Genomic DNA, 72,089 nt, shown 5'->3' with positions numbered 1-72,089 from the left:
TCATCATTGCTCTTCTTTTTTAAAAAAACATTTTTAGTTGTAGATGGGACACAATAACTTTACATTTCATTTATTTATTTTTACATGGTGCTGAGAATTGAACTCAGGGCCTCACATGTGCTAGGCAAGCACTCTATCACTGAGCCACAACCCAAGCTTATCATTGTTCTACTCAGATTATTTTGGCTATTCAGGGTCTTTTGTAGTTTTGTAAATTTCAAAATTGATTTTTCTACTTCTATGAAGTATGCCATTGGAATTTTTATCAAGAGTCCATCGAATCTATAGATCACTTTGGATAATATGAACTTTTTTTTTTTGCTGTTTGATTATTCTTATTTTTTTCTACCCCCCACCCCTCCCACCCCTCTTTTCCCTATATACAGTCCCTCCTTCCTCCATCCTTGCCTCCCTCCACCCCCCCATTATGTATCATCATCCGCTTATCAGCAAGATCATTCGTCCTTTGGTTTTTTGAGAATGGCTTATCTCACTTAGCATGATATTCTCCAATTTCATCCATTTGCCTGCAAATGCCATAATTTTATTATTCTTTATGACTGACTAATATTCCATTGTGTGTGTGTGTGTGTGTGTATATTATATATATATATATATATATATATATATATATCATAGTTTCTTTATCCATTCATCAATAGAAGGGCATCTAGGTTGATTACACAATCTGGCTATTGTGAATTGAGCAGCTATGAACATTGATGTGGCTGTATTTCTGTAGTATGATAAGAGTCCTTGGGGTATGGGCCTAGGAGTGAAATAGCTGAGTCAATGGTGGTTCCATTCCACGTTTTCTAAGGAATCTCCACACTGCTTTCCGAGTGGCTGCACTAATTTGCAACCCCACCAGCAATGTATGAGTGTACCTTTTCCCCACGTCCTCGCCAACACCTATTGTTGCTTGTATTCTTGATAATTGACATTCTAATTGGGGCGAGACGGAATCTTGGGGTAGTTTTGATTTGCATTTCTCTTATTACTAGAGATGTTGAACATTTTTTTCATGTATCTGTTGATTGCTTGTACATCTTCTTCTGTGAAGTATCTGTTTATTCCTTAGCCCATGTGTTGATTGGGTTATTTGTATTCTTGGTGTAGAGTTTTTTGAGTTCTTTATGTATTCTGGAAATTAGTGCTCTATCTGAAGTATGAGTGGCAAAGATATTCTCCCACTCTCTTCACATTGCTGATAGTTTCCTTTGCTGAGAGAAAGCTTTTTAGTTTGAATCTATCCCAGTTGTTGATTCTTGCTTTTATTTCTTGTGCTATGGGAGTCCTGTTAAGGAAGTCTGATCCTAAGCTGACATGTTGAAGATTTGGACCTACTTTTTCTTCTATAAGATGAAGGGTCTCTGGTTTGATTCCAAGGTCCTTGATCCATTTTGAGTTGAGTTTTGTGCAGGGTGGGAGATAGGGGTTTAGTTTCATTCTGTTGCATATAGTTTTCCAGTTTTTCCCAGCACCATTTGTTGAAGAGGCTGTCTTTTCTCCATTGCATGTTTTTGGCACCTTTGTCTAGTATGATAATATGAAACATTTCTGATAACATTAATTCTTCCAATCCACATGGGATATCTTTCCATTGTCTTTTTCAATTTATTTCACAAATGATTCATAGTTTTCAGTTTATAGACCTTCCCTCCCTTGGTTAAATATGCCCCTATGTGTGTTTTATTCTATAGTAAATGGGCCTATTTCAATTTATTTTTGTAGGTTGATTTTGTATCCTGAAACTTTACTGAATTTATTCTCTAACAGTTCTAGCAGGTGTTTTGGTTTAACCTTCAGGATTTACTTGGTATAAAATCTGTTTACCCACAGACAGAGACAACTAGTATCCTTCCTTATTGATTTAGATACATTTATTTCTTCTCCTGGTCTAATGGTTCTGACTGAGACTTCAATTACTATGTTGAATAGAAGCAGAGTGAGCATTTCTTTTTGTTTCTGACCTTAGAGGAACTCTTTCAGTTTTTTTTAACCCTTGGGTCTGACTTTAGCTGCCATGTCCTTCTGCTATGATGTTCTGCCTCACCCAGGCCCACAGCAATGGAGCCAGCCAACCAGGGACTGAAAACTTCTGAAACCATGAGTCAACCATGTTGTTCTTGTTTGGTCAAAGAGATGAAGAGCTGACTAACTCACGTTTATCAGAGACATTGTGCTAGAGTTTTCTTGGGAGAGTCTTTGGTATTAGCCTGCTGTGCTCATACAATGGTTTGGAATTGTTCTCCTTTTTCCACCTTCTTTTCTTTCTTTTTATTTGTTTGTGTGTGTTTTTGGAGAGTTTAAGAAGAATTGACATTAATTCCTGTTTCAATGTAGAAGTTACCTTTCCTTTTGAGGGAGTTTTTTTTTTTTTTTTTAAATTATTGCTTCAATTTTCTTATTTGTTATCAGCCTATTAAGGCTTTTTATTTCTTTTGGAATTGATTATTTATTTGAGATTTTCTTATTTTTTAACCTAGGCATCTATCACTATACCCTCCCTCCTGATATTACTATAAAAGTATCTTGTGTTAGTAGGTTTTCATTTTAATTTTTCTGTGGTTTAATTTTTTTTGATTGACACATAATATTTATACATATTTATGATGATTGGATTTATGTATTGGTCATCTTAGGGTAATTAATATATCCATCACTCGATCAGGATAATCTTTTTAATAAATAGTATTGGGAAAACAATAATTCATGCAAAAGAATGAAATTGGGCCTTTTTCTTATGCCATACAGAAAAATCAACTAAATGGATTAAATCAATTAAAATGGATTAAATCTTAAGCAGAAGTCCTGGGAGTCTAACACTCTAAGAAGAAAACAGGAGAAAAACATTGGTCTTAGCAATGACTTTTTGGATAGGACACTGAAAGCGCAGGAAACAATAACACAGGGACTAGATCAACTAAAAAACTTCAGCACAACAAAGAAAGTAATCAACAAAATGAAAAGAACAACTTATGGAATGAGTGAAAATATTTGAAAGGCATATGTCTTGTAAGTGGCTAATATCCAAAATATATAAAGAACCCATAAAACTCAATAGAAAAACATAAATAAATCAATTTAAAAATTGGTAAAGGACCCTAACAGACATTTTCCCAAAGAAGACATAATAATGGCCAAGAGACATGAAAAGCTGCTGTAATTATTAGGGAAATGCAAATCAACACCACAACAAGCTATCGCTTCACACTTGTTAGGATGGTTCTGATAGCAAAGTCAAAAAGAGTTGTCAAGAATGTGGAGAAGAGGAAGTCTTGACACACCAGGGAATGTGAATTGGTGCATCCACATGGAAAACAGTATGGGGACACTTTAAAAATTAAAACTAGAATTACCATGTGATACAACAATTCCACCGCTTGGTATATGTCAAAAGAAAATCATCTCAAGGAGATTTCCTACATTCATTGCAGCATAATTCATAGTAACAAAGATATAGAAAATACCCAAGCATCCATTGAGGGCAAAATAAATATTAGGCCTTTAAAAGAAGATAATCCTGTCATTTGTGATAGCACAGATGAGCCTGGAGGACATTACACTAAGGGAAGTAAGCAAGGCTTATTTAAATAATGACATGATCTCACTTTTGTGTAGACTATAAAAAAATTGAATTCATAGGGATATAGAATAGAAGGCTGGGGTGAGGGGACAATGAGAAGGTATTAGTAAGGGCACAAAGCCTTGGTTACAATATGAATGGGTTCTAGAGAACTAGTGTACAGCATGGCGACTGAGGTTAATCATAATGTATTGTATACTTGAAATCCACTAAGAGAGTAGATCTTAAGTGTTTTCACACACACACAAAAGTTACTTCGTGAGATGAAGGATATGTTAATTAGCTTGATTGTAGTAATCATTTTGTAATGTATACATATATCAAACTGTCACATTGTACTATTTAAATATATACAGTTGTTATTTGCCAAACATACCTCAATAAACTTGGAAAAAATTAGAACAAAATAAACCTGAATGACCACATGATGGTGCCAAAACCTTGGGAGTTGATATGACTTTTCAGTGGAGCTTGCAAATTTCCTCTTCTATCAAAACGCTGCTACCTTACCTTAGCAATTTTATTTAAAAAATAAACAAAACCATTAAGCATAAATGACTTTTTTGGTGTGTTTTCAAAGTAATGTTTTATTTCTAACTATGTCATTAAGTCAAAAGTTGCACCTGATTATGTCCTCATTTTTTATACTTGCAAAATTGAAGTTTTTTACACCTAATGCAGCACTTTCTCAGAGTGGTACAGAAGAGGGATATGATCCTATATTTGCTTACCAAGAATAAGACAAGTAGAATCTCTATAAGCTAATATTTTCACTCCTTTGAGAGGACAGAAATTTTTCTGTAGTACATTTAAAAGACATACCATGCTTCATAAGATAAGATTTTAAAGCTGAAGAACATCAATACCCGATATAACTCTTGACATGATTAGCTAGAGGTTGTTCTATATTTTACTTATATTAGATACTTAGTTAGTACTTGCTGACACAGTGACAGAAAGAATTAATTCATGAAAACCCAAACCAGTTATTGGTCAAAGTCTCTCATTTTGTTTTCCAATAGAGCTGTCAGGTGTTGGGTAATACAATGCATGAAATGCTAAAATTAGTAATGTTAGAGATGTAATTTTTTATCAAGACTTGGAGACCCAAGTAGGGATCATTTATTCAGGTAATAACATTCTCTGAGAGTTCACTATGGACTCAGGGGTGTGATCTTAGGATTGGAAAATAACTCTTAACACCATAAACTACCACATTCTGGAATTGAAAATGCCACCAGCACCGTGGCGGAGGATCACTAAGTTAGCAAAATTACTAAGTGCTGTTAGGGCTTAGAATCAGGTCTCGGCAAAAATCCTCCATCATGTGCTGGTTCTCTAAGGTTCCAGAATACACTGAAATCTGGAATCATATGTGCTGTTAAATTTTTATCAGATGCTACAGAGTGCCAACATACAACAGGTGTCACTGACATCTAGAAAGACAAGTTCTACCAGCTCTAGGCCAGAAATTACAAACTATATTTCTGCAGGCCTAATATCTGCTTTTTGTAGCTTAATATTTATTGGGACACAGTCACATCCATTCACTTACACTTTGTTTTTATGCTATACTAGCAAAATTGAGTAATTCAAAGAGAGCTTTTGCATGCGTAGCCTAAAATCTTTACTATAAAGAAAAGTTTGCTGACTTCTGCTCTAGACCCCCAATGCAACCAATCTATGTACCACAGTACCATTAATTCCTGGAACCAGATTTGCCTCAAATAATTTAAAGAAAAACTATTACCAAGTGCAACCAATACCTGCTTCTTTGAGTAGAGGTACAAAAAACTATCTTGGGAGGAAGAGTTAAGCACTAACAAAAACTGCCAAAGAAATTTATAGTCTCTATCTCCAGATTTCATTCAGAATAAGATTTAGAATATAGACAAAGACTATAGGCTTTTCACACTAAAATTCATATGTTAATCCTCAATTAAGTTCTTAGGTTGTTAACAGCAGCAATTTAGACCTTTTAAAAGAGAGATTGTTTTGCACAAGAAGAAATAAAGAGAAAGAAATATATTTTTTTCATGTATGAATTCTGGTTAGATATTAATTCTCAGGTTTAGGAGTAATGATTTCATTAACTTTGAAATATCAGTGTGGATAAAAGATTATGAATATAAATGAACTCAGAGTTAGAACTTGTCGACATCTATTTTGAATAGCGATATAAATACTGTTAGAAGGGAAAAGGGATGTTGAGCAAGCTTGGTGACTCTGCTGGTGTGACAGCTCAAAGGTATAATATTATGTCATATAATGTTCACCTGTCCCTTGCTTAATTTACAAAATAAAAGGGAAACAGTTTCAGTTCTGGATTTGTGTTGTAGTTTAGAGCAGAACCTCAGTTCCAAGGGGACAGATTGTCTGACACCTAAAACTTAGAAGTCAGTCTAGAAACAAAATGTCCCTGAGACTAAGCAAGAAAAAAACAACAACAAACCCAAGTACACATTCAAAGTCCTGGAAGATCCTTTTTTTTTTTTTTTGGGTGCTGGGGATCAAACCCAGGGCCTTGTGCTTACAAAGCGAGCACTCTACTGACTGAGCTATTTCCCCAGTCCCCTGAAAGATCCTTGAGTGCGGTAAAAGATAAAGAGCAAAGCGCACAAATTAGCTGCAGAGATGCTCTCCAAATGTGGCAAGACTTAAGTAATTTAAAGTCTGATTCTTCATAAATTTAATCTCATCATCCTCATCATAATCTTTACCCTCATCATTACCATCATCACCAGTATTTAGAGGTTGCTTATTATGGGTTACCACTACATAGTTCATCTCCTTTAATCTAACATAAGGAATATAGTATCCTCTTTATTTGACAGATGAGCAAATTGAAGAAGTGACTTTCCCAAGGTGACATTTGAATCACTGATGGAGTTCGGATGCTCCTTAGACCACTTTTTATCCCTGTGCTAATGAAACCTCTGCTTTGGTATACCCGTTTGTTGCTGGTGGCTTTGATATGACCTTTTTTGAAAGAAATTTCTAAAGCATATTAATAATCAAGAGTGTTACTGTCCTTTTATCTGGTAATCTCACTTCTGGGAATATCATAGGAAATATTCCTATCAAAGTAAACAGAATAAGGCATTTATTACAGCATCATGGTAAATAATAGAACAGCACTTCCTAAGTGTTCAACAATGAGAAAATAAAAATAATAATACAGCGTATAGCATCTTAAATTTCACTTGAGTTCTATTTGCTAAAATATTATTGATCCATTATGTGAAAAACCAAATATACAACTATAAGCATATTATAGCATATATAAGCAATTCTATAAAATTGTGCACTTATAAAAAGGTAGAGAAGAATATAAAGAAAAATGTCAATAGTTTATTTCTTGAGGCAGTGATTTTAGGGGAGTTTTTCTTCTGTTATTGTAACTATAATATGTATAAACAATAACCATTTGAAGTGCAACATATTAGCTGACCTAAGTACATCACAGGGTCAAGATGAGTAAATGGTATAAATCTTTTAAAATGTAAGATAATTTAAGATTGCTACCATAAAAAGTCAGGCTAGTCCTGGTAGAAGAAGAGCTCCTGTATTGAGACTGAACAAAACCCTGGAAGACCAGGACAAGCACATTTGACTTCTCTCATCCATTCTTATGCTCTGGGTCAGAGACTGGCAAACTGGGCCCCATGGGCCAAATCCTGCCCCACCACCTGCTTCCATAAGGACTGTAAGCTAGAAGTCATTTTTAGATTTCTAAGTTGTCTAAATAAAAACAAAACAAAACAAAACAAAGAATACAATTTTATGACATGAAAATTGCATGGCATTCAACTTTCAGTGTGCATTCATAAAGTTTTATTGGAACTCAGTAACGCCCATTTACTCACAAACTTGTCTACCGCTGCTTGTGTGCTAGAGCGGAAGAGCTGAGTTGTGATAGAAGCCACGTGACCAGTAAAGCTTAAAATAGGTACTATGTGGCCTTTTACTAAAATAGTTTGCTGACCCCTGATCTAGGCTGACTTCAGTTCTCCAATTGTATGCTGATCTCATGAGAATTTTATTCCAGAGATTTTTCCTTGCTTGTTCTTAAATGATTAGAAGTGCTGCCTTTTCCTAACATTTAGATTTTAAAAATGTTTTTGAAACATTAGGAATGGGAGCCACTGTGTGGCTACAACACTGACCAGAGTTGCATTGCAATATTTGATAACTTGCAAATACCTGTGATAGCTGCTCAGTGGGAGGTATAGGACCTATTTGGGTATCAGGATATTTAATTTTTGATCAGTTCAAATTTGACTTAACTTGTCCTCCCAATCCCTCTTCTATAATATTGAAGAGGACTAGACAATTTCTGAGTCCCATTCTAATTTCTACAGATGATGTCATTTTATTAGTAGTCGTTCTTTGTAACCTTTGGGAGCATTTTTTTCTTCTTTGATTATTTCCCTGTCTCTGGGACAAAGAACCAATCAAATTTAAGGCCAGGAACCAAAATTTAAATGTCTAGACAGGTAAAATAAATGAAGGAAACTCACCTGCTATGGTTCAGATATGGTTTGAGTGTGTCCCAAGGGTTCCTGTGTTGAAAGCTTTGTCGCCAGTGTGGCAATGTTGACCGATGTTGGAACCATTCAGAGGTGGAAGGTGGTTAAATCAGTGGAGGTACTCTTTGGTTATAAAAAGATCAAGGCTGACCCTGAATCTCTGGCTTTCTCTCCTCATCATGTATTATCTTCTGTACATACTCCTCCAATTTTGGGGGACCATCTACCATGAGGTCTTCATCAGAGGGTAAAGAGATGAGGACACATGATCTTGAACTTCCAGTTTCTAAAACTGTGAGCTAAACAAAGCTTTGGCATTACCAAGCTTTCTGTCATAACAAACAAACTGAGATAATCAAATTATAAAAAAAGGTTGATTTTGAGTCAGTTTGGAGGCTTCAGTTTGTGGATGGTTGACCTCATTACATTTGGGCCTGTGGTGAGGCAGCACATCATGGTAGGGAGCATATGACGGAGCAAAGCTGCTCATAGGTATGGCCAGGATGTGAAAGAGAGAAATTAGAAGGGGTTTGGATCCCACTATTACCTCCAGTGACTTGATGACTTCAGTAGGCTCCACCCTGGAAAGTTTTTACCACCTCCCAATAGAACCAAGCTAGGGGTAAGTCTTTACCACGTGGGCTTTTAGACCACAGTCTAGATCAAAACTTTAGCACTTCTATCTTTATAAAGTTTCTATTGTTATAGAAATAGAAAATAAGGTAACATCCGAGGTAGTGAAGAGGCCAAGTAGTAAGCATGGAGGCATGCTGGGGAGTATTTTCCCCATCTTGAAAAGTGCAGGTATAGCTTAGCTCCAGCTTAGTACTGTATATTGCTAAATTGATAACAGAAAATATGGTTTTTGATATGAAGTGTTCTGATATTTAAATCCAGGCTACTAATTCAAAACTTAGGAAGTACAATATAGCACCCCCTTTCCTCCGCAATTTTTTTTAGTATTTTAAAATTATTTTATTTTTACAGACTGCATTTTGATTCATTGTATGCAAATGGGGTACAACTTTTCATTTCTATGGTTGTGCACGATATAGATTCATACCATTCGTGTAATCATACATGTACATAGGGTAATGATGTTTGTCTCATCCCACCATCTTTCCTACCCCTGCCCCCCTCCACCCTCTCATTTCCCTCTACCTAATCTAAAGTTCCTCTGTTCTCTCATCCCACCCCCTATATATCATCATCCACTTATCGGGGAAAACATTCTTTGGTCTTTTTGGGATTGGCTTATTTCACTTAGCATGATATTCTCCAATTCCATCCATTTATCTGCAAATGTCATAATATTATTATTCTTTATGGCTGAGTAATACTTAAATGCAGAATAGGCCTTTGGGTGGTTGTCCCTTTAAGAAACTCTTGTGTCTTGGTAGGAAAATCTTCTGTAGGGAAAGATGGCGGAGTAGAGAAAGGAAGCCTGGCCCAGCAGCTCCTCGGGGCACCAGACTGAAGGAGCGGGAAGACCTGCCCCTCAGCAAGGTGAGTAACAAAGGAACCTCACTAAACTTAACACTAAACTGCAAAAAAAAAAAAAAAAAAAAAAAAAAAAAAAAAAAAAAAATAATAATAATAATAAAATAAAAATGCATAGAGCTACAGAAAGTCGGTAACTTGAACATTCAAAGTAATACCTCCGTGGGGTGGTGATAGCGCCTAGGCGCGGTCTGGACAGCGCCCCCTGCAGTCAGCAGAGGGCGCAGCATGGAAAGTACTCCGAGAGGAGAACGTGCTGGCAGTTGAGGAAAAGGTTCCCAGGCGCAGAAAGCTGTCCCGGTTCATGTCGCTGTGAACCGAGATGATGGTGGTGTGGTGGAGGAGGGAGGTGATTGGGAACTCACAGAGGAAGTTACCTGCAGCCAATGGAAAAATTCCCAAAGGTTGCCTGAACCAGAGAAGCAGGCACAAGGAATATTTTACTGGGCCATTGAGCCTCTGGATCCAAGGGAGAAAACTCCATGATAGCTGGCACCCCATAAGTGCTATTGTGAAGACGCTCACTGTGGCCAGGCAAACGCATCTGCTCACCAGGGTGACTCCAGTCATTCACATCCTTAGTGGTGAAGGAGAAACCTGTGGAGGCTTAGTCCCCTACGCCCTAAAAGCGAATTTGCCCTGAGCCCCAGGGACCAGAAGTCTAGCAGAGTTGGCAGCTTCAATACCAATGGGAGGTGTGGCCTAAATCTCAAATACCTACCACAGAGTTCTGAAACCCTCCCAAGTCCGAACCACAACTGGAAATTCCAGTATAGAACTCTGTATTACCCCCACTGTAGGATTACAGCATTCATGAGCACTGCACAGTCTAGTCCACCCAATGCTGGAAGACTGAAGCTGAGAGCTACTACATCTGGTTGGTAGCTAGGTGAGGACAGTGGCCAAAAATACAGAGCCAAAATAGAAAAATCCATCCCTGCCAATGGTTTTGACCACTGTAGCAGAAAACGAGCCCTCTATCTCTCATTAAGGTTTTTTTCTCTTTTATTCTTATTTTCTTTTCCCCCTCCATATTCCCATATTCTTTTTAAATTTTAATGACTTTTCAATTTTTTTAAACATCATTTTATTGAATTGTTATTATTCACTTTTTTCATTATGCATGATTTTCTATGATGTGAATGTGTATGTGGTTGTATATGCTCTCATTGTGTGGATTGGTTTGCATATATATGTATATATATATATCTTACATATTAATAGCTCTCTTCTGCATGCTTCATGTGTTCATTATTTAGCCTAGATTAGACTTAGGTGGGGTACAATTATACGAAGGTTTGAGTTGTTTTTATCGTATATTTGTGGATTCATTCATACGTAGGTTCTGGTCCTCCTACATCCCCTTCTTCACTTACTTCCCCAAGGAATAAACCAAAATTTTCTGTTCCTTCCTCCTCTCTTTTTTTCATTAAATTTAGTTCAGTTAACTTATTATTTCTTATTCTTTACAGCTCACAGCTGCTCCCTATCTCCTGCCTCTTCACTGATCACTTTTTCAAACACTACACACTTTCTCTTGTCCTCCTATCCTATTTTCTCTTACTTGAGAAACTGTAATCCCACTAAATAATGGAAATTAAATAGATTATATAATTACTACCCCATTCAAGTTGTGATTATTAATTTAGTGTACAACATAGTAGACACTTGCTGTCTAACTCCTGAGCTTCTTCATTTTCTTATGGTTGGTACTGATTTAAATGCTGATTGCACAATTCCTTTTAGGTGGTAATTAGTGTTATAGGAGTCAAAGTGGACACTGAACATTTACCTAAAGGCTGTACATCTGTTACTGACATTAGTGCCATTCCTTGCCCCCACCCCAGGCCCAAGACAGGCTGTAAAGAGATTGGAACACTTCAAGATCAAAGAGTAAAGATCCTGATGCTGAGCAATACTCATATCTCAACCAAGCAGTAGGGAGTCTCACCCCCCCCCCCCCACACACACACACATTCTAGCCCTCACCTGAGGCTTAAATTATTCCTAACTCAAAAAATTGAGGAGACAAAAACCCCAAACCAACAAGAAGGACCCCAGTAGGAACAATCAGAGAGGTACCTCAGGTTTCACCCCTTCACATCTACTCATATATCAAAAACAGAGAGAAGTCCTAGAATAGATAGGATGATTACACACAAAAGAACACATGTAAAAAAGAGGAAGTGGAATCCATCTCAACTGATGTGTAAGTCCAAGACCTCTGGAAATATGAGAAAATAGGCAAATAAATCTCCCCCAAATTCATAATCCCTCAACAAAGAATCCCACTGATATTGAAGTGAATAAACTCTCCAGAGAAAAATTATAAAAAAACTGATTATTAAAATGTTCAGTGAACTAAAAGAATACCTGAGTGAATTAAGAGAGCAAATATAGGAGATAAAGAACACTCCAAAAAAGAAATAGAAAAGAAATGAACTCCTAGAACTCCTAGAAATGTAAGACATAATCAATTAAAAATTTACTTCAAAGCACCACTAACAGACTAGATTGCATAGAAAAAATTCAGCCCCTGATGATAGAACTTCAGGCCTTGAAGACAGGGTATATAAACTTGAGTACACAGAATGCAATAAAGGGAAAAATGATGGAGCATTAACAGAATATACAAGAACTCTGGGGAGAACATCAGAAGAACAAACATAAGAATCATTAGAATAGAAGAGAACATGCAGGTATAAACTAAAGTCATTAAGAACATTTTCAATGAGATAGTTATAGAAAACTTTTCCCATATCAGAAATGAGATAGACATTCACATGAAGGAGTCATATGGGCTTCAAATAGACCTAATAAAATGAGAAGTTCTCCAAGACACATCAAAAAACAAAAATGCCTAATCTAAAAAATAAAGAAAAAAATATTAAAAATTGCAAGAGAAAATCATCAGGTCACAATTAGAGGCAAATCAATGAGCCTCATTTATGATTTTTCAACTCAGACCCTAAAAGCAAAGAGATCCTGGAATGAGATATTTCAATATCTAAAAGAAAACAACTGCCATCCAAGGCTGCTATACCAAGCAAAGCTCATTTTCAAATTTGAGGGAGAAATAAAAACTTTCCACAAGAATCAACTAAAAAATTTATGACCATCAAGCCAGTACTACAAAGAGTACTCAAAGATAAACTGCACATCAAGGAACTAAAAAACAAGACCCGAAAGTCCAAAATAGAGGAAGATCAATGAAGTGTAATCAACTAAATGAGAATCAAGACAGCATTACATATAGCAAAAATTAAAATGTCAGGAAACCATGAACATTTGTATACTGACACTGAATGTTAATGGTCTCTCCCATCAAAAGACAGAGACTGGTAGAATAAGTCAAAAAACAAGATCCAACTTGTATGTTGTTTACAAGAGACTTGTAGGCAAAGAAACCCATAGGTTGAAAATAAAAGGATGGAAAAAAGTTCCATGCAAACTCCCCAAACAAGCAGGAGTAGCTATTTCATATCTAACAAAGCAAATTTTAAGTGAAGATCAATTGAAAGAGACAAAGAAGGCCACTACATACTGGTAAAGGGAAAAATCTGACAAGAAGATATAATAATTGTAAATATTTATGCCCCAAATGTCAGCTCATTTAATTACAAAACAAAGTACTGCATAACATTAAATCTCAGATGAACCCCAACACAATAATACTGGGTGATTTCAACACATGCTTAGCACCAATAGACACATCATCAAAATATAAAATCAATAAAGATATTTTCTTTTTTAAAAACATTTTTTAGTTGTAGATGTACACAATACCTTTATTTATTTATTTATTTGTATGTGGCACTGGGGGTTAAACCCATTGCCTCACAAGTGCACTCCACTACTGAGCTACAACCCCAACCCCAATAAAGATATTTTTTAATCTAAATAATATTATAAATCAAATGGATCTAACAGACATTTACAGACTACTTCACTCCAAAACAGGTCATGGAACCTTTCCAAAACAGACCATATTCTAAGTCACAAAGTGAATCTTAGAAAATACAAACAAAACAAAACAAAACAATATAATTCCATGCATACTATCAGATTATAATGGGATAAAACTAGAAATTAAAAATAAAACTAGAGCAATAAAAAATGATAGAAACCACAAAAACAATGGACATTGAACAATTCTCTCTCTTTTTTGGGTGGGATACTGGGGATTGAACTCAGGGACACTCCACCACTGAGCCACATCCCCAGCCCTAGTTTGTATTTTATTTAGAGACAGGGTCTCACTGAGTTGTTTAGTACCCCGCTTTTGCTGAAGCTGACTTTGAATTTGTGATCCTCCTGCCTCAGCCTCCCCAGGTGCTGGGATTATAGGTGTACGTCACCGAGCCCAGCGAACAAAACTCTCTTAAATGGAGATGGGATCAAAGGAGAAATAAGAGTAGACATCAAGAAATTCTTAGAAAAGAAGGAGAACAGAGATACAATATATTGAAATCTCTGGGACAGTATGAAATATTGTTAAGGAAAGTTTATGGCCCTGAGCGCCTATATTAAAGAAATAGAGCCAAAATAAATAAACTTATACTTCACTTCAAGGCTTCAGAAAAAAACCCCCCAAAACAAAAAACCAATTCTCAAATCAGAATAAGACAGGAAATAGTTAAGATCAGAACCAAATTTAATGAAATTGAGAATAAAAAACAATATACAGGAGCATCAACAAAGAGTTGGGTTCTTTTTTTTTTAACAAGTATTTTTTTTTTATTTGTCTTTTAATTTTTTGCAGACTGCATTTTGATTCATTGTACACAAATGGGGTACATCATTTCGTTTCTGTGGTTGTGCATGATGTAGATTCATACCATTCATGTAATCATACATGTATATAGGGTAGTGATGTCTGTCTCATTCCACTATTTTTTGGGATTGTCTTATTTCACTTAGCATGATATTCTCCAATTCCATCCATTTATTTGCAAATGCCATAATATTATTATTCTTTATGGTTGAATGATATTCCATTGTGTATATATACCACAGTTTCTTTATCCATTCATCTGTTGAAGGGCATCTAGGTTGGTTCCACAATCTAGTTATTGTGAATTGAGCTGCTGTAAACATTGATGTGGCTGTTACTGTAGTATGCTGATTTTAAGTCCTTTGGGTATAAACCGAGGAGTGGGATAACTGGGTCAAAATGTGAGTCCATTCCAAGTTTTCTGAGAATTCTTCACACTGCTTTCCAGAGTGGCTGCACCAATTTGCAACTCCACCAGCAATGTAAAAGAGTGCCTTTTTTCCCTACATCCACGCCAATATCTATTATTGTGTTCTTGATAGTAGCCATCCTAATTGGAGTAAGATGAAGAGTTGGTTTTTTGAAAAGATAAGATTGCCAAGCCCTTAGCCAAACTAACTACAAGAAAGAGAGCTGCCCAAATCAAAAATATTGGAGATGAAAAAGGAGTTATCATTACAGACTCTTCTGAAATCCAGAGACTCTTCAGAACATATTTTGAAAATTTCTACTCCAATGAATTGTAAAATCCAGAAGACATTGACAAATTTCGAGACATATATGAGTTATCCAAATTGAACCAGGAAGATAGAGAAAACCTAAACACACCAATATCAAGAAATGAAATTGAAAGAGCAATTAAAAGCCTTTCAACACAGCAAAGCCCAGGACCAGATGGTTTCTCAGCTGAGATCTACCAGACCTTTACAGAAAGATGAACACCATATTTTCCAAATTATTCTATGAAATTAAAAGGGAGGGAACACTCCCAAATACATTCTATGAAGTAAGTGTAACCCTGCCTGTTACCAAAATCAGACAAAGATGCATCAAGGAAAGAAAACTACAGACCAATATCCCTGATGAACATAGGTGCAAAAATTCTTAATAAAATATTATTGAATTGCATAAATACATTAAGAAAACATTATATCAATATCAAGTGGGTTTCATTCCAGGGGTGCAAGGGTGGTTCAACATAAGCCAATCAATACATGTAATTCACCGCTTAAACAGAATTAGGAACAAGAATCACAAGATCATCTCAATAAATGCAGACAAGGCCTTTGATGAAATCTAGCACCTATTCATTTAAAAAATGCTGGAGAAGCTAGGAATGGAAGGAACTTACCTCAATGTCATAAAGACTAGTTATGACAGTCCTGAAGCCAACATACTGAATGGATAAAATGTAAAAGCATTTCCTTTAAAGTCAGGAAAAAGACATGGATGTCCACTGTCAACACTCCTATTCAATATAGTCCTTGAAACACTAGCCAGAATGACTAGGCAAGAGAAGGAAATCAAAGGGATGCAAATAGGAAAAGAAGTCAAACTACCTCTGTCTGCTGATGACATGATCCTATATCTGAAAGACTCAAAAATCTTTACCAGAAGACTTGTAAAGCTTTTAAGTGAATTCAGAAAAGTATCATGGTATGACATCAATGCTCATAAATCAATAGCTTTCCTATACTGCAACAGTTATTCAGTTGAGGTAGAAATCAGAAAGAAACATACCATTCACAAAAGCCTCAAAACAAAAAACAACAAACAAAACACCTCACAGAAACTTGGGAATTAATTTAATAAAGCAGGCAAGAGAACTCTATAATGAAAATTATAGAACACTGAAGAAAGAAATTGAAGAAGATCTTAGAAGATTGAAAGACCTCCCATATTCTTGGATAGGCAAAATCAATATTGCAAATGTCCATATTACCAAAAGCAATATACAGATTCAACACAAAATATTAATGACATTCTTTCCAGAATTAGAAAAAATAATCCTTAAATTCATTTGGAAGAATAAAAGACCAGAATAGCTAAAGCAATTCTCTATTAGTCAGGGTTCTCTAAAGGAACAGAATCAATAGGAAGTATGATTATAAATAGGAAATTTATTAGATTGGCTTACATGGCCAGAAGCTGGATAGTCCACAAAGGCTGTCTGCAACTGGAGTGCTGGAAGAACCAGCAGCTGTGCAGCAAAGAGGTGGAAACCCCAGAACAGGGAGCCCCAGAACAGGAAGGATCAACAATGCTACCCTAATCCGAGACCAAGGCTTCTGGAAACTACCTGGAGAATCACTGGCAGAGTTCGCTTTGGAAGAGTGAAGAAGCCAATATCCTTAGATGATCAGAAGTAGCAATCAAGAACCTGTTCAAGAAGAACCAAACTTGCATCTACATCTGCATCCTTGTTCTTCCAACTTTTATTCCAACCAAGTCAGCATCCTATTCGGTGGTGCTCTCCACACTTAGAGAGGGGCTCCACTTCAATTCACTATCCCACATTCCAATCATTCCTAGACATGCCCTCATTGACACACCCAGAAGTCTCTTAATCATTGGCATCTCTTAATCCAATCAAGTTGACAATTCAAATTAACCATTACAAATACTAAGCAAGAAAAGCAAAGCAGGAGGCATTACAATACCCGATCTGAAATTATAATACAGAACTATACAAAAACCGGCATGGTACTGACATCAAAATAGACATGAAGACCAATGGAACAAACAGAAAACAGAGAGACAAACTCACATACATATAGTCATTTGATACTTGATAATGGTGCCAAAAATATATGTTGGAGAAAAGACAGCTTTTTTTAGAAAACGGTGGTGGGAAAACTGGATATTCATAGGTAGAAGAATGAAATTGTATTTCTATCTCTCACCCTGCACAAAAGTCAAATCAAAATGGATCGAAGACTTAAGTATTTGGCCAGAAACCATACAATTGAAAGAAAACATAGGGTCAACACTCTATATTATTGGCACTGGCACCCACTTCCTTAAGAAGAACTCTGAAGTGCAAAAAATAAAACCAAGAATCAATAAGTTGTTTGCTATCACAGTAAGAAAAGCCTCTGCATAGCTAAGGAAATGAAATTCTTTTTTAAAGGAGAGAGTCTACAGAATGGGAGAAAATCTTTGCTGATTTCTCCTCTGATAGGGGATTAATATCCAGAATATATATATAAAACTATAAAACCTTAACACAAACCCTCAAATAACCCTATCAATAAATGGGGAAAGAACTAAACAGAAACTTCACAAAAGAAGAAACAAAAATGTCCAATAAATATATGAAAAAATGTACATTTCTAGCTGTCAGAGAAAAGCAAATCAAAACTGCACTAAGATAACATTTCATTTCAGTTAGATTGACAATGGCCAAGAATATGAACAGTAATAAATGCTAGTGAGGATGTGGGGAGAAAGGTACACTTGTACATTGTTGGTGAGACTGCAGAATAGTACACCTACTCTGGGAAGCAGTATGGAGATCCCTTAAAAAACTAGAGATGGAAAAGAACAATGAAATTATAGCATTTGCAGGCAAATGGATGCAGTTGGAGAATATCATGCTAAGTGAGATAAACCAATCTCAAAAAAACAAAGTATGAATGATCTCACTGATAAGTGGATGATGACACATATAAGGGGTGGGAAGGGGGCAAGAATGGAGGAAGGAGGGACTCTATAGAGGGATAAGAGGGGTGGGAGGGGTGCAGGGGGAGAAAAAAAATAGAATCAATCAAAAACTATTACCCTAGATAAATGTATGATTACACAAATGGTATGCCTCTACTTCATGTACAAACAGAGAAACAAGATATATCCCATTTGTTTACAATAAAAATGAATTAAAAAAAAAAAAAACTAGAGATGGAACCACCATATGACCCAGCTATCCCCCCTTCTTGGTATTTTCCCAAAAGAACTAAAATCAGTATACTATAGCAATATTGTCACCCTAATTGTTTATAGCAGCACAACTCACAATAGCTTAATTATGGAATCAGCCCATTAATAGATGAATGGAATAAGAAATTGTGGTATACATACACAAATTCAGCTGTAAAGAAGAATGAAATTATGGCATTGGATGGAAATGGAGATTATCATGCTAAGTGAAATAAGCCAGATTTAGAAACTCAGAGGTTGAATGTTTCCTCTCTTGTGAAAGCTAGAGGAAAATAAAGGAAAGGAGGTGAGAAGAATAGGATATCATAAAGATACAGGAAGATCAGCAAGGAGATGGAGAGGCAGAGTGAAGGAATGGGAAAGGGGAGACAATGTAGAATGAATTCTTAAAAAGTCATGTTATGTGCATATATAAATATACTACAGGGAATTTCACCTTTATGTATAAGTAAAAGGAATCAATCAAATATATATCAATATATGAGTGAAAGGAAGTCTAGCAGAGTAGAGGAAGGAGAACAGTGTGTTGGGGGGAAGACAGGAGGGAAAAAGGGCAGTGGAAAAGGGAATTATAAGCTGAAATTGAATCCCATTCCCTGCATGTTTGAATTTGTCAGGATGAACCCAACTAATTGTATAACTAAAAACCTCTTATAAGATGAAGATGGACAGCAAAGTTTAATGATACCTTTTCCCTCAGAAAATCTCTTCAGAGCACAACACCAAGCTGAGGTGTGAAAACATGTGTGTTCAAATGAATTTGAGTCTTGCATTCCCTTAGAACTAGCAGAATTTTAAGGCCTTTTAGTACTATGGCTCTGATTTTTGAAAATATTATTTCCAAGACTTTCTGACAAGTAATCTACCCTTCCCACTCCCTGTATTTACTTTGAAGTTGGTCCCGTCATTGTTTAGCTTCATGGCCTTGGCTAGAACAAGTTATTTGCTCAATTAAAATGGGAGGGAAGAGTCTGGGTTTGCCATATAAATAACTGAACACACTATCATTTCTTCTATTTTCTGGGTCATGGGGATATGTGATGGATTTTTTTTTTTTATTCAACTGATATTTACTGAGTGCCTACTAAGTGCAGGAATTGCTGGGGACACAGCAGTGAACTAAATAGAATCTTGCTCTCATGGGACTTATATTCCAGAGGGAAAGGTAACATATAATGTTAGATAATGGATAAGTTCTGCAAGAAAAATTGAAGTGAAGTAAGGGGAGAGAGAGTGATGGGAGTATTACTTCAGCTGCTATGGCCATGAATGACCACTCAACAGAAGTGACACTTGAGCAGAGATCCAAATGAAGTGAGGTAGTGATTGGACTATTTCTAGGCAGAGAACAGTAGATACAGAGGCCCACAAGTTGATAGCTTAGTGAATCTGAAGAACATCAAGGTGGCCAGTGTAGACGGAGAGCAGTCAGCCAGGGGAAGAGTAATAGGAAATGAGACCTAATAGGTAGGCATAGGTAGCTAACTCCTGTATTGTGTCTTTCTTTTTTTTTTTTTTTTAATTTCAATGTGGGGGTTAGAGCCCAGGACCTCATACTTTCTAGCAAGTACTCTACCACTGAACTATATTCCTAGATCCCTCACTCCTACCGCCCAGTCATGTAGGTTTATGGGCATGTCAAAAACTTTTAAGAATGTTGACAAGCTGTTTGAGGGATGACATCATCTGGTCACTGTCAAGCTCACCCTGGTTGCTGTGGGGTAAGGGTTTACAGTACGGATGCCTGTTAGTAGGTTGTTGCAATGCTCCAGCAGATGGATGCTGGACGAAGCTTTGAATCATTTTTACAGTGGGTAGAGGTAACTTTGATCCATTGTTAAAGATAACTCAAAGGCTGCCTTCTCTGAGAGGTATTTCTTGAATACTTCCTTCCTGCTAGTGTGGGTTTCTCCCTTCTGTAATTTCCCAAGAAGTCTGTGCTTACCTCTGATAGACAGATTGTATTTTAATGAAGTGTTTTATTGTATGTCTGCATAATCTGTGTATCTGTCTGTGCAGTTTTTTTTTTTTCCTTCTGAGATCCAGGGACCATGCCTTATTTTTCTCTAGTGTCTGGCACTATGCTTTCACATAATTGGTATTTAATAAATGCTTGTTTAATAGATATATAAATCAATAAAATAATGGGGAACATAGCCCAGAAGAAAGAAAGTGATAGGAGATATGTTAAAATAAGCATGAAGACCATCAGTGATTTGTAATTTTTGGTGGAAAGATCCTTTGAGCCTCCAAGAGTCTGGGTTTACTTGGTGATCAGACTTATCTTGGTGATCTTTACCTCAATCAAACAGATTGACTGAAAAGTTCCCTCCATATAGATAGTATCTCAAGACACATTCTGTGTCTAGAACTCAATGACATTGCAAATTAAAGAATAGGCAACTTCTGAAATTTCATGAAAACACTTGAAAATTTTCTCTACCTTTTAGAGCAGATAGTAATTTGAGGCTTATTGATGGTGGAGGGATAATTATAGACATGCCATTTATCTCTTAGCTCCTCTGAAACTGAAGTGTTGAAATAATATGCTGTATGTTTTTACAGCTTTGCATGCCATGTATCATATTTTCCTCACTTTTGAATAGGAGATTTAAAAGAAAAGAAATGTCAAAAATCATATTGCTGGAAAAATTATTTTCATTTTTATGTGGCAATGCCCTGAAAAAAAGCATGGGCATGCTTTTGAAATGAAAGAGGAGAAATAGGCTGAGCAAATTTGAGCCAAGGGTTGGGCAGTCAGAGAACAGACTGCTGGCTAACTTTATGGATTTGACTAGGGAATGTGGGGTAAAAGAATAACAAACACTATCATTCATTCATTCAATCAACCAATTATTAAACAATTACAGAGATATGGTGTTTGCATCAGGCACAGTAAGCACCAAGTGGGGGAAATTCTATCTTCCATTGTAAATAATGGAAACCCCAAGGAGAAGTTAAATTTTTCATATAGTGAGAAGGTCAGAGTTAGGCAATCCAGGGCAGTAATGGTTGCTCCATGAACTCTCTTTCCAGCTCTGTTCTGGCCTCCCTTAAAGTGTTGCTTTCATTTTCATGGTTGTAAGAGGGCTGCTTCACCTCCAGTACTGCATCTGCATTCAGCCATTTTTCATGTATCTTCTATCAACCATAGTACCTAGCTCATTGGAGGCACTCACGCATTTACTGAAGACACAAATAAATGGTGATTCCATAATACTAAAGTTGCACAAAAGTAAAACCTCAGTGTTTCAGATTATTTAATGACCAGTCATCATCAGATGTTCCAAGCAATTTATTTTTACCTTCTTGTGGGTTGTGTTCTCTGGAAGTTGGCACTGAGATGTAGTTTGGAGTGCAACATATTTATTAAGTATCAGTACCTGGAAAAGGGAAAATGTCATAAGTAGCATTAACCAGAGGAAAAAGCTGGCATGTGATGGAAGCCCAACAAATCTATAGGCAGCTCTGGAACAACCATTGCCTATTACGATTGCCTTAACCTGGGGCTGGGGATGGGATGGGACTGGGGCTCAGTGGTAGAGCACTTGCCTCACATGCACGAGGCACTGGGTTCATTCCTCAGTACCACATAAAATAAATGAAATAAAATCGCCTTAACCTTCCTTAACTGGGTTTTGAGAGCCATAACCCAATCAGTAAATCAATCCCACAATTGGGATTAACCGAGTAATAACTGAAGGCAGGTAGGGTGTGGCTGGAGGGGGTGGGTCATTGAGGTGTGCCTTTGGGTTATATAGTTTGTGGACTGAGTTTAGTCTCTCTCTCTGCTTTCTGGTGTGATATCTTGAGCTGCTCTCCTCTGCCACACTCTTCTGCCATGATGTTCTTCCTCACCTTGAGCCCTGAGAAATGGAGGCTGCTGCCTATGGACTGAGATCTCTGAAACCCTGAGCACTAAAATAAATTTTTCCTTCTAAAATTGTTCTTGTCAGGTCTTTTTGTCACAGCGGTGAAAACGTTCACTAAAACAATACTCCTACCTCCCATTTCCCATCTAACCTTGATAGCTACTCTGCTCAGCCACCTGGTGCGGGCTGCTCTGGGAACTCTGAGGTGGCTCTCTGCAGATAAGACTATGAAGGAATGACGGCAGAGACTACCAGGCGATTGCACTCTCCACAGCTGGGCAAGTCCTTCGTTGAAGCCTGATCTGGGTGTTAAAATCTCCGTATCTGCTATAGCATGACATTTCATTGTACTTTCCATACGGCAAAAACAAAATGACAAGACCCAAGAAATAAAAGGAGTGAAGGAAGAGGGAGAGAGGTATAAGGATAGAAAGCTCAGTTCAAGGAAAGAAGGTATCTTAGACGGCTTGGGTTGCTACAGCAAAACACTGTAGACTGGGTGGCTTACACAACAAACGTTTATTTCTCACAGTCCTGGACCTTTCAGAAGTCCATGCTCAAGGTGCCAGTAGATTTGGTTTTTGGTCAGAGCCTCCTTCCTGGTTTATAGACAGCAGCCTTCTTTCTGTATCCTTACAAGTGAAGATTCTTTCTTTTATGAGGAACAGAACATGCTCACAGTTGTTCCTCATGCTGTTCCACTTTTCTGTTTTCTTTAGTCCCAGTTGGTAGCATTCCTACTGGTGTAATTCCATCTCTACTCCTGGCTTCTGTTGAGATGACTGATTAGGTGTGTGGTTCACACCCACATTAATCTCCTTACCAAGTGGCTGATCAGTCACCTCCTTGCTCTTCTCTTCTGAACACCTTTAAGCTTTTTTTTTTTTTTTTTGCCATATAGAGAGGCTGAGAATTTTTCAAATCTGATTCCTTTTTGTTTATTAACTCTGTCGTGAAGTCTCTTTTTGCATTTTATTGTAAGCAGTCAGGAGGAACCCAAACAGTCCTTCAACACTTTGGAAATATCCTCAGCTAAATATTCTGTTTCATCACTTGTAAGTCCTACCTTTCAAAAACCACGAGAACATGAACACAATTCAGTTAAGTTCTTGGCTATTTTCTAATGAGGATTGTTCATTATCAACAAAAAGCTCCTCATTTTCATCTGAGATCTCATCAGAATGACTTTCACCATTCATATTTCTATTAACCTTCTGTTCATGATTATTTATGTATTCTCTAAGAGGTTGGAGAATTTCTCTCCAGTTTGCTTTTCTATTTCCTTAACAGGTACTGGCTTTATTGCCTTTGGCAATACCTTACCAGTAACCTTGGCTTTTCCTAGAATTCACCTCAAAACACTTCCAGTGTCTACCCATTTCTGTGATCCACAATTTTAGGTATTTGCTATAGCAGCACTTCACTTCTCTGTACCAATTTGTATCATAGTCAACTTGGGATGTTGTAACAAAATTCCATAGACTGGATGACTAAAACAACAGACACGTGTTTCACAATTCTGGAAGCTGAGAAGTCCAAGATCAAGGTGCTGGCAGCTTCAGTACTTAGCACCTATTTCCTTTCTCACAGTTGCCATCTGTCTCCTGACTTGGCTGCTTACAGCTATATTCCCACATAGTAGATACAGGAAGCACTGGCACTTCTTTTCTTAAAAGGACACTAATCTTATTGTGGGGTTCCATTCTTAAAACCCCATCTAAACCTAATTTCCTCCCAAAGACCCCTCTTCTTTATACCATCACATTGGAGAGTAGGGCTTCAACCCAAGAATCATGAAGGAATACAAACATTCAGTCTATAACAGAAAATAAGGCCTATTGATGCTGACACTTCGCTTTGACTTTGCCTGTAGAAATGCAGCTTCCATAACTCTATACTTGGCAGAGTAGCCAATTATCAGCAAATACCATTAAAAACTGATTTGACAGGAGGAGCATGGTTTATAAGTGGGATTTCTAATGCCAGTTGTTCATTATTTCAACTCTGAGTATGGAATCTGAGCACAGAGATCCCATACAGGGACCCACTATGTGATTATTAAAGGAAACAGCCCATCTTAGGGAGTGGTTTACTTTCTATTATTACTTAATAGGATGAAATGAAGTGGATACTTCCCTGAATTTAAAAACATCATTTTTTTCCAAGTTCGATTATTTTATCCATCTCTGTGCACATAGTCAATAAATAGTGCTTGCTTTTATGACTCTTTTGCTTTGCCTTTTGCTTCCATATGTCCTCTTAAAATGTTCCTGGTACACAATCTCCTCACATGTGTGATGTTTCTATCCTTGTTCTTACTCTCAGATGACTGTCACTAATCAAGGACCAAACTGAATTTGGGTCGGGGAGTATTTGCTCTTCATTAATGAATCATTTTGCAATAATGACTTTTGATAAGGTCCCAGGGTCCCAGGGAATGACTAAGTTGCAATGTATTTTGGCCACTTTGGCACAAGGTCGGAGAAATATTCAGGAAGGAGAGAGGAGCCAGAAGAGAGGGGTCAGTACTTGCTTAAACCTATGTTTATAGGAGATAAAGACGCACATCTTTAGTAATGGTAAGCATAGGGTCTATTTAGTTTATTTCTTTTGAATATTGCAAGTAATACATTTCCTCTCAGCAGTCACCTTCTTAGCAGACCACTTGATAAGCATTCCCAGAGATACCCAGACACGATCATGAAGGCTCCACTAGGAAGGGATCATAGGTCTTACTGTCATTCCCGAATCAAAATTATTATCAACAAAAATAACTCCTTTCAATGAATGCCCAGGCATTTCTGACAGTAATTCTGTGTTTTCAATGAGATGACTGTTTTAATTTGTGTTTTTATCCTTTTTATTGTTATGTTTTAGGCTGTTGTTATTGCTTGTGTTATTGCTTTTGAAGATTCTCAACACTGTCTTAAAATTATTTCATTAGGAACTCATCATCGGAAGCTAATTGTTCTTATTAGAAATGTGTTTTGCTTTTGGAAAGAATACTTCAAACGCTCTGCAAATACAAGAAGACATTGGAGTTTCCCACCAGCCTTCTAAAATGTGCCGCCACCTTTGTAGTCTCCTCTGACAGGATTAAAACCTTCACAGACGAGATCATTAGAAATGGTGCCCTCCTCCTTTGGTGACTTTGCATTTTAATTTAAAAATATGTTTCTGCTTATAAAAGGAATGCAATTTAGCTTTTCAATTGAAAAACAGACAAGGTACATATACGAATAAAAAATCTGTAGCCTACTACCCAAAAAGAACTACAGTTACTATTTTGGTCTGTTTCTAGTGTGTGTGTATACATATATCTTTGTATATATATGTATTTATACATTTATTTATAGTTTGCATATGAAAAATCGTATAGATAAGTATAGACAATTCATGAAGTGCCATTTTCACTTGATAATTCAGAACATTCATATTTTGTTATATATTTTGGGGGTTGCAAGTTTTAATATATGGTTGACTCAACTTCTGTTGGTCTTAGTTTTAATAAACGTCATGTAAAATTATTGTCCATAATTTTTGAGGTCTAACTTTGTCTTAGAATACACTGGTAGGAAGTGTTGGATCAAAGAGTAGATATGTGTTTGAGCTTTTTATACATATTGACTAATTATGTTATTAGAAATTGTGTAACATTTTACTTCCTTATTTACAATATTTAAAAAGCACATTTCAAGACACCCTCCACAACTCTGGGTATTATTAAAAAAAGAGAAAGAGAAAACTTGTAGTTAGGTAGACAAGTTGTGGGGTAACTAGTATGGGATGGGAACTTTTTTCACAATTTTGTTTGGCAAATGCACTTCTTTTCTAGGTCTTTGCCTTTCTTCTGTTGACACATTTAATCTTATTACACGAATGCTTTAGCTACTAAGAATAGTGATTTTAAGTCCTTTGGGTATAAACCGAGGAATGGGATAACTGGGTCAAAGGGTGGGTCCATCCCAAGTTTTCTGTGGATTCTCCACACTGCTTTCCAGAGTGGCTGCACCAATTTGCAGCCCCACCAGCAATGTAAAAGTGTGCCTTTTTCCCCACATCCACACCAACATCTATTATTTTTTGTGTTCTTGATAATAGCCATTCTAATTGGAGTAAGATGAAATTTAGAGTTGTTTTAATTTGCATTTCTCTAATTACTAGAGATGTTGAACACTTTTTCATGCTAAGTGAAATAAGCCAATGTCAAAAAACCAAAGGCTGAATGTTTTCCCTGATAAGTGGCTGATAATATATAATAGGGGAGGCGGGTAGGGAGTGAGAGAAGAATGGAGGAACTTTAGATTACGCAGAGGAAAATGGGAGGGAGGGGGTATGAAAATGGTGGAATGAGATAGACATCATTACCCTATGTACATGTATGATTACATGAATGGTATGAATCTACATCATGCACAACCATAGAAACAAAATGATGTACCCCATTTGTGTACAGTGAATCAAAATGCAGTTCATAAAAAATTAAAAAAAAATTTAAAAAAACTGGGGAAAAAAGAATAGTGATTGTCATATATATTACAAACATGACCCAATTTCACTATTTTTGTTATTATTTGCCTATAGGTGGTTATTATTTTTCTCTAATGTGATGTATCAATTTTTTATTTGTCATTCTTCTTTGTCTTTGGGTTTGCATGTTTCCATTTTACCTGAGACTACAATTTTCCTCTTGGAAATTTTAGGTACAGGTCAGGAAACAGGGCAACACTTTCAATTTTAAGTTTTGTTTTCGGTGCTTGGGATCCAACCCAGGGCCTGGTGCTTCCTAGCAGGTGCTCTGCCACAGAACTACACCCCCAGTCCTAGGGCAACATTTTTGGTATGTGAAGGTGCATAGTTAGAAAAACTTCATGTTTATCTTCCTGTGTTTCATACTCTGCTCCAAATGGGTTAGTTTCATCCTCAGACTTTGATGTGGTATTAAACAGCTCAGTTCTCCATGGTTTTTTCATGGAGCCATTTTAATGTTTTCTGGTGTTTTCACTAAGAATTTCATGGGAGTCTCAAAAATGTAGGGTAATCAGGTGGTGGAGAACATATACTTTGGAGTCAAGTAGACATACTAGAACTGGAATCTTATTTCTTCCACTTACTAATGGGTGATCTTGGATAATTTATGTAATCTCTAGCCACTGTTTTTTTATGTGAAAAATGGGAGTGATAATACTTGCTTCATGAGGTAGTTATGACCTACTAGGACATATTATTCCTCCCTCTCTTTGTCTTTCTTTTCTCTCCTCCCTTCTCTCTGATGCTTTAGTAAATGAGTGCCTAATACTTGTGACTCAGAAGTTATCCAATAAATAAACATCCCTCATTTATCTTTTAGATCATAGGAGTATCTCAGGGTTTTTTTAAAAATCTATTGGAAATTCTCTTTAGTGAATTCAAGAGCATTTTTTTTTTTTTGATTACTTTGACACGAATGGATTACCTTTTCCTAACACTCACTGAAACCCATTTGTTGGTATTTTATCCCTATCATCTTGACTTATCTATCCTCCAAAGATCTTTATTAATCTGAAGTATGGGTTTCTTTGAGCATTTGACTCTCCATATAATTTATAAAAAATTATATATGGAACCCATTGTGTAGCTCCTAGAGATGCTGCTTAGACATTGTCTTTTTTTTTTTTTTTTCCAGTATTGGAGAATGAACCTAGGGATGCTCTACCACATTGTCAGCCCTTTATTATGTTTTATTTGGAGACACAGTCTCACTAAGTTGCCAAGACTAGCCTTGAACTTGTGATCTTCCTGCCTTAGCCTCTCAAGTTGCTAGGATTAGACATTGTCTTTTATCTGGGGCACATGTTATTTTTCTTTAAATAAATGGGGACTTATCAGAGCCACTTTCTGGGCACCTTCTCAGCTTACAAATGACTTGATTATTGCTTTCTTGGCCCACAGTAATGAAACCCCAGCAGCTATGTTTGGACTTTATGATCCCTGCACTCTGGGCCATTGCTGATTAGACCAGAGTGGGTCAATCAGACAGTGTCTTCTGAAATTGAAAAACTAGAGCTAAGGAATTCCAGTGTCCTTACAAACGGAGATAAAATAAAATCAGTGTTGAGAAGTAGCCAACATGCAGTTTTGGAGCCTGAGAAACAAGATGGAAATGTTGGGGGGAGTGGGAGAAGGAAAGGGAGAGGGAGAGAGAGAGAGAAGGCAAAACATACTAGGAGAAACTGCTGAGGGGTCCTGAAGACTTTTGAGGCATTGATCCTGTCCCTTCTAGAGACCAGTTTGCATTTTTTCATTTAGAGTTCATGAGTTATCCCTCCATCATTATGACATATTCTCATTTTTCTTAACCTAGCTTTAATTAGCTTCCCTCACATGCTGCTTCATGAAGAGAGCTTCTCTTTTTCGGTTCAAATACATAAAATGTGGCTAGCCTGTGTCTTTCTTCTATTAGCTCTCCACATTTTGTTTCCAGTAAATATTTCCAGATGGAATTTCTCTTCTTTCCATTTACCACAAACCAATCTCTCCAGTTGCAATGATTCTCTAAAAACAAAGTGAACAATTTGCATACAAAAAAAGAACATGTCCAATTTGGGTTTGACTTCCACAAATTTTAATTTTTTTGAGGGGTCACTGAGGATTGAACTCAGGGGCACTCCATCACTGAGCCACATCCCCAGCTCTATTTGGTATTTTATTTAAAGACAGGATCTCACGTTTACTGAGGCTGGCTTTGAATTCATGATCCTCTTGACTTAACCTCCTGAGCCGCTGTGATGACAGGCATGTGCCACCACACTTGGCACAAATATTAATCTTAATAACATACACCTTCATAAAGTTGAACAGAACTATTTCTATACCTATATTACAAGAGCGCATAGAAAAGAAGGTAGAAGTCTCAAGGCCTGATTACATTTGGTTCTTCTTGTGCAGATCCTTGTTCATGTTTCCTAAGCTCACTTTGCATACCTATGATTTTCATAATCATAGAATTTGTATTTAGATGCATGACCTGATGCCTGCCAAGTCTAGGTTCTATTCTTTGAGAATTGCCAGATCTATCTATCTATCTGTCTATCTATCTATCTATCTATCTATCTATCTATCTATCTATCTATCTATCTATTTTTTTTTAAGAGTCAACAAATGCTCCCTTTAATCTTATTTTCTTCCAGGCTCCATGCAGACAGAAGTAGCATTGAGGACAACAGTATGCTGTCTGGATCTTCAACCTGCAGGCATATTTTCTAGGTGTTTATAATCTATCAGGAATTCAGAACATTAACTTTTGAATTCCTTGAAAGTATATCACACAAGGGAATTCTGCACTGTTGCTTTTTTTAATTTTTAATTTTTTAAAATTTTATGTTTTTATTTTTTTTTGACAGATTGCATTTTGATTCATTGTACACAAGTGGGGTACATCATTTCATTTCTCTGGTTGTGCACTATGTAGATTCATACCATTTGTGTAATCATATATGTACATAGGGTAATGATGTCTGTCTCATTCCACCATTTTTCATACCCCACCCCTCAGGTCCATCTTGAAGCATGCTATGATGCATATGGTTTCAGATACACAGTATCCCCCCAAAGCTCTTGTGTGAAACAATGCAAGAGAGTTCAGAGGTGAAATGACTGGGTTAGGAAAGCCTTAACCTCATCAGTGTGCTAATCAACTCGAATGGATTAACTGGGTGGTAAATGCGGGCAGGTAGGATGTAGCTGGAGGAGGTGGGTCACTCGGGGTGTGCCTTTGGTGCCTATCTTTTGTCCTTGTTGAGTGGAGTTCTCTCTTTTTCTCTGCTTCCTGATTTTTATGTCCTGAGCTGCTTTCCTCCACCCTGCCCTTCTGCCCTGATGTTCTTCCTCTCTTTGGGCCCAAAGCAATGGATTCAGCTGTCTATGGACTGACAGCTTTGAAACTGTGAGCCCCAAATAAACTTTTTCTTCACTAATTGTTCTTGTCAGGTCTTTTGGTCACAGTGCTGAAATATATGACTAAAACACGATTTTCCCCTCCTAGTCACAAGTGTGTTTGGATTTTTTTTCCTGAGGATTTAAAATAGGGATATTGGAGTTGGGTGTTAAACATGAAAGATTCTATCAAGAGGGGGCTTTGCAGCTGGGGTACACATGATCCACGAACACCTTGAAACCAGGAATACCTGTGTGTAGAGAACTAATATTTAAAAAAGAGTTCACAGAAAGAAACTGAGATGAACTAGATTGTATAATAAAGAATTTTCATTACTCATGAATTCCTTGGATCACACCTGAGTTTATGATAACAAGATGACTCAAGGTTGACCCTCTAATAACCATAGGTCTGGCCACTAGAAAAATGGACTACATGATTAGAAGATTGGAACTTTCAGCCACTGGGGAGAGGGGGGCTAGAGATAAAACTTAATCACATGACTGATGATTTAATCAATGATGCTTACATAAGGAAACCCCATCTAATATTTTGGACACCAAAATTCAGTGGAGGTGCTGAACAATTGAGAACCCTTCCAGACCTTATCCTGTGTATCTTCATTTGCTTGACCCTGACCTGTATCCTTTTTAATAAAACCATGATCACAGATATAGGATTTTCCTGAGTTTCTTGGGTTGGACATACAGGTGACTTAGGAACCTGATGTCTGGATGAAATCAGAAGTGAGGGTAGTCTTTTAGAGGACAGGGCCCTTCACTTGTGAAGTCTGTGCTAACCGCAGGTGGTTAGTACCAGAATTAAATCAGAGTGTACCAGTTGGTACTATAATGCAACCCCAGAGAATCAGAAAAAGTAATTTTAAGTCCTAACGTTCCCATTCCAGTGCCTTCTGAGATTTGGCTGTGTATCACGACCTTGGGTTCTATGTGATCTACTGAAATTTTTTCTAATAGATTCTGAGTTATGCTTGAGCCAGCTGGAGTAGGCAACAATTTCAATAGTCTCCTATAAAGAGTTAAAACAGAGCTTTAGAGGGATGGGCTATGATATATAAAGCTGTATTTGCTATTGTTTTTTAAAATTTACATAAATATTATAATTAACAATATTTCATTCTGTTTGCATCAGTGAGAAATTAGTTTCTGCAATAAAATCCTCCAAGTACAGATTTCTCTTTGAGGAAAACATGATTTTTCTACTCTATGAAATTGTGCACCCTGAATTTACTATGGCAGTTAGACTTAACAGGTCTCTAAGTTTTCTTCAAGTTAGTATTTTGACTTTGATGTCCTTGTGGGTCTTTGTCCAATCTAGACTGTCATAAACTCTTAGAACATAAGTGTAAGAATGGACCCAAGGGATCATCTGATTAATTCCTTTTATCACACAATCAAGGAATCCAGAGAACAGAGAAGTGACATCTGGCCCAAGAGCATATTACTCATTATTGGCAAAGTCTGAATTTGAATTATACTACTTATTTTATGATTCAATAACTTTAATCTCACTTTTTAATGATAATCCTACTTACTAAGGATTTCATTATTATTTTCAGTGTTATAAGTGAATGCTAATATTGCTGTTGTACATTTTTCATAAGTAGATGTGTCTGTGAGTTGACACTGAGTCTCACCAAGAAAGCTGCTTCCCATGTGGGGATGCCTTTCTGGTTTGCCTGGGATCTGGTGTTTAGGTAAGACTTAATTGATTTTAAAAAAAATTCTTATTCTGATTCAAACCCACTTTTCCCCCATGATTTTACTTTTTTCGGATGAGTTAATTTCTTTGCAAAAATTTTTATTTTTCTCCGTGTGAAAATTTTCATTTTTATGTTAGTGGACAACCCAAAAGAGGAGAAATTAAAATTTTTATTTTTCCTTTTTAGCATTAGGTATTGAAGTGTATTTTACATACATTAAAATTCACCCTTTTAGGTTTAGTTTAATGAGTTCTGATAATCATACAGTTTTATAACTCCATACAATCTAGGTATGGGATATTTCCATTGCCCCTAAAAGGTCCCTGATGCCCTTTGTAGACTGTACTTTCTTCTTATACCCATTTTCAAATAAAAATAGAGTATACTCCAATAATATCAAAAGAGTGTCTAGGACAGTTTATAAATCAAGAAATATTAAAATATTTATTATTGTTTCTATTTTAAATGTCTTTTAAGGTGCGTTTTTTTTTTTTTTTGTGTGTGTGTGTGTGTGTGTGTGTGTGTGTGCTAGGGATTGAACCCAGGGCCTTGTGTTTGCAAGGCAAGTACTGAGCTCTATCCCCAGCCCTTTAATAGTTTTAAACACATTTAGTTTACAAGCTCAAATAGTTGTGTTTCAGGGCTGGGGTGTAGCTTAGCGCTAGAATTCTTCCCTTGCATAAGTGGGGAACTGGGCTTGATACCCAGCATCCTCAAAAAAATCAAATAGTTGTATTTTGCCAAAGCTTTAGATTGTAGATTTTTCTGTTTCTTGGTCTGTAGTCTCTTCTTCAGGGTGGTTCATGCCCTATATGCTGTGCGATTTTCCACCATTATTTCTACCATATTATGTGTCCGAGTTGCACCTGAGTTGGAAGCATCTTTTCAAAGTGGTACTGTTGGTTCCTGTCAGGGCTTTGGATACTCTATCAGTTCCCAGCCTGTTTTCTTAGGCTAATTTCTTGGCTTAAAATTTCTGCCCCAGGAAGGAAGTATAAAATCTGACTCTACCCTTGCATGTGGGCCAAGTCTGTTTTAAAATGTCTTTTGGAATGCTGTCTTTATTTCTACCCAGAAGGCAAGTTTCCTTGACCCTTTGCCTCTCTTGGAGACAGTCTAGTTTCCAGGTATCGCTGCCTTGGAGAAGTTTCTTGTTTTCTGTGGGCATCTTACTTCTGTCTCATTTGGACCAAGACATTAAAAACAAAGCTCTCAGCCTTGAGAGCCAATATTTGGGTCCAATATCACCCTGGCCTGCCAGAGCGTCAGGTAGAGACGATTCTTTTCACCTGTGTCTGGAATTATGATAGTTTGGCATGGGAGGGTGGTCCATATCAGCTTAAACTACCATGTTGACAAGTCTGATAGTTTTTCTTTGATGGATTGTGTTTTCTAAATATTTTTCCTGATTTTTCAAACATCTTAATTTTTTATATTTACTTACTTGTCAATATCCAATGATCTGCTGTCTTTACTTGCTTTTATTTGCCTCTGTGGATTGACATACAATCCTAGCTAATTAGCTCTCAGTTATAGACAATTTTAATTTCTTTATACTTTCATTTAGATTAAAAGAGAGTGGGTTTAATACCATGCTTCTTAATTTTATCTTATATTTTGGAAATTAAATCTAAATCTACTTTCTAGAGCTTCCCTTTTGATGTTTGCTTTGGGTTTTCCTCTCCTGCCTATGGCAAGATTAATATTACCCCCAATGAATATATTCCTCCAGGATTACTGCTAAAGTTAATTTGTGCATTGTCATGACCTAATCTTTGGCATGATTTCTGTGCTCTCTGACACTGCGTTCCGTTGTTACATTTTATGTGGTGCCTGCAAATGCTCTTTATTTTTTCATCATGTAAGAAACTGTAAGACTAATTTTTATTTACCTCTTAAGTGTTTTCATAAGATTGCCATGCTGCAGAGTTAAACTGGCTTCTTAATTTAATCCCATGGTCAGCTGAGAACCAGGAAATTGACACACTAAAAAGAGTTAGAAAAAAAAGGAGAGAGAGAGAGAGAGAGAGAACTATCAGCCTAGAGTTAAGGTTCCTTAGTAGAGAGATAAGGAAGATTTTTAATATGAAGAAGTTACAAGTCTCATTACCATTTATGTTTTCATTCTGTGTTGCATGCACAATAGGAATCAAAACTGAGTGGGATCTGTGCATCCATATTGAAGGCCCATGTGCAGCAAAAGTCTATACTGACAGCATGCATGCTTTAATTGATATCACAAAATAGCTTTTACAGTTGATACTCTTAGTCTGGGGCTATGTTTCCTCCCTATATGGAGGGGGACTGTGCTTTCCAAACTAAACTCAGAATACACTGACTAGTAAAATTATTCTTTTGAGAACAGGAGTAAACATTGTCAAAAATTTCTGGGGCGTGTACCTTCTGAAATGACCTGTTACGCTCATTTCTCTCTTCATTCTGTTTTAGTTTGTGCTGTTGTTACTACTGCCACTGAAAGGTTGCCAATTTCACCTCTAGGGCTGGGAGTTTACCAGGTAAGCAACTGTGAGCTAAAGAAAATAAATCTGGGTCATTTGAGTAAAGTATAATTATTTTGAAAGTTAAATCATAAGATGCTATATATAAAAACAGAGATGAACTCTACATTAGAAGAGCCATTTATTTTCTTCTTATTATTTTTTTTTTATCTAACAACCTCTTTATTCTACCGTTGCACTTGACTGGTACTTTGGGTATAAGAATGCTGGTGGAAATCATTTTACCTTAGACTTTGGAAAGTTTGGCTTCATTGGCTTCCAGCATTGCTATGGAGAAGTTCAATGCCATTCTGGTTCTTTTTAAAAACTTTGTTCTTTTTAGATATTTACATTACAATAGAATGTATTTTGACATGTCATATATACATGGAACATAACTTACCATTTTTGTGATTGTACATGATGTGGAGTTACACTGGTTGTGTATTCATATATGAACATAGGAAAGTTATGTCCAATTCATTCTACTGTCTTTCCCATTTCCATCCCCTTTCCCTTCCCTCCAGTGAACCTCCACTCCTCCAACACCCCCAGCCCATTGTGAGTCAGAATCCACGTATCAGAGAGAACATTTGGACTTAGATTTTTTTGGGACTGGTTTATTTCACTTAGCACAATAGCCTCCAGTTCTATCCACTTACTGGCAAATGCCATAATTTCATTCTTCTTTTAGGCTGAGTAATATTCCATTTTGTATATGTACTACATTTTCTTTATCCATTCATCTGTTGAAGGGAACCTAGGTCAGTTCCATAGTTTAACTATTGTGAATTGAGCTGCTATAAACATTGATGGAACCCTGTCAGTATAGTATGATGATTTTAAGACTTTTGGGTATATGCCAAGGAGTGGGATAGCTGGGTCAAATGGTGGTTCCATTCCAAGTTTTCTGAGGAGTCTCCATACTGCTTTACAGAATGGTTGCACCAGTTTGCAATCCCACCAGCAAGGTATGAGTGTATCTTTTTCCCCATATCCTTGCCAACATTTATTGTTACTTGCATTCTTGATAATTGCCATTCTGATTGGAGTGAAATGAACTCTCAGGGTAGTTTTAATTTGTATTTCTCCAATTGCTAGTGATGTTGAACATTTTTTCATATGCTTGTTGAACATATTTCTTCTTCTGAGAAGTGTCTGTTCAGTTCCTTTTCCCATTTATTCATTGGGTTGTTTGTTTTTTGGGGGGTAAGTGTTTTGAGTTCTTTATATATCCTGGAGATTAATGCTCTGAGGTGCTGGTGGCAAAGATTTTCTCCCATTCTGTAGGCTCTCTCTTCATGTCCTTGATTGTTTTCTTTGTTGTGAAGTAACTTTTTAGTTTGAATTCACACTGTTTACTGATTCTTGATTTTACTTCTTGTGCTTTAGGAGTCTTGTTGAGAAATTTGGTTCCTAAGCCGCATGATGGAGATTTGGGCCTACTTTTTCTTCTAGTAGGTGCGGGGTCTCTTTTCTATGCTTAGGCCCTTGATCCACTTAGCGTTGGGTTTGGTGCAGGGTGAGAACTAGGAGTTCAATTTCATATGGATTTCCAGTTTTCCCAGCACCATAGTTTCCTCAATGTATGTTTATAATGCTTTGTCTAGTATGAGATGACTGAATTTATGTGGCTTTGTCTCTTTGTCTTCTATTATATATTGGTTAGAAAATCCATTGTAATCGAAACATACTACAGTGAAAACAGTCTGATTCTAAAGTTTTCTTTTATGTAAGATAAGGATAATAATATCTCATGGAGTTGCTACAAGGATTAAATTAGATAATTTATGTATAACATGAAAGACAGTCTTAAATACTTACTTTTTCCTTTCCATTTAGCCCAAACTTATATTGGAGGTGATCGGATGTTTAGATTCCCAAGAACTTAGTTTGATGTCAGCAAAGTAAAAATTAAATGGATTGAATTTTCAGATATGTCCACACGTTAAGCCAATATTTAGAGCTCTCGTGGACTTTGCTGTAATTCCATAAACCTTTGATAATGAAGAATCAATTATAAACTGAGAATCATTTTACGTTCTGCATTATGTTCCTTCGTTAATAGGACTGAGCAAGTGAGAGATTGGAGGTAAGCAAAATAACCTGGCGCCTGTAATATTTCAAAAGGGAACACAACAACATAACAAGCAGCACAGTCCCTGATATTAATTGTTTGAGAAAGGTCTCATTTATCTCTCTGGGAAATTTCTCCCTGAAAATGCCAACTATCACCAGAGTGTGCATTTTGTAAGGAATTCAGTAATCGCTCACTTTTCTCCAGGGCTTCTTCACCATCCTGGCCTTTAAATACAGACTGTTCTACATTTTCAGTTGTTCTAGGCTTTAGCTTAATCTCAGTTATGTGCAACACAAGGCATTATAGAGACACTGCAAATCAAAATTCCCCAGGTAACCCCAAATCTCCTTTTAACATTCAAATTCATCCCTCAGAAAATTTTTCATTAGCGCATCCAAAAAGGTGGGGTTGTGTGGGGGGGACTGAATGACTTTCTGAATCTATTGAAGATAATGACTGTGTGTCATGGCTCCAGTATAACTAGCCATGAATTAAGGTAATTTTCAAAATCATCCTTATAGCCCCAGGTTCTGTTTTTCATTTGCTATATAAAAGTCACCCTGAAACATGGCTTAAAACAGCAATTTGTTATTATATCTCATACTTCTGGGGGTTAACGGGGCTTTGTTTGGGGTCTGTCATGTAGTTGAAGGCCCAGCTGGGTTGGAAGGTCATGTGGCTCACAGTTGATGCAGGCCATTTCCTGGAAGCTCAGGCTTCTTCATGTAGTAGAGATGCCTTGCAGCGTGCCAGCAGTCCTCAGAGGAGTGTCTCAGCCATTATGTGATGCTCCTTCTTCAACAAAACCCAAGGGGAAACTAAAAGACTTCTCATGGTTTGGCCTCAGAAATCTCAGTGTATGAGTCAGGGTTCTCTCGAGGAACAGAATCAACAGGAAGTATGATTATAAAAGGGGATTTATTAGATTGACTTACACGACCAGAAGCTGGATAGTCCACAATTGCCATCTGCAGCTGGAGAGCTGGAAGAACCAGTAACTGCACAGTTGAAGAGGCAGAAGCCCCAGAACAAGAAGGATCAATTGTGCTACCCTAGTCCAAGACCAAGGCTTCTGGAAACTACCTGGAGACTCACTGGCAGAGTCTGCTTTGGAAGAGTGAAGAAGCAAGAGTCTGATATCCTCAGATGACTGAAGCAGCAATGAAAACCTGTTCAAGAAGGGTCGAGCTTGCATCTGCCTCTGCTTCCTTGTTCTTCCAACTTTTATTCTATCCAATTCACCATCTTATTGGGTGGTGCTGCTTATGGTTAGGGAGGGTCTCCACTTCAGTTCACTATCCCACAGTCCAATCATTCCTAGACACGCCCTCATTGACTTACCCAGAAACCTCTTAATCATCAACATCTCTTAATCCAATCAAGTTTATAATTCAAATTAACTCTTACACTCAGTGTCACTTCTACTGCTTTCTAAAGGTCAGGAAAACTACTAAAGCCAGGCCCAGGATAGGGTAATGAGTTGCCACTTCTTAATGAGGGCACATTGCAGAAGAGCACATGGGACAGGAGTCATCTTTTGGAAAATGCAATCTGCCATGCCCAGTTCAACTCCTGTTCCAGCTGCCAACTCCTGTATTCAGAATACTCTGGTACTCCGGCTAGTTTGATTACTTTCTGTATATATCTATCAACTCAGAATAATTCACAATTAGTAAGACATATAGAGGAAATCAGAAAGTATCAGTTTTTAGAACCAAACCATGATTACCTCACAAATCAGACAATCTTGCATTATTCTTAGTGCCAGTGTCTTGCTCCATATGATAATTCAGAATTCTCTATTTACGTCTGCTTTGGCCACAGATTTCCTGTTGTTCTCTTCATCTCTGCTGTGACTTTTCTGTGTTTCAAATTCTTGACTTGCTCTGGATTCCTGATTTGCAAGACTCATCACCTCTGTATTTGAAGTTTAGTTTCCAGGTCTTTGGATGATGCTTGATAACTGCCAGTTTAGGTTCTGTAGCTTCTGCCTTTGACTTTTGTCTTATAGGTGATTTCCTCAGATGTAGTGGAAATCTGGATGTCCAGACTTCCTATCTTGGCCCTAGTCCTACCCAGTCCTCTTCAGGTTTTAATTTTATTACCCTGGACCATAGAGCATGACAGCAGTCCTCATCATGATGGAGATACATCTCTCTAGGATGGAAGTACATCTATGCCTACAATTTGACTTTCCCCTCTTCAGTTAAAAAAAAAAAAAAAAAAAAAAAGATTCCATGCCATGTCCCCCTTATTTTCTGTGCCTTGAAACTTCCCAGTGTCTTTAGTCTTTGATACTTCCTGCTCTACAGAGCTATTATTTTCTCTAGAGCCTTGATATTCCTGCACTTGAATAACTTTAGGAGGTATATTTGCTCTTGTCTCAGTTATCTAGTGTGTTTCTGCAAGGATTCAGCAAAAGACTCCAGTTACTCATTTAATGCATTGAAGTAAATATATTTAGAAAGGTGGGTAGGGGAAATTCCAAAGGTTTGGATAAGTGTTTTAATGGACTGAAAATAACTGATACAAAAGGAACCTAATTGAATAAATACTCAGGATTGATAAATTGTACTGATTCCTCACAAATCTCTAACTTTGGAATGGGGCAATAGTTAAAATGTATTGGTAACTGGAAGCTAGAGATTTTTACCCCAGGAATTTTCCATTGGATGATTTCTTGTTAAATTTCTTTATACTTAAATTACCCAAAGCTTCCATTTTACATAACTAGAAATTATTATATAGAGTATTTTCCCCCTAATTTGGGAAAATTAAAAACTTTTCAACTTATGATAACAGTTTTCTTGACCTTACTTCAACTCTTAAATTCAATTTGAAAGTTTTCTATGGATCACCTCCAATGTGTTAGGTCACAGTAGGCGTGTGTGACTATGTGGGTGAGGGACATCATTAAGATAAATAGTCTTTGCCCTCAATGATTTTTAGTTCAGTAGAAGAGATAACACTTACACAAACAGCCAGATACAAGCACAGTGTGAGGTTTGTTATTGAGAAGTAGAATTTTTATGTACTATTTGATGTGCCTTGAGAAATAGGCTGTAATTTTCAAGGGGTACTTAAGAGTAAAGGGCACTCTAAGTGGAAAGAATAACTTTATTCAAGTTGTTGAATATGGTCAGGTCCATATGATTCTTTCAGAAAAATGGTGACGAGGTGAATTTTGATAGAAGATACAGGCAATATGGTCTATAAGACTGGAGAGGTAGTTTTGAGTTATCTGGGGTTAGCTTTGACTGTTTTAAGTGGGAATATTTATATTATTCTGTAGTCAATAATAGCTACTAAAATTTTTGGTGCCATTCTACTCCTATTGTCTAATAAACTAAAAAAAAAAGAAATTCCTCCTAACTATTCACAGTACATTTATGGCAGGGAGTCCAGACTTAGGAAACAATTTAGTGTACTTGTGTTGGAAGTTCTGGTTGTTGACAATTGATAGTGCTAGAATTGGCTTACTGGAAATCTTGCAGTATTACAATGTGTATGGTTTGCCTTGTAGGATGCTGGGAGTTTGGGTTAGTGGGAAAGGGCAGGAAGTGAGAAAGGGGGAAACCTAGGTCTAGGTGAATTAGTGTGGAAGTAGAGTTGGCCCTGAGAGAAGGACAGTCCAAATCCTAGTGACCATGGAGAGGTAGCCAATGCATGTCTTTATTTACATCTGGGTCCTAGAAAACTTGGGTCCAAAAAACTTTAGGAATAACTATGTCAGGCGGGAAGCACCATCTTGTTTCTGGCAGGTGTATCTAGTTTGGAATAGTATCCCAAACAGAGACTGAGGATAAGAGGCTGTTTTAAACTAAAGGAACAGGGTTCTTGCAAGGGTAGTTCATTAGAAGGATTCCAAGTAGAAGGAGGTATTCTGGGACATGTATCATGGTGGTTAAGTAATGGCATTTTGCAGTAGAGCATTGGCTTGTGTGCTTTCAAATCAGCTCAGACCATTCCCTTTTAAGGTCTCTTCACGTCTTGGGAGAATCTGGGAACTGACCTTCCCAGGCTTACTTTCCCCATCTAGATCACAGTTAGAATGTTTCCAAGAGAAATCCTTGAGTAAGATTTGTGAAGAAATAAAAGGAAATTCTGTTCTTTAGAAGCTGACACAGTTGGAAACATGTGCCAAGAGATTCCCATATCTTTCCATAGAGTCCTAGAGAATAAACCACTTCAGTATTTCAGGGAAGTTGTCTGTTGATGGCTGCCCCAACCCACTCTCCCTTGGCTCTTCCAACATGTGTGAAAGTCTCTAAGTCCTTGCATTAAAATACCTCCACTTGTAACATATAGAGTAGTTTTTCTTTCCCTGACAGTAATAAGTAGTTATTATTATTGTTATTAATTCTGCTAGGCAGAACTTTAACTTCAAAAGGGAGAATTGGAGAGCAAATTAGCAATAACAGGATGGAGGCTTAGTCGTAGGTCAGAGACTGGAGTGATGGAGTGTTTGGGTTGGGATGGGAATCCTCAGTACTTCCTTCTGCCCAGGAACTGTTACTATACCTTGGGTGATTCCCAATGGGATATAGCATGGGGGAAACTGGAGTAGGCATGTCCAAAGGACAGAGGCAAGAGGGGAACTTTTACTGAAGACAATGGGAAGTATCTGAAGGAGAGAATCAGGCTAAGGCACAAAAATAAGAACTAGCATGCAGGGAAAAACGCCAAATTCTGGAGGAGGCTCCATGTAAATGTCAACGTTGAAGTACAGAATCAGAAACTTCACAATAGGAATAAGAAGGTTAGGAACTTCTGTGTTTAGGAGAATAGAACTAGAAAAGTACACAGCAGTTACTGTGTGATGTTCTTTTTTTTTTTTTTTTTTTCTTTTTTTTTTTAATTCTTTTTTTTTTTTTATTGTAAACAAATGGGATACATGTTGTTTCTCTGTTTGTACATGGCGTAAAGGCATACCATTTGCGTAATCATAAATTTACATAGAGCAATGTTGTTTGATTCATTCTGTTATTTTTTTCCCTTCCCCCCACCCCTCCCACCCCTCTTTACCCTCTATACAGTAGTTCCTTCCTCCATACTTGCCCCCCTCCCTAACCCTAACTCTAACCCTTCCCTCCCCCCCATTATGTGTCAACCTCCACTTATTAGCGATATCATTCGTCCTTTGGCTTTTTGAGATTGGCTTATCTCACTTAGCATGATATTCTCCAATTTCATCCATTTGCCTGCAAATGTCATAATTTTATCATTCTTTATGGCTGAGTAATATTCCATAGTATATATATACCACAGTTTCTTTATCCACTCATCAATTGAAGGGCATCTAGGTTGGTTCCACAGTCTGGCTATTGTGAATTGAGCAGCTATGAACATTGATGTGGCTGTATTTCTGTGGTATGCAGATTTTAAGTCCTTTGGGTATAGGCCAAGGAGTGGGATAGCTGGGTCAAATGGTGGTTCCATTCCAAGTTTTCTAAGGAATCTCCACACTGCTTTCCATAGTGGCTGCACTAATTTGCAGCCCCACCAGCAGTGTATGAGTGTACCTTTCTCCCCACATCCTCGCCAACACCTGTTGTTGCTCGTATTCTTGATAATCGCCATTCTAATTGGGGTGAGATGGAACCTTAGGGTGGTTTTGATTTGCATTTCTCTTATTACTAGAGATGTTGAACATTTTTCCATATGTTTGTTGATTGCTTGTAGATCTTCTTCTGTGAAGTGTCTATTCATTTCCTTAGCCCATTTGTTGACTGGACTGTTTGAATTCTTGGAGTAGAGTTTTTTGAGTTCTTTATAGATTCTGGAGATTAGTGCTCTATCTGAAGTATGATTGGCAAAGATATTCTCCCACTCTGTAGTCTCTTTCTTCACATTGCTGATAGTTTCCTTTGCTGAGAGAAAGCTTTTTAGTTTGAATCTATCCCAGTGGTTGATTCTAGCTTTTATTTCTTGTGCTATGGGAGTCCTGTTAAGGAAGTCTGGTCCTAGACCAACAAGGTGAAGATTTGGACCTACTTTTTCTTCTATAATCTGCAGGGTCTCTGGTCTGATTCCGAGGTCCTTAATCCATTTTGAGTTTAGTTTCGTGCATGGTGAGAGATATGGGTTTACTTTCATTCTGTTGCATATGGATTTCCAATTCTCCCAGCACCATTTGTTGAAGAGGCTATCTTTTCTCCATTGCATATTTTTGACCCCTTTGTCTAGTATGAGAAAATTGTATTTATTTGGGTTTGTGTCCGTGTCCTCTATTCTGTACCATTGATCTACCTTTCTATTTTGGTACCAATACCATGCCGTTTTTGTTACTATTGCTTTGTAGTAGAGTTGAAGATCTGGTATTGCAATACCCCCTGTTTCACTCTTCCTGCTAAGGATTGCTTTAGCTATTCTGGGTTTCTTATTCTTCCAGATGAATTTCATAATTGCCTGCTCTATTTCTCTAAGGTACGTCATTGGGATTTTAATTGGAATTGCATTGAATTTGTATAGCACTTTAGGTAGTATGGCCATTTTGACAATATTAATTCTTCCTATCCAAGAACATGGAAGATCTTTCCATCTTCTAAGGTGTTCTTTAATTTCTTTCTTTAGTGTTGTATAGTTCTCATTGTAGAGGTCTTTCACCTCTTTTGTGAGATTGATTCCCAAGTATTTTATTTTTTTCGAGGCTATTGTGAATGGGGTAGTTTTCCTAATTTCTCTTTCTGAAGATTCATCACTTATGTATAAAAATGCGTTGGATTTATGGGCATTGATCTTGTAACCTGCTACTTTACTGAATTCACTTATGAGTTCTAAGAGTTTTGTGGTGGAATTTCCAGGTTCCTCTAAATATATAATCATGTCATCAGCGAACAGGGATAGTTTGAGTTCTTCTTTTCCAATTCGTATCCCTTTAATTTCTTTGGTTTGTCTAATTGCTCTGGCCAGAGTCTCAAGAACGATGTTGAATAGAAGTGGTGAAAGAGGGCATCCCTGCCTTGTTCCAGTTTTTAGGGGGAATGCTTTCAGTTTTTCACCATTTAGAATGATATTAGCCATGGGCTTAGCATAAATGGCCTTTACAATATTAAGGAATGTTCCCACTATCCCTATTTTTTCTAGTGTTTTGAGCATGAAGGGGTGCTGTATTTTATCAAATGCTTTTTCTGCATCTATTGAAATAATCATGTGATTCTTGACTTTAAGTCTATTAATATGGTGAATTACGTTTATTGATTTCCTGATGTTGAACCAACCTTGCATCCCTGGGATGAAACCCACTTGATCATGGTGCACTATCTTTTTAATATGTTTTTGTATGCGATTTGCTAAAATTTTGTTGAGAATTTTTGCGTCAATGTTCATTAAGGATATTGGTCTGAAATTTTCTTTCCTTGATGAGTCTCTGTCTGGTTTAGGTATCAGTGTGATATTGGCTTCATAGAATGAGTTTGGGAGGGTTCCCTCCTCTTCTATTTTATGGAATACTTTGAGAAGTATTGGAATGAGCTCTTCCTTAAAGGTTTTGTAGAACTCGGCTGAGAACCCATCTGGTCCCGGACTTTTCTTTGTTGGTAGGCTTTTGATGACTTCTTCTATTTCAGTACTTGAAATTGGTCTATTTAAATTGTTTATGTCCTCCTCATTCAGTTTAGGCAATTCATATGTCTCTAGAAACCTGTTGATGTCTTCGAAATTTTCTATTTTGTTGGAGTATAGATTTTCAAAATAGCTTCTAATTATGTTTTGTATTTCCATCCTGTCTGTTGTGATATTTCCTTGTTCATTCCGAATTTTAGTGATTTGGGTTTTCTCTCGTCTTCTCTTTGTTAGTGTGGCTAAAGGTTTATCAATTTTGTTTATTTTTTCGAAGAACCAACTATTTATTTTGTCAATTTTTTGTATTGTTTCTTTTGTTTCAATTTCATTGATTTCAGCTCTGAGTTTAACAATTTCCTGTCTTCTACTACTTTTGGTGCTGTTCTGTTCTTCTTTTTCTAAGGCTTTGAGCTGTAGTGTTAGGTTGTTTATTTGTTGAGTTTTACTTCTTTTATTAAATGCGCTCCATGAAATAAATTTCCCTCTAAGTACTGCTTTCAAAGTGTCCCAGAGATTTTGATATGATGTTTCTTTGTTCTCATTTACCTCTAAGAATTTTTTAATTTCCTTCCTAATATCTTCTGTTATCCATTCATCATATAATAGCATATTGTTTAATCTCCAGATGTTGGAATAGTTTCTGTGTTTTACTCTTTCATTTATTTCTAACTTCAATCCATTATGATCTGATAGAATACATGCTAGTGTCTCTATCTTCTTGTATTTGCTAACATTAGCTTTGTGGCATAATATATGGTCTATTTTAGAGAAGGATCCATGTGCTGCTGAGAAGAAAGTGTATTCACTCTTGGTTGGATGGAATATTCTATAAATGTCCGTTAAGTCTAAATTATTGATTGTGTTGTTGAGATCTATGGTTTCTTTGCTCAATTTTTGTCTGGAAGATCTGTCCAGTGGTGAGAGCGGCGTGTTAAAATCACCTAGTATTATTGTGTTGTGGTCTATTTGGTTTCTGAAATTGAGAAGGATTTGTTTGACATACATAGATGAGCCACTGTTTGGGGCATAGATGTTTATGATTGTTATATCTTGCTGATTTATGCTTCCCTTAAGCAGTAAGAAATGACCTTCTTTATCCCTTCTGACTAACTTTGGCTTGAAGTCCACATTATCTGAAATGAGGATGGATACTCCAGCTTTTTTGCTGAGTCCATGTGCATGGTATGTTTTTCCCCATCCTTTCACCTTTAATCTATGGGTATCTTTTTCTATGAGGTGAGTCTCTTGCAGGCAACATATTGTTGGATCTTTCTTTTTAATCCAGTCTGCCAGTCTATGTCTTTTGATTGATGAATTCAGGCCATTAACATTCAGGGTTATTATAGAGAAATGATTTGGTTTCCCGGTCATTTGGTTCATTTTTAAAATTTTGTTTATTTATTTGTTTGACACAACTTGTTTCCTCCTTTATTTGACAATTCCTTTAGGATAATTCCTCCCTTTGCTGATTTGCTTCTTTGTTTTTCATCTCTTCCTCATGGAATATTTTGTTGAGAATGTTCTGTAATGCTGGCTTTCTTTTTGTAAATTCTTTTAGCTTTTGTTTATCATGGAAGGATTTTATTTCATCGTCAAATTTGAAGGTAAGTTTTGCTGGGTATAAGATTCTTGGTTGGCATCCATTTTCTTTCAGGGCTTGAAAAATGTTGTTCCAGGACCTTCTAGCTTTTAGGGTCTGGATTGAAAAATCTGCTGATATGCGTATTGGTTTCCCCCTGAATGTAATTTGGTTCTTTTCTCTCACAGCCTTTAAAATTCTGTCTTTATTTTGTATGTTAGGTATTTTCATTATAATGTGCCTTGGTGTGGGTCTGTTGTAATTTTGTGTATTTGGAGTCCTGTAAGCCTCTTGAACTTGATTTTCCATTTCATTCTTCAGATTTGGGAAATTTTCTGATATTATTTCATTGAATAGGTTGTTCATTCCTTTGGCTTGTTTCTCTAGGCCTTCCTCAATCCCAATAATTCTTAAATTTGGCCTTTTCATGATATCCCATAGTTCTTGTAGATTCTGTTCATGATTTCTTACCATCTTCTCTGTTTGTTCAGCTTTGTTTTCAAGGTTAAATATTTTGTCTTCAATGTCTGAGGTTCTGTCTTCCAGGTGTTCTATCCTATTGGATATGCTTTCTATGGAGTTCTTAATTTGGTTTATTGTTTCCTTCATGTCAAGGATTTCTGTTTGGTTTTTTTTCAATATCTCTAACTCTTTATTGAAATGATCTTTTGCTTCCTGTATTTGCTCTTTTAACTGTCGATTGGTGCGATCAATCAATGCTTGCATTTGCTCTTTCATCTCATCATTCAATGCTTGCATTTGCTCTTTCATCTCCTCGTTTGCTTCTCTGATCATTTTAATTATGTACATTCTGAACTCCTTTTCTGTCATTTCTTCTGCCATGCTGTCATTGGGTTTTATTGATGTAACATCTAGATTTGTTTGCAGCATTTTCTTTCCTTGTTTTCTCATGTTGTTCAGATATCAGTGGACCGCTGAGATATTGCAGATTTCCTCTGTTGATTTACAATGACCCTGAAGATTTCTATATATATCCCCTCTTAGCCTTCAGTAGGCTGAAGTCTTGGAGGAGGTTGATAATGCGGTGCTCCACAAGGAAGCTGCCTCTCTAGGAGTGGTGGCCTTCAGGTGGGGTATATTCCCTGCTAGTGGGCAGAGGTGCCTCCACTTGTTGACCAATGGTCATCCAAAGGGGACCTAGGCTGTGGGCTGAGGCAAGGCCTGTTTGGGCCTGAGTCTCTGGTTTTACCGTCCTTGTGGGAAACCTCACCCAGCAGGGAAGACTCACCCGGTGGGGAGGTCTCGCTGGTCAGTTTCCTCCTAGAGGTTCCCCTCAATTTACAGCTACTGCCTGGGCTGGGCTGCCTTCCTCTGCAAAGTTTCCAGGGGCCCGGCCCTACCTCCTGGGCCTGGGAGCCTCACCCTTCGCAGATGAATCTCCTTAGGCTGCCCCTCCTCAGAGAATTTGCCCATAGGCCTGGAACCTTCTCTCCGCCCTAAGCCTGTCTCTGTGCGGCTCTTCCACCCAGAAGCCTCCTAGATCCTGGGACCCTGTTCTGCACCTAATCGCCTGGCTGCATGGCCCCTCCTCTGAGCAGCCACCTGTGGCCCCGAACAATCACTCTGAGTCCCAGAGACCCGCCACAGGCCTCTTCCTCCAGACAGCCGCCCAGTATGCCGGTGCGGTCACTAGGAGTCCAAGAAACTCACTTCGTGCCTCCTCCTCCCACCAACCACCCGTAGCCCGGGGCAATCAATCACTCTGAGTCGAAGTGACCCTGCCCGTTCCTCCTCCTTCTCCAGATAACCCCCCGGGTGTTCAGGAGGAGTCCCTCTGAGTGGCTCTGAATCCACGTGACCCGCTGCACGGGTCCTCTGGGCAACCGCCCGGAGCTCTGTTGTGGTCCCTCAAGACCAAGCGTCCCACCACGCTTCTCCTCCAGGCAGCCCCCCTGTGTTCAGGAGCTGTCACTTTAAGACCAAACAACTCACCACTCGCCTTCTCCTCTGAGCAGCCGCCTGGAGCGCTAATGCAGTCACTGCGAGTCCAAAGGACCCCCCGCGCTCCTTCTCCTCCTTCTCCTACTCCTCCGGGCAGGCCCCGGGGTTCAGAAGTGGTCAGGGTCCAAACAGCTCGCCACGCAGCCCCTTCTCTGGCAACCGCCTGTAGCTCCCGCGTAGTCACCCGAATCCAAGCGGCCGCTCCTCTTCCTCCTCGTCCTCAGGGCAGGCCCCGGGGTTCAGAAGCGTCGTTCTGATTCCAAACAGCTCGCCGCGCGGCTTCTCCTCTGGCAACCGCCTGCAGCTCTGGCACAGTCTCTCCGAATCCAAGTGGCCACGCTCCTCTCCTCCTCCTCAGGGCAGGCCCCGGTGTCCTGAGTCCACACAGTTCTCCCCGCCACTCCTCCCCCGGGCAGCCGCCGGAGCCCCAGTGGCTGCTCCGAGTCCCAGCGCTGTGCCAAGCGGCCTCCTCTATGGCGCTCCAGCGGGGGGAGGGGCGTCTCGCCGGCAGTTCTACTTCACAAAGTTTCCTGCGTTCCGGGACCCCCGTCCCATCCGGGATGCCCCCCCAGGGGGTGAGAGTCACCCGGCTACTTTGAGTTGGTCCCAAGCGTCTCAATATCTCCTCTCTTGAATCCTGAGTTCTGGAGCAACACGTAATGCAGCCACCCTCTAGGCCGCCATCTTGAAAACCCTCTGTGTGATGTTCTTGATCATGGCCAGGCAGGGCTGTGATGTGCATATGGAGCAACTGAACCTCAGGAACCAAGCGTGGTGTTCATTAGAAAGGCACACTGTTTAGACCAGTGGTATGAGTTTTAGAGCCCACTGGATGATGGTTCTTCCTGCAGGCTCTAAACCGTGGTTAGCACTAACTCAGGACTGGGCAGGGCTGGATGTGAAGACTGAAGAGCCTTTATAGTTGTACCTGGGTTGGACTTAGCAGATCCAGGCCTTAGGCTTTGTGATAGCTGATTAGGTGTTCCTTCTGTGGTTCCACAGATACTGGAACACAGTTTAAAGAACAAGGTGCTTTCTACTGAAGGAATAGAAAATAAAACCTTGAGATTATGTAGTGGTACTTATCACTTTTGTAAGTGGCCGTACAAATGTACTGTTTCTAAGAACGTAGTATCGCACGTGAGATTCATCTATATACATTGTTTTGAAGAACAGTCTATTAATTTATCATAAAAAGTTATTTTAAAAATGACACTTGTCCAGAAGTTCTAACAATTTTTATTGCTACCGTTTGGGAATTAGAAAGTTCTGTTTTCTTTCCATCACCTTTTAGTAAAGTGGTTTTCTTCATAAAAATATTTGAGAAGAAATATTTTTATTAGAAAATATTTTGTATACATTTACAAGTATATAACAAGGAGGCCTGTATGAAAAACTCAATTCTAGTAAATGTTTTCCACATGTGCTGCTGTTCTTTCTTTTAAGATGTGGCACTTCTTATTCCTACCATGTATAGAAACCATTTTGTCTGCTTTAACATGTAAAATCAAACTGAATATGAAATTCTACAATTAGAATTTTTTCTCTCAATGTTGTTTTCCAGATATATTCATAACAATACCTTTAGCACTTGGTTATCCATTTTATTGCCATATAGTATTTCATGTTATTATTAAACAATGATGTATTTGTCTATTTTCCATTTATGAATATTTAGATGGTTCTGTCTCAATTTATTTTGCTATTTAAACCCACAATGCAATGATTATGTATGTATATGTAGAACAGCTGAACTTTAGGGACCAAATATGGAGTGGATTAACAAGTACACACACACACACACCCCCATGTACTCTCCGATCTACCTATCTCTTCTTGTGTATATATCGAAGAGTTTTAATGCATATATCCAGGAAATGACTTGAAAAAGGAAATCACACCTTTGCTTTAATTAGATGTTGTCAAATTACTTTCAAGTCACTCTATCAATTCCATTCTACCAGCAGTGAGTATGAGAATTCTTGTTTTCCCTCTTGCTTTCCAAAGCCTGGTATTTTCTGACTTGTTAGTTTCTGTCAGTTTGATGGGTGTGAAATAGTCTCTTGTTGGTTTTTGGTTTGTGAGCCTGAGCATCCTTTTAAATATGTGGTGGTTCTTGTAAATTGCCTGTCCAATATCCTCTGCTGCCTGGTTTGTCGTATTCTTATTGGTCTGGAGGACTAACTTTGATATTCTGGATCTTGATTGCATATTGGTCACATGCTGTCTTGCCCCAGTCTCTGGCTCATGTTTTCATATTTTTATGATGTGATTTTAGACACAGATACTTAGTTTTAACTTAGTGGATCTATTATCAATTTTACCCCTAATGATTTGTACTCTATCCAATATCATAAACATATTCTTCTATATTAATTTCTGAAATTTTAAAATGTTATTTCCATTCTGATATTAAATGCATTTGAAATGCCTTTTTGCATATGATATGAAGTATGAGTATTATTTTTTCTGTCAAATGGTTAACTGGTTATTTCCATGTTTACTATCCTGGAACATTTGTTAATTAGGCCCGTCTTTCCTCACTAATTTATAGGGACATCTCTGTCATCTATCAAGTTGCAATTTATAGTTGTTTTCTGGGCTTTTCTCTGTTTCATTGGTACATTGTTCCATTCCTGGATGAGCATCACACCATTTAATTACTAAAGCTTACTAGTACTATATTAACTTAATATTTTGCACATGGGATGTTATCTATTCCTTGCATATTGGATGTAATGTGTCTGTAAAGTTGTGGGGAATTTAGGTCCTCTTTTAGTAAAGATTTAAAAAATTCAACTCATTTTCTTTAATGGCTGTTTTACCCAGAAATTCTGTTTTTTCTCAAGCCAACTTTTAAATGTTTATACTTTTAAAGAAAGTTATTTATTTTTTAAACTTTTAAAGATATTGGCATAGTCAAGACTTATTTTCCTTTCATATTCTCTGTTCTGTTTATTTGATACTATTCTTAAGTATTTGTTTGAGTCTCTTTCTCTATGTCTCTGTTTCTATTCATATAAATAGAGATATCTTTAAAATCCCTTCTCTCTCCCCTGCATTCTGAGTGAATTCCCTAGACTGCCTTCAAATTTATTAACTAGTTTGCTCTTTGGGCCCACCTCCATCATGTTAATTTCTTTCAAATTGCAATACTTACAAGTTTAAGTCTTCTTAATTTTGTTTACTATTATCTGTTCTTATTTTCTTACTGATTGCCCTGGATTTAGATTTCTTATTTATTTTTATGAGTATTATTCCATTTTTATCTCTGATGTATTAAACAACTTGCTTGGCATAAATCCATATTATGAATAATGTAATCATGGACTGTCTTTCTTAGCTAGAGTTTTATTTATGTACTTTGGTCTTAAGGGCTTGCTGGTTTATCATGCTTCAAAGATCATCTCTTTCTCTGCACTCATTTCTCCATGATCAGCAGTTTTGAAGTTGTACACATCTGCCTCCCACCTGACCATTCCTGGGCCTGCGATCCAGGACCATATCTCATATTTATATTTCCTAGCTATTGTACCTCAGTGATGATGGAGTTGTTGCAGAATTCATCACCAAGTCAGGTGCTTCAGTAGTTGGCAGCATCTGTTCTTCTTCCTTTTAAGAGAGAAGGGGGCCAACACTATGGTGTTCTTCACAGAAGTCAAGTTCTCAGAATCCTCTACCTACTTAGGTAAGCAAATGACCACAGATCCTTCTTGTCTCCTGCTTATTATTGACTGTTTCTGTACTGTTCACTCTTGGGATTGCTCATCTCAGTTTTGAATGCAGTCACTTTTTAAATGTTCTCTTAAAATAGTTATCATTGTTGTATTCTGAAACATAAATCTTCAAAATATAAACACAGATAACTGTAAAAATGAAACCCTTCTAAAATCAGCGTAAGGTTAATTCACATTTACTTTGGATAGTAGATTTTCAGCCTTTCTTTCTTGTTTGTCTTTTTCTGTAGTGATGAGGAGATTGACTAGTATTATAACTACTTATCCATTTTTATCTTTGTGTTTGAACTGCACCTGCCCACGTAATGTTGTTGAGTGGCTCAAGCATGTAATTTATGTGCAAGAATCATTTAAACATTATAGTTCTGGTCCCAAGGAAATTGTCATTAGTTTTATCAAGAAAAAAGAAAAAAAAAAAAAAAACAACTCAAGAAGGCTCCTTTTGGAAATTTAAGGCAGTACTCAGTTCACTCTTAAAGTCATTACCATTTGTATTATTTTTGTTTTAGGTCATATACTGAGAAATTTGAATATTCAGCCTATAGCCTACATTGCAACATATTAATAAGAATTAAATAAGGAAAGGAATGTTAAAAGACTTTGTAAATTTGAAAGCCCTATGCAAGTATGAGTCAATTATCTGTTTTATGCAAATTATTCTGTTTCAATTTATGCATAATGTCTCTTTTAATAGATTTTGTTCTGTAGAACAAAAATTCTTCTTCCAAGTCATAGAAAAGTATACAAATTATCCTGGTTTGCATTTTAATATTATCATTAAAGCTTAATTGACAATTGCTAATGTCTTATTAAACATTGAGGTAGGCATAAACTCAAGACTGTGGATATTCAGTCTCAAAATTAATAGTCTAAATTGAAAGAGCTGGATATTTCAATGAATTTTGCAGTAATAGAATTGAAATATGCTAGAATTGTGAGGGACCTTGGAGACTGAGCATTGATCAACTCAATCAGTTCTGCCTTGATCAGGCCAATCCAAACAGTGGTATTTACCATCAAAATTTAAATTGCTGAAATAGATCCAAAGAAACTGATTTTGTTCTTATCATTTTGGTTATTTAGACTCAGCATAACTCAGGTACAGTTTTCCAGACCCTTATTAGAACACTGCTGTTCTTGGAGACATATATCAATACCACCTTGGGTATTTTTTTTTTCTAGCTTTTTTATTGTAAATTTAAAAGTATCAGTTCATGGCAATTTGCCACAGTTAGTTTGAGAAGCAGTGGTCTAGCACTTTTGAAGTTTTTAACATAGGTCATTGTAGGTCAATTCTTTTTATTTATTTTAATTAAAAATCATAAATTTACATAGGGCAATGTTGTTTGATTCATTCTGTTATTTTTTCCCCTTCACCCCCACCCCTCCCACCCCTCTTTTCCCTCTATACAGTCCTTCCTTCCTCCATTCTTACCACCCTCCTTATCCCTAACCCTAAACCTAACCCTAACCCTAACGCTAACCCCTCCTACACCCCTTATATGTCCTCATCCGCTTATCAGCAAGATCATTCGTCCTTTAGTTTTTTGAGATTGGCTTATCTCACTTAGCATGATATCCTCCAATTTCATCCATTTGCCTGCAAATGCCATAATTTTATCATTCTTCATGGCAGAGTAATATTCCATTGTATATATATGCCACAGTTTCTTTATCCATTCATCAACTGAAGGGCATCTAGGTTGGTTCCATAATCTGGCTATAGTGAATTGAGCAGCTATGAACATTGATGTGGCTGTATCTCTGTAGTATGCTGATTTTAAGTCATTTGGGTATAGGCCAAGGAGTGGGATAGCTGGGTCAAATGGTGGTTCCATTCCAAGCTTTCTGAGGAATCTGGAAATCAATAAATGTCATTCACCATATCAACAGACTAAAAGTTAAGAATCACGTGATTATTTCAATAGATGCAGAAGAAGCATTTGATAAAATACAGCATCCCTTCATGCTCAAACACTAGAAAAAATTGGGGTAGTGGGAACATTCCTTAATATTGTGAAGGCCATCTACACTAAGCCCATAGCCAATATCATTCTAAATGGTGAAAAACTGAAAGCATTCCCCCTAAAAACTGGAACAAGGCAGGGATGCCCTCTTTCACCACTTCTATTCAACATTGTTCTTGAGACTCTAGCCAGAGCAATTAGACAGACCAAAGAAATTAAAGGGATACAAATAGGAAAAGAGGAACTCAAACTATCCCTATTTGCTGATGACATGATTCTATATTTAGAGGAACTGGGAAATTCTGCCAGAAAACTTTTAGAACTCCTAAGTAATAGGATATAAGATCAATGCTCATAAATCTATTGCATTTTTGTGCTTAAGTGATGAATCCTCAGAAAGAGAAGTTAGGAAAACGGCCCCATTCACAATACCCTCGGGGGAAAAAAAAAATACTTGGGACTCAATCTCACAAAAGAGGTGAAAGACCTCTACAATGAGAACTACAGAACACTAAAGAAAGAAATTAAAGAAAACCTTAGAAGATGGAAAGATCTCCCATGTTCTCAGATAGGCAGAATTAATATTGTCAAAATGGCCATACTACCAAAAGTGCTATACAGATTCAATGCAATTCCAATTAAAATGCCAATTATGTACCTCACAGAAATAGAGCAAGCAATCATGAAATTCATCTGGAAGAATAAGAAACCCAGAATAGCTAAAGCAATCCTTAGCAGGAAGATTGAAGAAGGGGGTATCATAATACCAGAACTTCAACTATACTACAAAGCAATAGTAACAAAAACGGCATGGTATTGGCACCAAAATAGACAGGTAGATCAATGGTACAGAATAGAGGACACGGACACAAACCCAAGTAAATACAATTTTCTAATACTAGACAAAGGTGCCAAAAATATGCAATGGAGAAAAGATAGCCTCTTCAACAAATGGTGCTGGGAAATCTGGAAATCCGTATGCAACAGAATGAAATTAAACCCCTATCTCTCACCCTGCACAAAACTCAACTCACAATGGATCAAGGACCTTGGAATCAGACCAGAGACCCTGCATCTTATAGAAGAAAAAGTAGGTCCAAATCTTCACCTTGTTGGCTTAGGATCAGACTTCCTTAACAGGACTCCCATCGCACAATAAATAAGAGCAAGAATCAACAACTGGGATAGATTCAAACTAAAAAGCTTTCTCTCAGCAAAGGAAACTATCAGAAATGCGAAGAGAGAGCCTACAGAGTGGGAGAAAATGTTTGCCACTCATACTTCAGATAGAGCGCTAATTTCCAGAATATATACAGAACTCAAAAAACTCTACACTAAGAATACAAATAATCCAATCAACAAATGGGCTAAGGAAATGAACAGACACTTCACAGAAGAAGATCTACAAGCAATCAACAGATATATGAAAAAATGCTCGACATCTCTAGTAATAAGAGAAATGCAAATCAAAAAAGATTCCATCTCACCCCAATTAGAATTGAGATTATCAAGAATACAAGCAACAATAGGTGTAGGTGAGGATGTAGGGAAAAAGGTACACTCATACATTGCTGGTGGGGTTGCAAATTAGTGCAGCCACTCTAGAAAGCAGTGTGGAGATTCCTTAGAAAACTTGGTATGGAACCACCTTTTGACCCAGCTATCCCACTCCTTGGGCCTATACCAAAGGACTTAACATCAGCATACTACAGTGATGCAGCTACATCAATGTTCATAGCTGCTCAATTCACAATAGCTAACCTAGATGCCCCTCAATTGATGAATGAATAAAGAAACTGTGGTATATATACAATGGAATATTACTCAGCCATAAAGAATAATAAAATCATGGCATTTGCAGGCAAATAGATGAAATTGGAGAATATCATGCTGAGATAAGCCAATCTCAAAAAACCAAAGGACAAATTATCTTGCTGATAAGCGGATGATGATACTTAATGGGGAGTGGGAGGGGGGCAAGAAGGGAAGAAGGAGGAACTGTATAGAGGGAAAAGTGGGGTGGGAGGGGTGGGGGAAAAGGGAAAAAATAACAGAATGAATCAAATACCATTACCCTAAGTAAATGTATGGTTACACAAATGGTATGCCTCTACTTCATGTACAGAGAAACAAGTTGTACCCCATTTGTTTACAATAAAAAAAAAAACAACAAAAGACTAAGGAACATTTTTTAAAAAAATTGTGGTAAAATATACATACCACAAAAATTACCATTTTAATCATTTTGTATATTAATTCAGTGGCATTAAATACATTGACAATTTTGTGCAATCATGACTACTATCATCATTACTATTCATTTCTAGAACATTTTTATCATCCCCAATAGAAACTCCATGCTCATTGAATAACTTCCCACTTTCCCCTTAGTCTGTGATAACCTATTTCTATTTTAAATCTTTATGAATTTGACTGTGCTAAGAACCATATATAAGTAGAATCACACAGTTTTTGTTCTTTTGTGTTTGCTTTCACTTAACATAATATTTTCAACAAATTTTCATCTGTATTGTGGTAGGTATCAAAATTTCATTCCTTTTTGCGGCTGAATATTATCCTATTCTGTATAGATTCCACATTTTGTTTATTCATTCATCTGTATTTAGACACTCGGTTGTTTCCATTTTTTGGATATTGCGAATAAAGTTGAAATGAACATAAGTTACAAGTACGTGAGTCTCTGCTTTCAACTCATTTTCGTATATTCATAGAAAAGGTATTACTGGATAATTTTAAAATTTTATCTTTATATTTTGAGGAACTGTCAAACTGTTTTCGACAGAGGCTACCTCATTTTACATTTTCCCACCAATAATGTGCAAAGGTGTACTACTTTATCCACATTTTTACCAAGACTTATTATTTTCTGGTGTATGTGTATGTTGTAGGGGATTGAGCCCAGGGCCTCACACATGCTAGGCAAGAGCTCTACCACTGAGATACACCTCTATTCCCATATACCTTTCAATATTAGAAGCATCTCTTTGTGATTTTAATTTTCATATCCTTCATGACTGCTAACAATTCTGTCTGGAGAATTATTGGTAGGAATACTGGTATTATATTAAGTAGTTTTAATTGCTTACCTGAAGTTTGAAAAATTATTTTGTTTGGAGGGTTGGGGTACTGATAGAAGTCTGGGTTGTCAGATATGTTTCTTGGTAATAGTTGGAGACAATTAACTTAAATCAGTATCACTGCTTGATCAATTGGTATATTGTATATATCATTTTTTTGCTTCTATGACTTGATTATTAATTACAGAAGTATGAGTGGCAAAGATATTCTCCCACTCTGTAGGCTTTCTCTTCACATTACTGATAGTTTCCTTTGCTGAGAGAAAGCTTTTTAGTTTGAATCTATCCCAGTTGTTGATTCTTGCTTTTATTTCTTGGGCTATGGGAGTCCTGTTAAGGAAGTCTGATCCTAAGCTGACAAGTTGAAGGTTTGGACCTACTTTTTCTTCTATAAGATGCAGGGTCTCTGGTCTGATTTCGAGGTCCTTGATCCATTGTGAGTTGAGTTTTGTGCAGGGTGAGAGATAGGGATTTAATTTCATTCTGTTGCATATGGTTTTCCAGTTTTCCCAGCACCATTTGTTGAAGAGGCTATCTTTTCTCCATTGCATATTTTTGGCACCTTTGTCTAGTATGAGAAAATTGTATTTATTTGGGTTTGTGTCCGTGTCCTCTATTCTGTACCATTGATCTACCTGTCTATTTTGGTACCAATACCATGCCGTTTTTGTTACTATTGCTTTGTAATGGAGGTGAAGATCTGGTATTGCGATACCCCCTGCTTCGCTCTTTCTACTGAGGATTGCTTTAGCTATTCTGGGTTTCTTATTCTTCCAGATGAATTTCATAATTGCTTGCTCTATTTCTGTAAGGTACATCATTGGGATTTTAATTGGAATTGCATTGAATCTATATAGCACTTTTGGTAGTATGGCCATTTTGACAATATTAATTCTTCCTATCCAAGAACATGGGAGATCTTTCCATCTTCTAAGGTTTTCTTTAATTTCTTTCTTTAGTGTTCTGTAGTTCTCATTGTAGAGGTCTTTCACCTCTTTTGTGAGATTGATTCCCAAGTATTTTATTTTTTTTGATGCTATTGTGAATGGGATAGTTTTCCTAATTTCTCTTTCTGAAGATTCATCACTTATGTATAAAAATGCGTTGGATTTATGAGCATTGATCTTGTAACCTGCTACTTTACTGAATTCACTTATGAGTTCTCAGAGTTTTCTGATGGAATTTCCAGGTTCCTCTAAATATATAATCATGTCATCAGCAAACAGGGATAGTTTGAGTTCCTCTTTTCCAATTCGTATCCCTTTAATTTCTTTGGTCTGTCTAATTGCTCTGGCTAGAGTCTCAAGAACAATGTTGAATAGAAGTGGTGAAAGAGGGCATCCCTGCCTTGTTCCAGTTTTTAGGGGGAATGCTTTCAGTTTTTCACCATTTAGAATGATATTGGCCATGGGCTTAGCATAGATGGCCTTCACAATGTTAAGGAATGATCCCACTACCCCAATTTTTTCTAGTGTTTTGAGCATGAAGGGATGCTGTATTTTATTGAATGCTTTTTCTGCATCTATTGAAATAATCATGTGATTCTTAACTTTTAGTCTGTTGATATGATGAATGACATTTATTGAATTCCGGATGTTGAACCAACCTTGCATCCCTGGGATAAAACCCACTTGATCGTGGTGCACTATCTTTTTAATATATTTTTGTATGCGATTTGCTAAAATTTTGTTGAGAATTTTTGCGTCGATGTTCATTAAGGATATTGGTCTGAAATTTTCTTTCCTCGATGTATCTCTGTCTGGTTTAGGTATCAGGGTGATATTGACTTCATAGAATGAGTTTGGGAGGGTTCCCTCCTCTTCTATTTTATGGAATACTTTGAGAAGTATTGGAATGAGCTCTTCTTTAAAGGTTTTGTAGAACTCGTCTGAGAACCCATCTGGCCCCGGACTTTTCTTTGTTGGTAGGCTTTTGATGACCTCTTCTATTTCATTGCTTGAAATTGATTTATTTAAGTTGTGTATGTCTTCCTCGTTCAGTTTAGGTAATTCATATGTCTCTAGAAACTTGTTGATGTCTTCGAGGTTTTCTGTTTTGTTGGAATATAGATTTTCAAAATAGCTTCTAATTATGTTTTGTATTTCACTCGTGTCTGTTGTGATATTTCCTTGTTCATTCTGAATTTTAGTAATTTGAGTTTTCTCCCTCTTTCTCTTTGTTAGCGTGGCTAAGGGTTTATCAATTTTGTTTATTTTTTCAAAGAACCAACTATTTATTTTGTTAATTTTTCCAATTGTTTCTTTTGTTTCAATTGCGTTGATTTCGGCTCTGATTTTAACTATTTCCTGTCCTCTACTACTTTTGGTGTTGGTCTGCTCTTCTTTTTCTAGGGCTTTGAGCTGTAGTGTTAAGTCGCTTATTTGTTGATTTCTACTTCTTTTGTTGAATGTACCCCATGAAATAAATGTTCCTCTCAGTACTGCTTTCATAGTGTCCCAGAGATTTTGATATGATGTGTCTTTGTTCTCATTTACTTCTAAGAATTTTTTAATTTCCCTCCTGATGTCTTCTGTTATCCATTCATCGTATAATAGTGTATTATTTAATCTCCAAGTATTGGAGAAGTTTCTGTTTTTTATTCTGTCATTTATTTCTAATTTTAGTACATTATGATCTGATAGAGTACAAGGTAGTATCTCTATCTTCTTGTATTTGCTAACAGTAGCTTTGTGGCATAAGACATGGTCTATTTTAGAGAAGGATCCATGTGCTGCTGAGAAGAAAGTGTATTTGTTCTTTGTTGGATGGTATATTCTATGTAAGTCGGTTAAGTCTAAATTGTTGATTGTGTTATTGAGATCTATGGTTTCTTTATTCAATTTTTGTTGGAGGATCTATCCAGCGGTGAGAGAGGTGTGTTAAAATTGCCTAGTATTATTGTGTTGTGGTCTATTTGATTTCTGGAATTGAGAAGGATTTGTTTGACATACATGGATGAGCCAATGTTCGGGGCATAGATATTTATGATTGTTATGTCTTGCTGATTTATGCTTCCCTTAAGCAGTATGCAATGTCCTTCTTTATCCCTTCTGACTAGTTTTGGCTTGAAGTCCACATTATCTGAAATGAGGATGGATACTCCAGCTTTTTTGCTGTGTCCGTGTGCATGGTATGTTTTTTCCCATCCTTTCACCTTTAGTCTATGGGTATCTCTTTCTATCTGATGGGTCTCTTGCAGGCAGCATATTGTTGGATTTTTCTTTTTAATCCAATCTGCCAGTCTATGTCTTTTGATTGATGAGTTCAGGCCATTAGCATTCACAGTTATTATTGTGATATGATTTGTATTCCTAGTCATTGGACTCATTTTTGTTTTTTGACATGATTTGGTTTCTCCTTTATTTGGCTATTCCTTTAGGCTAGTTCCTCCCGTTGCTGATTTACATTGTTGTTTTTCATCTCTTCCTCATGGAATATTTTGCTGAGAATGTTCTGTAATGCCGGCTTTCTTTTAGTAAATTCCTTTAGCTTTTGTTTATCATGGAAGGATTTTATGTCATCGTCAAATCTGAAAGTAAGTTTTGCTGGGTATAAAATTCTTGGTTGGCATCCATTTTCTTTCAGGGCTTGGTAGATGTTGTTCCAGGCCCTTCTAGCTTTTAGGGTCTGGACTGAAAAATCTGCTGATATTCTTATTGGTTTCCCCCTGAATGTAATCTGATTCTTTTCTCTCGCGGCCTTTAAAATTCTGTCTTTATTTTGAATGGTAGGTATTTTCATAATAATGTGCCTTGGTGTAGGTGTGTTGTAATTTTGGATATTTGGAGTCCTGTAAGCCTCTTGTACTTGGTTTTCCATTTCATTCTTCAGATTTGGAAAATTTTCTGATATTATCTCATTGAATAGATTGTTCATTCCTTTGGTTTGTTTCTCTAAGCCTTCCTCAATCCCAATAATCCTTAAATTTGGCCTCTTCATGATATCCCATAATTCTTGTAGATTCTGTTCATGATTTCTTACCATCTTCTCTGTTTGGTCAACCTTGTTTTCAAGATTAAATATTTTGTCTTCAATATCTGAGGTTCTGTCTTCCAGGTGATCTATCCTATTGTTTATGCTTTCTATGGCGTTTTTAACTTGGTTTATTGTTTCCTTCATTTCAAGGATTTCCGTTTGGTTTTTTTTCAGTATCTCTAACTCTTTATTGAAATGCTCTTTTGCTTCCCTTATTTGCTCTTTTAACTGTTGATTAGTGCGTTCATTTAATGCCTGCATTCCTTCTTTCATCTCCTCGTTTGCTTCCCTGATTGTTTTAATTATGTACATTCTGAATTCCCTTTCGGACATTTCTTCTGCTGTGCTGTCATTGGGTTTTATTGATATAGTATCTAGGTTTGTTTTGGACATTTTTTTCCCTTGTTTTCTCATTTTGGTCAGATGTCAATGGGACTCTGTGATATTGTAGATTTCCTCTATTGGCTTATAGTGACCCTGTAGATTTCCAGTGTATCACCTACCAGCCTTCAGTAGCCAGGAGTCTTGGATTAATTTGATAATGCAGTGCTTCCGATGAATGCTGCCCGTAGCCCGCTACTGGTTCCAGGGAGAGAGACCTGGAGAGATCTCTCGTTGCCCAGCCCTGGTCCCAGAGGCTGGTTGTAGGTCAGAGGTCTCCACTGGCTTGGGGACTTGTGGCTGGCTCTGTGTAGACAGGCTCTCACTGGGCGGTTTGCCCCGAGAAGCTAGCCTAGAGAGGCACTTCCCGCCGGAGGGGGGCTGGGCTGTTTGGGGAAGTCCCTGGCGCCCTGTGCTGGTCACTGAAGCAACCTGCGGGCAGGCCGGAGCTGGCAGCGGGGGGGGGGGGGGCTGCAGCTGGCCAGGTGGGCCAAAGCTGGCCGTGCTGCTGCTTCTGTGCAGAAGGGCTCTCACTGGGGGGCCTGTTCCAAGAGGCTGGAGGATCTGTCCCTGTGGGAGGAGCCCACCGCCAGACTGCACAGAGCTACCTGGGGGAGACACTATCTGCCCTGTCCTACTCTAATAAGCCACTCGAATCCTGGCCTGCCACCCAGCTGAGTTTCGCTGGGTGGGGGAGACTCACCCCATGGTTCTATCTTAGTCTGAGTCTCTCAATGCCTCCCCTTCTTGAATCCTGGGTTCTGGGGCGACTGGAGATGCAGTCACCCTCTAGTCCGCCATCTTGGATCACCCCGTGGAAGAAGTCTGCAGCTGGAGGGGGACAATGCTGCCTGGAGAGGTCTCTGGCTGCCCAGCCCTCGTCCCAGAAGCTGCTTGCGTGTGGGATGTCTCTGCTGGCTTGGGGACTTGTGGCTGGCTCTGCGTCGAGAGGCTCTCACTCCATATAAACTCTTAAGTGGAAAGAACTAATAAATAGTTTGTACTCTACTATAAGGTTCTTTGAATCTTTCACTTCAAAATCCTTCTGTGTTAATTTTCTGTCACGGTGACAAAATGCCTGAGATAATCAACTTATAAGGGGGAAATATTTATTTTTTTGTTCATGGCTTCAGAAATTTCAGTCCACAGTTGTGTGATCTTGTTACTTTGGGACATGTGGTGAGGCAGAACATCATGGTAGAGAGCACATGGTGAAACAAAGCTGCTCATCTCACAGTGATTGTAAAGCAAAAAGAGAGGAAGAGTCTGGGGTCCCGATATTCCCTTTAAGAATATGCCTGGAGTGACCTGACTTCTTCCAACTAGCCCTCCTAAATCTCCTAAAGATTCCACTACCTCTCAATAGCACAGCATTTAGTTTATGAACCTTTGGGAACATTTAAGATCCAAACCATATGACTCCTCTTGCTAGTTCCAACAGTGGATTATTGTTATGGTGATCCTTACCTTGCCCTACTCAAGTTCCCACTTTGAAACCCTACTTTAAACCAAATTCTGACATTCTTCCCTTAAACCAGCTCCCTTACCTGATATTGTCAAAGCTCTGTAGAGGTGGTTGCCTTCCTTAACATAGTGAGCAATTTTTATTCAGTTTTATCTTGTCAACAGTTTTGCTAATTTCATTGAGAGTGATAGGTAGCATCCCTGGTGTGTGTGTGTGTGTGTGTGTGTGTGTGTGTGTGTGTGTGTATAATGATTAACCAGTTACTCTCAGACATAAATTACAAATTATTCTTTTTGCCTGTTATCATGATTATTTTCTTATTCATCCTGTGATTCTATAGGTTCATAAATAAGAGATTTCTACCATTTAATTGATAGCTTTAGCTCCATTCTTGATTTCTTTTGTAAATATCTTCATGGGCAAAAAGATTACTGGGCATGATATCTCAGTCTATTTAAGATATGAATATGCTGCTATCATTTCTCTTGCTGTTCTGTGGGTATATAGGACCTGGAAGGGTTTATTAGTCCCAGTACTGGTGGGAAAATTGATCCAATTGAGGGGATGGTAAGAGGGAACTTCGTTTCATCCTGAGGTCCAAGCAATGCAAATAATCTGAGTTTGCTAGCAATAAAGCTGACATTTGGACTTCTGCCTAATTCCTATGTCTTTTTCTTAATTGTTTTAGAATCCATACAGGAAAAATATGTGCTTGAGAGTTTTGTTATTTATTCTTATAGCAACAGATCCAGACTACATATAATAGTTCTCTCTTCTGATTTAGCCGACATGGCACCATTGAATGACACAGAGAACCTATAAGTGTCAAAACACATACAGATGTTATTTCCAGCTGAAATAGTTAGGAAAATCTTCAAGGAAGAGGGGAATGAATTGACTTAAAGGAATAACTTGTTTACATTGACAGAAGCATAAGGAAGATTCAGAAGTAAGTTGATTGGCAGTTCAGAAGGACCTTCAGGGAGCAATGGTGAGTTTCTGTAGAAGTCCAGAACTGTTCAGCCTGAAGGAGTAGTCAAGTCTAAATGCTGTGGAAGGTTTTGTTTGGGAATGGTGGAAGTTAAAACAGGAAAAGTGGGTGCAGACCTAATTTAGCTGGTGTTAACTTTTAATAATGCAAAGCACAATTTTGAAAGCATAACATATTGATCAGTCAAATTGAAAATGAGTCCTCAGGCCTGCAATGAGGTGACAATCACTAGATAATTATTTCTAGAATCATAGATTTTTTTTGTTTGATTTCTTTGGTTGCCTGCTCACAGTAGGACACATACGCATACACACTCCCCATTAGACTTTCAGAAGCACTCAGAGATTTTCATCTGACACTTACTCAATGGCTTTCACACCCAGTAAAGTTGACTTGCTGCTGTCTCCAACAGATATTTGGAAGATGTGAAAAATAATATAGTAATTACACTGAAAAACCAAACATTGCTGCTGTCAAATTCAGCATCTCATTGAGTATCTGAGTCATGGTCACACCAACAGAATGAATCAAAAGGCTAGGATTATAAAATACGATTAAGAAATTAATATTTCAACATTTCACAAATTGACCACAGAGTGTTTATTTTCTTAGCATGCTATCAACTTGCTTATTTTCTAGAAACCTTATATAACTGATTGTTTTTTAATCATTTGAAATAAATTTTTGATATGTTAAATTTACAATTTGTTAGGGCAGGGCTGGGTGAATTGGCTTAAAGAACTGAAGTACTTCCCTTAGAGAAAAGTGACTAAGAGTCCCGTTAACTTCCGTTAAAAGATAATTTTCATAAAAATATAAAATCCTACTCTACTGTAGATAGAAAAATTAACTTATGGTCATATGCAAGATCCTGGGTTTCATACTATAGCACCACAGGAAAAAAATGAGTTCAATTTGAAGATTTTATTTTACTCATTTACGATAGAACAAGGTAGATAAGGAAAAGTAAACAAACAAAAGATCTCACGGTTTTAGATGGAGTAAAGGAGTTAAACCAAAGGGAATGAAAGTAAAACTGTTTTTTTGTCCCAAAAAGGTAAGTCAATAGAAAGTCTCCTGGAAGAGATGGAATTTGCATGACACTAACTCACAAAGAGTTATAAAATGGCTTAAAGCAACAAAAGGTTAGAATCGGATGCATTGTCTCTATACAGAGACAATGGAATGTTTTATGATGAAACACAAATTGTTTTTCTATATGTCAACTCCTTGAGGGTCAGTTTTGTAAACTATGGGGAAGAATGTATGTATTTCTGAGGAGTGGCGATAGTTAGTGGAGTCTCTGGAATAAAATTATTGTGCAGGTAGAGACAGGGCCAGTGGGAAAAAGCAATGGATCTGTGAGGTGGTAGGTTCTAGCCCCATCTCTTGAGGCAGGCTGGTACCCTTAGAAATAACTTTAGCAGTGATATTTTCCACTTGCCCCTCCAGAGACTTGCACTCCTCTTCTCCAGTCTGGGTAACCTAATTGAACTCCCTTGGTTTTTGTTAGTTTTTCCAATGGGATACACCAGCAGGATCCTGGAGGGCAAAACTGCATATCCCTCCCTCTCTTCTTATGGGCTCATTGTAGGTTGTTTGTATCCTGGAACCAAAGATCACAGCTCTTGCCAAGACCTTTCAGAGTCTTCTCTCTGGCTCCCTGTATCTTGCCCCTTCCCCAGATCTTCAGGATGAACGTTGGTAATAGCTTCCCACCATTGCTAGCTCTAGAGAATTGCACTACCCACCCCCTTACATTTCTCTGCACCATGCCTGTACTTTTAAAAATGCCTGTGTTTCAAAACTTTTATCTATGGAGACATTGACAAATACATTGAGTAAATTTAAAGCTGTAGAACTGGAAGCATAGGCCCTATTGGGCCAGGAGAACCACCTAAAATCACATGACCCCTTGCAGGACTGACTAAGGAGGGTGTTGGGGAAAGAACTGTCTTCCCTTGTATCCAGAAGATCCACTGAGACCTGTCAAGGATCTCAGCTAGTGACAGTAGAAGGGAAGCTTTCTCTGGGTTACCCAGATGTCATATTCAATAACATTTTACAGTTTGGCTGATTTGTAGCTGTTTCTAAATAACTTGCTTCTGATGGCATCTGTCCTATCCCCCAACTTTAAGATGGAGCATCTGAGATCTAGTACCTTCAAGAAGGTGGTTGAACACTGCATTTAACATTATAGTTATGAGAAATCATCTAAAGAGTTTTTAGGACCTTTGTGGATAGTAGGTGTGTCCCTGAAGAGGAGACTAATTTTTCTCAATAGGTAAAAAGAGGGTGTGAGCTCTTTCAGTGGTATTATGTTGTCTGTAATTAACTTCAAATGTTTCAGTGATATATATATATATATGTGTGTGTGTGTTTAATATACATATATATGTGTATATGTATATATCTCAATAAATTTTAATTGGTACTCTAGGGAAGGTTAACTAATATTTGAATGGATCCTAACCAAAAATCAAAGTTGATAGTATTTAACTCTTCACTACACAACTCATTATGTAGTATAAAGTACTGTTAGAAATATTTTTTCATTGATTAAAATAGTTTTTAAGATATGAAGTTATCTAAAATGATTTCCCAGGTAATTTGTTATTGCATGAATGGGTCAAATCTGGTTAGCTAGGCATTGAATTCAGAACAATTCCATTATACAGCATTTAACTGCCCCATACTGCATATGGGAGGATTCCATAAGTTTAGAAGATTTATTGAGCCTGCTGTCATATGTTACTGCATTTGCCTTAGAGTGAAACTTTCATTCAAAATACTTGTTAGGGTAAAAAAGGAAGAAAAGGGGGACTTCATTGAACTTATAACAACTATGTATCAGTCAGGATGATTAGGTCATTCTGCACTAACTAATAATTTATAAATGCTCTGCTTTAAACAACAAAGTTTATTTATTTATTTTTTTTCATGCTATATGTTCACTGAGGGTCCACTTTGCTTTATCATCACTCTAAGAGCCTTTCTGGAACATTCATTGCTTTGGAAGAAGGAAAAAGGGACATTATCCAAAGGGTCTCTATTGGAAATACATTGTGTCCAGAAGACAGAATCAGAAATATTATTGTTGTTAACATGTGTTTGTATGTGTGGCAAAATTTACCCTCATATTTACTTTCACTGTAATCTGCCCCTTGGCAGAGAGGATGTGGAAGAAGAAACAAAACCACCACTTATCTTTATTAAGAGGAAGCTAGTGGTATTTACCAACAAACTGTTGAACAATTGTTGAATTGGACTTAGGTCAGTTTCCATTAAGTGGACTTCTAAAAGAAGACATGGCTTCCAAGTGAGGAAGAGGGACCTATTGGCTACTCTATCTCATGAAGTTCATGTCATCAGTAGCTTAAATGCTTGTTGGTGATGATGGGACACTGGAGCACAAAGGTAACCTGAAGACAATCTAGTGGATTTCTAACAATACTCTAGCTGTCTTTCCCTTCTTCTCTTTCTTCCTTCCATGCTGTTAGTGCTTAGTAAACATTTCAGCATCTACATTCTGCAGAACTGCATGGCACCAAAGATAAACTGTACAATTCCACTGATCCCTTGCTTGACTATACAAGCAGGTGGGTTTTAAAAAACAATCCCCGTGACTGTTAAGAATTCTATTTGGAAGTTCTTCCCTTTAGTCCCCAGAGACGTGGAACATTCTGAGGAACATCTAAATGAGAGTTAATTTCCAGCAAACAATATCCCTGCATTTATAAGCAATTAACTCTAGCCTAGAGCTAAGCAGCTGATTTTGGGGGTGAAACTTTTCTATTTTTTTTTTTTTTGCAAAACAATACACAAAAAGCAATTATAGTGCTTTTTCTCTTATATAGAGTTAAGTGATTGAGGAAATAGAATTGTTACTTAGTCATCATCACACTCTCCTCAACTTCCTTCATAATTTAATAGGCACAAGACTCATCTAAACCTCAAATTACCCATTAATTGAGTAAATTTGTACCCTAGATAAATCACCTTACATTCTGCTAGGTAAATCAACTAATTAAAACAGTGAAGTTAAAATATACCACAAGTAGAGAGAGCTTTTCTCAGAAATGTTTTCATTCTATAATGAGTTTTCTGAACGTGAAATAATCATCTTCAAAATTCACTACAGCTGGCCTTATCTTAGCATGGCTGACTATAAGGTATTGCTGGAGTACAGCAAACTATACACAAAAATGAATAGAAACCCGTTTGTTACTCTAGTCTGAATTTTAAAGCAAAGTTGCTAAAGAATTGGTAATTTCTATAATTTCTGTACATTTTATGTCAACAACTCCTATTTAAACATTTTCTTTCCGAATCTCAAAATCAAAACTTTGCCTTTGTCAAAATGGCTTGCCAAAATGTTGCTGATATAAATGAAATATTTTCTGTTGTTTTCACAAAGATACAATTTCCTAGTCATACCATGAAAACAGGCTATATACTTATGTTTATGATTAAGTGGACACCATTAAGAATCTATTCAATTTTATTTGTTTTTGACCTTGAAATAAGTAGAAATCCAGAGTGACAGATGAGAATGGAAATGGGATGATTCTGAAAATGTGTAAGGAGAAGTGATTCTGGGTTGAAGGGAGTTAGGGCTGACCTTAAAGTCCCATTAGCTTTATCAGTGAGCAAACCATTCAGGCAAGCTTCTCAAAGCTTCTCAAATTCTTGAGAAGTTTGGTCAACTTTGTTTTGGGGTTCCCTCTGACATTTTCTTTGCTTTTCTAAGGAGCTTCATACTCCTTATATTTTAACGTATTTTGTCATTCCTCCCCCCCTTTAAGAAAGTATGTCTATCCTTAATTTCATTCTACTAATTTGCAAATTGGAAATGATTCAAAAAGATTTTGGATAAAATGTTAGAAAGCTGATGAGTTACCCTGTATGGTGGCATAATGACTCAAACCAGTGAAAATGGTATAGGCCCTATGAAGGTCTCACTAAGGTCTCACTGTCATACACTTTTGTGAGACAGTGAATATGAAACTCTAGCACCGTGCCTGACACATTGGGGGACATTCCATATTGTTAATTAAAAAATTGTTTAAAAGTAAATATACCTGGTAGAATAGATCCTTCCAATTCTGTTTAAATAATATAGAGATAGCTATCTACATATAGAAAGAATCATTTTTGCTCTAGAGATAATATGCTCTTAAGTAATACTTATAATTAGAGTGTTAGAAGGTATTGGGAAATTTCTCATTTACCAAGGTGCTTATTAAGATTCCGAGGCTCTATCTCAAATCTATTGGATTCCATTATGATTCTTACATACTCTAGAGTTTAAGAACCTTCACTGCTCAGTGAATAGAACTTTGCACCAATGTTTACTTATAATTGTGGATATGTGAAAAAAATGGGGAATCTGAAATTCTTTCAAACATCCTTTTTTCAGAATTCAAATCTAATAATTACAGTTTGAATTCCTTTTGAAATATCTTCTTTATTTTTAGAGATTTATGGAAGAAGGAAGGTAAAACTATAAAGAGGAGCACAAAGACAGTGTTTTTGTCTTTATTTCTGTGTCTCAAACAGTATTAATATTAAAAAAACAAGCAAATAAGTGAACAATTTGTCAAATACCTTAATAAGATATGTAGGTATTTACAAATACATTCCTGTTTAGGTCTTAGCCTTGCCATAAGCTGAATGTGTAGATTGGAGTGAGGCAGGCCACTATTCAAAGTGGGGGCTGAATTTGATCACTATTTTCAAATTATGGTCCCTTGAATGAGGTCCCGCCAACAGGGAAACTTGGAAAAGCAAGTATGCAGGATCCTTGGATCCCACTGTTATCTTGACAAAACAAGCTTAATTTTATGTTTGCTGTATTGGAGGTTGCACAAAGGTTACATTTGAACTCACACACACACAAAGTGTATTACATGAACTTCAGGCACCAGATTTTTATTTGGATCCAAGTTTGAAGACACATATATAGATTTTCTAAAGTGCTTGAATTGAAAAGATTAAGGAGTCTGCCTTGTGCTAACATTAGAGAGATTTCTTTTTTTTTTTTTAACTTTAGGGCTGTGTTATTCTTAGTGGAATGGACTGTGGAATTTTACTCTGTGTAGCAAAGTTAGTATGGAATGAGAGTTCCTATTTCATAAGTTACTCTGATGGGGACATTTATTCTCTTAGAAGCCCAGAAATACACATTTAGAAAGCCGTTGAGCTCATCTGCTTTACATATGTGTATACTTGGGCAAGTTAGTTATCTTATTTATTTATTTATTTATTTATTTGTACCGGGGATTGAACTCAGGGCATTCAACCACTGAGCCACATCCCTAATCCTTTTTTGTATTTTATTTAGAGACAGGATCTCACTGAGTTGCTTAGCACCTTGCTGTTGCTGAGGCTGGCTTTGAACTTTTGATTCTTCTGCCTCAGCCTCCCAAGAAGCTGGGATTACAGGCATGTGCCACACACTCAGCAGTTATCTGGGTCATCTTTTGCCTCAGGTTGCTAATTGACCAAAAAAAAAAAAGAGGAATAAAATAGAAAGGAGAACAATGGAATAGAGGAGGGGATTAAGGGTGAGGGAGGAGGAATGCAAAAGGGGAAGAACTGCAGAATAAAATTGACCAAACCATGATATGTGCATGTATGAATATATCACAATGAATTCCACTTTGATGTATCACTATAATGTCTCAGTTAAAAAATAAATTAATAGAAGGAAGATCAATAGTGTAGAGGAAGAGAATGGGGGAGGGTGGGGAAAGGGGAAAATTCTGGGGATTGAAATGGAGCAAATTATATTATGTGCATTTATGAATACGTCAAAATGAACCCCACAATTATGTATAGCTATAATTCACTAATAAAAATGAATGAAACTCCCAAAGATATTAATATCAGCTTTTACTACTAGCACAGGGAATTTTGTAATAGTAATTGATGATAATAACTTAATAGTCTTTTTATGCCCAAGAGATGGGCATTGTGTTAGCAAAAAGGTGGTGATTATGATTGGATTGTGATAATGAAGTATCTAGCTTTAGAAAATAAATTTAGAAACACAGAAAAAGTTTCATGTGATAGATTTAGATGTCAACCTCTAAGGGAAGCTAGTCTGGCTCCAGAGCCAACGTGTGGGATTAAGCAAGTTGTTGTCCTCAATTCTTTGATCTTGTCTTCTACCCTTTTCTCAGCAATATCAACTATAACTGCACTCCTTTACAATCTCAGTCTCAATCACCCCATAGCCAGTTTTACAACCCCAATTAAGACCTTCTGAAGTCCAAGGATACTAACATGTTTCACTGATCCTTATCCCCACTATTTCTTCAATTCTTTGTTACTTCATTGAGATCTCACTTTCCATCATGATATAACAACAGAACACTGCTGTGTGAATGCTTAATTCTGTCATCCTTTTCTCCAGTAATACTATTATTATTATTTTTTTTTTTTTGACAAAACTCCAACCCCGATAAGTCTTGCTTTTTGCACTTGGGCAACTAAGAAAAGCATAACCATGATCACTTAAAATCACTCTAGATATATGACCACAAAGTTCTATTGGTTTGGCAAGCTTAGGGCATTGCCCTTTCCAGTGATCTTCAAACTTCCATATAACCATTTCATATTATATATGGTTGAGATTAGGTCCAACTGCATGTAACAGAAACACACTGATGGATTTTGTCACATAAACTACATGAACATGGTACATGACTTCTCTGGTAGTTCTGCAAATTTCTTAGGGATCGAGAACACTGTTTTCAGCTCTGCCATGCTTAGCATGTGGCTTTCATCCTGAAGGTGACTAATATGTCTCCTGGAGTGAAGTCGTAGCATCTGAGTTCCAAGGAGCAGATAAAAGGGAGGAAGACAAGAAACAAATGAGGAACATCTAAGTTGAGGCACTTCCCTTTGAAGACTCTTGCTAGTGATCTCACACAAAATTTCTGTGGACTTCTTATTTGTCAGAATTTGTTTAACTGATCACACCTAACTAATTGCAAGGGAGGATGGAAAGTGTAACCTTTCTTGTTAAAGGGAGGCCTCGAGGGAATGATAATATGGATATTGAGCAAATCATTTTTGTCAAATATGTCTTATTTTCTCCTTACATTTCAACATCTCCTTTTCAGAGTGCTATCCCAACAAAGATCTTACTTATTTCACTGACAAAATAAAAGAATTAGGAAGAGAATATTCACAAACTTCCACCACTAAATGAACCAACTTATCTACTTTCAACTCCAAATTCTCCTTTAGCTGTTTTTGCATTTCTTTGCTCCTCTTGAGAGTCAACTTCTCAAAAACATGTCAATAGTCTTTTATGCTCCTTTGCCTCCCACTTTTACTAGAATCCAGTGCAATAAGGCTTCTGTCTTTTGAAACTATTTTTGAGGATACTAGTGGTCTCCAAACCCAGTGGTCCTCATCATCTCACTTGACAAAGTCTCATCTTACATGGATATCACCTTACTTGACAAAGCCCATCACTGCCTTCTTGAAACACTTTCATCTCTTGCATTTAGTACACTACAGTCTCTTGGTTCTCTTCCTACATGTCTGGCTATTCTGTCTCTGTTCTCTTTGCTGAATTCTTTTTCATTTTCATGACCACTTACCATTTCCACTTGGATGTCTCATAGACATCTCAAACTTAATATTCCCACACTAAAACTCTTTATCAAAATCTCTTCTTCAAGTCTTCCCCAGCTATGCTGGTGGCAACTCTATCATTATTACTGTTCTGGCCCCAAACTTTGGAGTTATTCTTGTCTTTTCTTTTTGTTTTATATCCCACATGTGATCAGTAAATCCTGTTGGATTTACTCACCTTCAGAACATATCCACCGCTGGTCACTTTTCACTTCTCTACTGCTAAAAGCCTCGGCTTAACCTCATCTTTTCTCATAGGGACCCAGATAATTAGAACCTACATTACTGCTCTCTTCCTAGAATTTT

This window comes from Sciurus vulgaris (assembly GCF_902686455.1).
Source record: "Sciurus vulgaris genome assembly, chromosome: 16".
In the NCBI taxonomy this organism is placed as follows: domain Eukaryota; kingdom Metazoa; phylum Chordata; class Mammalia; order Rodentia; family Sciuridae; genus Sciurus; species Sciurus vulgaris.
Note: the sequence above shows the minus strand (reverse complement) of the source record.